The following is a 72,089-nucleotide window of genomic DNA, read 5'->3' as shown; positions in this document are numbered from 1 at the left end:
GACATGTTACGTTATCTTATATTATTATTATGCTCTCATTATGTTGTTCTACAACTGGATTATTCTGACAACATTTGATGTTGTTTTGTGATGTACTCTGAAATGTCCGCTGCAGCTGAATCCTCTCACAGGGGATTTTACATATTATTTTTCACCCTGGCAGCTTGCAGGCTTTAGATACTGTCTGAAGAGAGTGATTAATATTAGCTGTCATCCAGTCACTGAATGAACACAAATGCAAGCAAATGTTTAATATGCTGTGTACCTAGCACAGTAATTTAGATGATTAATTTATTTGCGTCAGGATATGAATTAAGCATGTTTAAGAAAAATATTTAAAGTCCTCTTTCTTCCTACATAAATGCAATTTGGCAAGTTTAGCAGGAAGTGAAATGTACTGTTGCATTCATCTTTAACTTTGATTCATGTGTCCTTTCTTTCAGAAATTAACTAAATTAATTAAATTCCCTGAAAGAACAATCTGTAATATACACTATATGCGTTAAAACAGACAACAGACAAATATTAACTGATTCCAGATCTCATTTCATATTGACTAGAGTAACATCCAAAGGTTGGGAAAGCTTCTTTCTACCCAATGGTAGCTTTATCAGTGTGCGACTTACCACTTTCACATATTGATCTCTTACATAAAGCGATTTCTAAAATTGGCTTCGCATAACAGTGAAAGGCAGCATTTGAAGGTGAAATGGGGAACAATTGAAAGTTTTTCCCCAAAAGTTTTCCCAGAGACAATGCGGACACCAACGCTGTGGTGTTGCTGTTAGGCCTGCGCTCTCCTGCAGTGCCCTGATAATGCCAGATTAGCTCTGTCCTTTCCTTCAGGTGAACTTGCACAGTCTCTCAGGGACATGGGCCTGGGAGAAAACCTGACCACCTGCCCATTCTCGGGGAAGGAGAGGACAACTACAGAGAATCTGTCCATTCTGACCATTTGCAATGAACTGAAATTAACTTTGATTATATAAATAAAAATGCAAATGTTATTTGGTTCTACAGAAACACACAACAGATTGGTAAGTTTTGGTGGAAATATTTGTTTATGAATAATGATAAGGACAAATGTTGATTGAATACAGACTCTCATCGCTTCATTTGGACATAATACCATAAGACAGAAGAAGAACACAAAAACAATTTTTATTTATATCAAGCATCGTGACATGTATTACATCTGCTATCACAGAGCAGAAAACAATAGCATTAATTGGAGTATATTTCAAACTTTTTAAAGCTTTTATACAGCAGCTCATGTGTTGAATTTTCAACTGTCATTTACTAAAACACATCTGCATTCTCATTTTAAAACCCTCCCTTTGAAATATAATTCAGTGTGTGAAAGAATGACACTGGATTTAGAAACATCCACATTCAATAAATCTAATGGTGCAGGTAAAACCCTAAGAAGTAGAGAGGACTACATCTCACTATATACTGTATAAATAGTCCCAGTGATATATCTCATCTGTATCCAAGCTGTTCACATTTCACGGATAGGTTTCCTTAAGTCTTTCATTTATCATGGTGTTGGCTGGCAGACCGGGGAAGGGACTGAGCCGATGACACACCGGTGAGCAACAGGCCCTCCGCCTGCCTGCAGTCACCCACCGAGTCGTGAGAGCTCCTCTGACGGGGAGCTGTCCATCACTCTTGCTGTCCCACTCAGGTGAGGGATCTGCAGCCCACTGAACACGGGAGGAAATGTGAAGCCTGACTGTTTTGTCAAGTGCGCAACGTTATTTTTATCTTGGGATTCTTTTTTTTGTGGGGGGAAATAAATATGAAACGGAAAGACTTTTGAAGCTACAGGATAACTGAACATTCAGGAGGGCGGACTGGAAAGCCTACGAGTGTGGGCGTGTGGCCTGCCTTGGCGTATATAAGCTAACTGATCTTTTTGCAACAACAATGTACTGTGTATATAATACATGTTAAATCAGTTGAAATATTATTCAATTCGATGTGAACTCTTAACTGTTGGTTTACCAAGCTGTATACGCTCAGTAAGCACTTTATTAGGTATTTATTTGACAAAGTTTTTGCTGCTGTAGCCAATCCACTTTGAGGTCTGACACTTTGTGTGTTCAGAGATGCTCTTCTGCATACCGCTGTTGTAATGTGTGGTTATTTGTGTTACTGTCACCTTCCTGTCAGCTTTGACCAGTCTGGCCCTTCTCCTCTGACCTCTCTCATTAACTAGGCATTTCTGTGCAGAACTGCTGCTCACTGCATGTTTTTTGTTTTTCGCACCATTCTCTGCAACTCTAGAGACTGTTGTGCGTGAAAATCTCAGGAGATCAGCAGTTTCTGAGATAGTCAAACCACCCTGTCTGGCACCAACTGTGTAGTAGAGTACAATTACAGGTTTTAATTTAGATATTTCCTATTTTGTGGGGAAACAAATCCACATTCATTTCTAAAACTGGTTTGTGAATTAATCTTGCTAAACGCACCAAGCAGTTCTGTTAAGAAGAAAAAACAAGAGCCATGAGTCAAAGTTAGGGCGATTTCTTGATTGAATCCACGGCAGTGAAAAATTGATCATGGGCAGAATTTGCTTTGGAAGCGTTACATAAATATTCAAGGTGGTGAGTCACCAGGGTCTGGAGAAATGTACCTCATGGTACAAGCATTGGCTCCGAAGGTAGAAAAATAGTTTAAAATTTTTGTACAAAATTGTATCCCTCTGTTAGATTTAATGCATTATCTCAGAATTGATACATTCATATCCGCAGAATATTGCTTTTGTGCTAGACTCATTTCAGGAAACTGACATACAGTAGTTATATAAACATATTGCTCATCTAATTTGTTAATGAATAACAAAATGCAATTTAAAAAAATCTGAACTGTATCCCTAAAATAAAGATAATAATGAAAATGAAAAAAGTAGCTGTTCTCTGGATTAAAATGAGCTCTCAGCCAGCTTTATCTGTAGTGAGTGCAGATGTGGCACCAAACTAGTGTGCATGCTCCAGGTACCTACTTTACTAAAGACTGCAATGGCCTGATAGGCTTCCACATACTTTACTTCAGCACACTGGTGTGCACGGCACGCTGTTTGACTATGCGAACAGTGTTATTCTTCATATATCTTTTTCAAAGTGGCTAAACTCGAAGGTGGGGCGAGAAGCTGTCTGTCTTCAATGCTGTCGATAAATTCTAATTATCCAGCCCACTTCAAAATTAAGAAAGGTTGAGGGGTAAATCATTGTGATATACACCTCTACCAAAATGTGCACTTTCGTTACCGATATCTCAACACAGAGATTTATTTGGCCGGCAGAACAGAGATAATTAATCAGCTATACATTTATCTGTTAATTGAGCTAAATAAAATGTTGTGGTGGAATTCAATTTTGCAGTTCCATTGAGAAAAAGTTTTTATCGGCCTACATGATTAACAGTGGAGAGAGCGTATGGGACTATGCCCCAGTAAACCATATCAATAATGAAAAGCACACCTCCAGCAATTACGAGTGTAGTGTTTGCCAATAAATATTTTCCAAGTTATGCAAGTGTAATTGGAAGTTCAAAAATTGAACCTTTTTTCCCAGCTGGGGCAGAAATGGAGAATATGCTCATTATTTTTCTACCTCCAGTAGCTTCCTGTAAAGCCCTCTAACAAAGTAAATACACTGTGCACCTCATCATTTGCAGATGCTTCAGGGTGTTCTAAAAGTCATCATTCAGTATACCCACACTGAAAACACTGTTTATTTTAATAACCAAGACAACAAATCAATTTGAAGTCCTTCTATGGCTACGGTAAACCAACTTCAGATAAACATAATGCAAAGCCTAGAATGCATTGTCTCTCTGCGGACTATAGAAATTCCATTCCATCATTGCTACTCATTTGAGGCACTACTGTCAGGTTGTAATGGTTATGACAGCTTTTAAAAACTTCCCACCACTTCAGTTCATTACTTTTCAGTATCTAACTACTCCTATTGAACTGTATGCGAGGGCAAACCTCATTACTCATTACAGTTATTTGGCTTTATCAGCCAAAATGTCAGTACAGGAGTGCACATTTCAATGTCATGGAGGAGGTGGAGGTGGAAATGTATCCACTATCCACACAATCTGAAAATTACTCTGAGAATTGATTTGAGAAAGTGAGGACACTGCTGGCAGGCAATCTCTCTCTCTCTCTCTCTCTCTCTCTCTCTCTCTCTCTCTCTCTCTCTCTCTCTCTTTTAGAATAAGCAATGCATTAGCAAGATTCTATCTAGGAACATTTGCAATTCATACGTGAAAGTGCTTGCCACTGCCCGAGATGCATTTTGTATACCAATTTTTTAAACCATTATATGTGGATTAAAATTGGTGTATTCTCCTCAGGTATTGAAATGGGCAATAAGAAAAACAGAAGCAGAGGAGCTTTTGCATTCACGGTTGTAAAAAGCATTTTCCGCTCTAAGCAGTACGCATTGGCAAGAGTACATTACGGGAGGGCACACAGATTTGCTAAGGTGACATCTGATGAAAATGGGAGACAAAGTTTGTCTTAAATTTGTTGATTCGCTTTATAAAAATGAATGGGGTACTTTAGCCTCAACAACCTCAGCTTAATGTTTAAGTACAGTTCCCCCTACATTCCTTATCCTGAAGATAAACTTAACTATCCCCATACCATATGTCTCTGTTATTAGTGTAGCTGTTAGAAATTTCATTGGACATTCTTTGATTGAAAATTACTTCCCTGAAACGTGATCTGTTTACAAATGCACTGGCTTTAATCTGAATTCTAACAAGTGGCATGACTGATTTCAGTAGCAACGATAGAAAGATGAAAATGCCTATTTTCAGCAAAACAAAGTTCTTCCTTTCACTGTACCTTTATCTGCAAGTTCAGTATGTCATGCAGAGAGCTATTGGAACATAATTCCAGGCAATTTAGTGTATACAATGCAATGTATACACAGTTCAACAGCTAAAATGCTTTCTCTGTTGAAATGCTTTCCCTACCTCAACTATAGCAGTTCTCTCTCTCTCTCTGTAATGCTGGCACATACTGTAGAAGATGTTGTACAAAGCTTGTTGTACGATCTCCATTTAACCACAAAAGCGGGGAAAGACAAATAAATTGAATAAACAACACCACAGCTACCCACACAAAACGCAGCCACATCCATCAATAGGAACATGTGGTATGACAGTTAAAGTCTCTAGAGAGCAATCATGGCTGACCAGCAGAATCACAATTTTCCACTACATCCTATTCACCAATGCCCACAGGAAGGGATATGTCAACAACAGGTTTTCATGCCATCAATGTGGTGAATGAAGGAGAAACTGAACAGAGAAACTCCATACCTCAAACTTAATTGGTGCAGCAGAAACTTGCCTTGATGTCCTAAGTCACAAACATCTTGGTTGAGGCAGCCTAAGAATTGTATTCATTATTTCAGTACAAAAACAAAAAGCATCTCATGTCAAAACATCTCATAACATCTTGAAAATGTTGAGGACACATCCTCCGTTATAATGTTCCTGGTGATGATCATCGTGGGTGTTAAGTTTGTAATGTAACATGCATTGAGATTTTGTGGTCTTTTTTTTAACATGTGTGAACATGTTGTGGAATGTGGAACATACAGATATCAACAAATAACCAATTTTGACTATAACCAGAACATTCCCCAAAGTTCTTTCTTAGCTGGACCAAATAAGCTTAGCTTAGTTCTTGCACTTGGCTGTCACTGACCAGTATCTGTGACAGTTAAGAGCAACTTGAGGTAAGACGTCTTGCTCATGGATGACCACCAGCACTCTGCATGCAAAATGGTGAGTTTCAAAAGAAAATGTGCAGCAGTTAGACTTATTTTAACAGGGTGAGCTGGCTTCTGCAACATAGATGAGAAAACTCTGCTCCTGGCTTTTCATTGTCTGCAAAAAATCAATAATATATTACAGTACATGTGCAGTTCCTTGTCCTATTCAATTGAGCAAGTCAGCATGTCAATAGTAGTATATTGAAAAAGAATGTACAAAATCATTCAAATGTTGTTTACTCCCTTGCCTCATGCTTGCATACTGCAGACTTTGCCTATGACACATTCAATTACGTCACTTTCATTTATCAGATTGTCCTATCCTGATAAAGTAGGAGAGAAAATAGTGCCAGACAACATTCCCAGACCAGCAAGATGCAACATCACAAAAGCACAACAAGTCACAGAAAATATACTCTAAAACCATTAAATGCCATAACTTGAAATAGTAAAAGAAGTAAGCAATTTGGGGTGTGGATGGGCATAAAAGTTAGATATCTGGTCTGTATGGTGCTAGAAAGGTTGTTGTTGTTGTTGTTGTTGTTATTGTTCTTGCTGTTGTTGTTGCTGTTGTTGTTGTGTATATGTGTAAAACAGTCATGCTTCAGTTCTGTTGGAAAATTAATAACACATTTTAGCTGGACTGACCCCAGGCCTACAATAAATGTGTCCTTAAGCCCCAAGAGGCTTTAATTTGCAGATCATAAGATAATTTTAAATATTTAATGATGCAATCAGAACATCAATCTCCCCAAAGGCTTAGGACCGCATGCATTTGAACTTTTCCCTCAGGTCATCTTTTAACATGAAAAATGCTATCTTACAAATAGAGTGGCAGATCTGAAAGTATACAGCCCTTTAATGCCACCTTGCAACTAAATTAAAGATGTTTTCCTATGCTTTCCAAATTGGGAAAGGTGGATTAATTCTGTTAACACATACAAGTGGGCGTTGGGATAGCTTCCAGTTGCTTGTTTAAGTAATGAAAGTGCCATTTATGTTGCCTGGAAGAAGTTGCCAATACTGTGCCACTGTCACTTTCAGAATCTTTGTCACCAGCAACTCATATTAAAATGGAGGTATTGGCCTAAGTCAGACCAATAACTTAAAAACATGCTGATGATTTTCAAACACTGGCAATATATCAGAAATAAGTTTTTTTGTGTACACCATGTCATATGACATTATTAAATATCGATAATATTCTTACTGATAAAGCAATAGATTTACCCTTGATTGGGAGATGCACAGGGCAGATACATTGCATATGAACACTTCCCATGAAGACCAAATTAAACTAGTCAATCACTGTTCTGCTTTCATTGAACTTGGGAAGGTTTTTTTCCCAAGGGTGTGTGAGTGTCCCTGAGCAAGACACCTAACCCACAACTGCTCCTAACAAGCTGGTTGTTGCCTTGCATGGCAGTCAATCGCCGTAGGTGCGCGTGAATGCATGTATGAATGGGTGAATGAGAAGCATCAATTGTACAGTTCTTTGGATAAAGGCGCTATATAAATGCCAACCATTTACCACATATAACAATGGAATATTATCCTATGCTATTGCTGGTTTACAACCACCTGCAAACAATATCATAATCATAATTGCAGAATTTTGGACTGAGGATCCAAGGAAAGGGTGTATCTACCCATGACTTTGACATTCAAATACATGCATGGATTTTTAAAATCATTTAATTAATTGTGAAAGTTAATTGTGAGTCAATGTCAAGGATAAATATTGATCCCATCCAGGCCCAAGTCTCTGAATGGAATCAGCAGGGCCTCGAGCTTCTCCTTGGACTATTGTGTGAGCTGCTTCACAGTGGAGTGGCAGAGATGGCTGGGTGTCCATCAGGACTTATTAAATTGAATGTAGAGGGAAAGCCAGGCGATTGTGCAAAGGGCCCTTGGATGGAAACAGATGGCAAATGAACAAGACGCAAAGGAATACATTTGCCAGGGACTCATACCAGGCATATACTCCCACAGAGACTCCACTCAATTTATCACAAAACAGTACACTTTGATGCAAGGACAACAGACAGCTGGGAACATGAACCGTTTCCATGCCGGAGAACACTGACTGACAGGTTGCTCACTTTGATTGTAAGACTGCATTAAACTGTCCATGTAACTATCACTACAAATGCTGCTCACAAATATACACTCACCAAGCACTTTATTAAGAACATTTTTACTTCATTACACCTACTTATTTGTGCGATTATCTTATCAGCCAATTGTGTGGCAGCAGCGCAATGCATACAATCATGTAGATATGGGTCAGGAGCTTCAGTTAATGTTCACCTTAACCATCAGTATGGGGAACAAATGTGCTCTAAGAGACTTTGACCATGGAATGATTGTTGGTGGCAGACAGGGTGGTGCTGATCTCCTGGGATTTTCACACACATTAGTCTCTAGAGTTTGCAGAGAATGGTGCAAAAAAACAACAAAAGAATTCCATTGAGCAGCACTTCTGCAGACAGAAACGCACTGTTAATGAGAGACTTCAGAGGAGAATGGCCAGGCTGGTCAAAGCTGACAGGAAGGTGACAGTAATGCAAATAACCAAACATTACAACCGTGATATTCAGAAGAGCATTTCCGAACACACAACACATCATAACTCTTAAGTGGATAGGCTACAGCAGTAGAAGTCTAAAAAATAAGTCTAATAATTACCCAATAAAGTGCTCACTGAGTATATATGTCAAATATAAGTAAACTGTACTACTGATTATACAGTATGTAGCTCATTCAATACAATGTAAATACATATGCACAGTGTGCTGTATATAGTAACATGGCAGTATTTATAATGTAACATTTAATAAGCATATTTCATATCAGTCATGAAATGAGCATGTAATGCAACATTCCACATGATTATTTCCATCCCTTAATTTTTAAATAAGGTAAGCATTAACCCTTCATATAAAGAAATATTGAAATAACAGGCACATTTAATCAATTGATTTGAAATGTGTAGACCTCATGGCAGATGATAATTCCAAAGCCATAAACTGACATCATACCTTGTTTATTCTACCCTTGACCAAGTGTACTTAGCCTGGATTGTTTCAGTATACCCAGCTGTATGTAAATAATGTAATCTTTGTAATTGTTCTGGATTCGAGAGTCTGATAAAATAAGACTGCTCATATGTAATGTAATGTGACTGAACAGGATTGATCTCTCATTTCCTTGGCACTTACCTTTTCTAGCTAAATCAATATCAGTCATGTAACATCACACCTTTGATCAACTTAAAGCTTATTGCAGTAATGAACATTCATGGGACAGGCTAGCTTAGGCAAGTAAATAAATAAAATGAAAATGTAAAGGAGAAAAGTGTGGTTTTGAATACGGAGGGCAAAATGAAAATTTACCGTGCATCATCCAGCACTCTAGGCCGCTTACATGGTGCCATTTCTGATGCAGTTTTAGATAAACACTCTCCTCCTGCTGTTGCACCTCAGGTCTATCGCACATTCTCTTGGAGTCGAATCTGTTAATCGAATTCTCCAGCCAGCTGCGATATTGATTGAATGTGAACATCACTCTGGAAGTTACCTCCAGAGAAGAGCTGGTTGGACAGCATGGCTGTCATTAAACATGCATGAGTGATGATGGGGCGGTGGGAGGGGGGAGGGCGGGTCAACAGGTTACAGTCTGCTCCTCTGCTGCTTTAAATTGACGTGAACCATTCCCAGCATCTCTAATAGCCAGGGAGATTTCAGCGTGAAAGCTGCCATTGACCAGAAAACTGACGTGCAGACGCATACTGATGGCTTGGCCACGTATATGCCGCATTAATTCATTTTTGCATGGAGAATGCTTTGATATTCAAATACTCTTCGAAACGTAGAGGCCTGATAAATTACATTGACTGAATTCCATTCATAGCTCAGTCAAAATATCTGCCTTTTTATTTACAGCCGAAGTGAAGACGTGACATTGACATTGATTCTTACATAAATAATCAAAATAAATAAACCTTCATTCAATGAATTTTATAAAGCCATTTCACACTGTGACATCTGTTTTAGAACTAGGCTATCTGTATTGAAATTGAAATGAAAGAGACCCTTGCTTTGGAGGTTAAATCTGTAATATAACATTCCTCCCCACTGACATTCACACATATTGCCACACAAATGAAAAAGCAAGGCACTCAAATATTGCATTCTGCCGGCAATGTTCTGCTGGACTGTTTTTTAAACATACTACAGGGCTTAGAAGGTGTGATTTAAAATTATTGCAGCCAAATGAGATTAAATCAATGTGACAGAATATCCTTTTGTTTTGTAATAGAGAAGTGTTCACATGCTGCATTCATAATATACATGTCTTGCTATTGGTCAAATAAACATTATATTTGGTCAAAAGAACTCACAAAATTCTCATGATTTTACTCACAAATTATGCATTACAGCAACGATGACATGTTCACAAGGACAATGAACCACATTCACTTGTAACAGGGTTTTAGGCTGGAACAGTATATGGAGCTTAATGTGTCATGTTTCGCCATCTGAAAATGAAAAAAAGAGTATGAAATTCAGCACCTTTGACAGAATATGATATATTAACACAAGATTCCATTACAGCTTTCGCCAGAGACAATGGCAAGGGGTTCAATATGCGAAAAAGCTCTAAAAACAGCAACACAACAGGATTATAAGTGGCTTATACATCTTGGTCGGTTCCAATTGTCCAAAGACGCTGAAGATTTCTCAAGGACAGGGATTCTCCCATTTGCAAATGGTGTGGTCATTCCTGACTGTCAACAGCGGAATAGAGTTTCGGTTGTTGAAAACACATTCACGTTATTCGCTGCAAAGGCCATCTTGTTTTCATCGTGTGGCCAGAAGGTGTGAATGTTAGAGGTAGCCCCACAGGGACTCATGGCAACCCCATGAGTTCTGTTTTCAGGGATAGGACAATGTGTAGCATTCAAAAGGGGTCTGCAATCTGGGTCAAGAAAATGCTACAGTGCACTTGTAATTGCCTGGAATAACAGACCGATAACCAATCATGATGTTGATATTTATCCCACAATATTCCCACAATGTAGAATCAAACAAACAATTTTGCTTGTTGCTTTTCCACATCGTAGTAAGATACCTCTGAGTTGGATATTATTTATGTTTTGCTTCTTGGATGTGATCCACATGGACATGATCTATGTAGATTGAAATTGTTTGTTGTTGACAGATAATATATCACTATAAATTAAAATAATTTTGTTGGGCATTCAAAAATGAGGAAAAAAACAAACTTATGTGGTCATAGGACCGATGGGACATAATAACTGATAAATAATTAGAGATCATTTCCAAAAGAGATACTTTTTGAAAAAATTTCAAAACTCATACATGCCTTTATGTAACTTGGGTACCTGTAAGTGTGCCCTTGATCAAGCAACCACTTACAGAATGGATTGTGTCCAAATTCATATGGAAATTGCCCACACGAAATGGTATGGATAGTGGTTGCAAGCAATATTATTAAGTATATGTGACGTTAACTGATTAAGTACAAGTACTTACTGTAATCAGTTTAAGTACACTAAAAAATTGTAATCTCTTTTTTTGAGTGCATGGTCGAAGTGTTGATGTTTGTTATCAAGTGCCTTCATTGCAAACTTTGGGGAATTACTCCCTATATGGGTCCATCTGCCTAATGAGCTGTCTCCTCACCCTATGGTGGTCAGTCTTGTGGGACATAGTACCTTGGAGTCAAAAAGAATAGCATAATTTAAAATTTAAATGTAAATCCAAGTATCCATTTTATATGTCCAAATAAATGTTAGTAGTTTAACTATTGTGAATCTAAATATTTTAATGATTATTTATTGAAGCACTGTTAAAACAAGTTACTCAGTGTGCTGGAATAAGTGAATATCATAATTTATGTCAAATGAAAGATGGGCCCTTGTGATTTTGGAAAATAAAATGGAACGAGGTATGAATAATGTAAAAATCTAACATAAAATGAGTGTGGGACTTTACTTTCTGATGCTACCTTGGATTGCCCTTATCATTCTTTTATCACAGTTAACAATTCCTCTTGACATCTCATTAAGATAATCCCACTAACACTAGAATCATAAATATAATTTTACACTATTTGATTTACAGTTGAACTGCGGTTACATTTGCACATTTAGCAGATGCTCTTTCCGGAGCAACACACCAATATTCATTGCTCGCATGACCTCTGCAGTCCAAGCAGGTCAGCGCCTCAATCTATAACCGGACGATTGTCAGCAAATACCGCCTCTAATGTTACAATATCCAATCCGCCCAGGAGTAGCTGTGCAGTGACCCAGCAAGGGCACTCCTACAGGGAGAGAGGAGCCGTGCTGGCTGCCCTGAGATGCACCTGCCTGCGGGCGTAGGTAGTGTGTCCAGCCGGTGACCTGCCGTCCCAGATTGGATGTTCGGGGTGGTAATTATAGCCGTGTCTGCCAGGCTGCGGTTCTGACCAGCTGCCTTTTGCCGTGTCCTCACTTTGTCTTCATAGCTAAAGCCGTTCGCTCCATCGCTGCCAAATTCCATACGTACAGCACGAGACGGCGTACAGAGCTTACATTTTTGTTGCTACTATTTATCTGTTTAACATCTGACAAACAGTATGGACAAGGCACAATTGCTATTCATCTGTTCATTAATTCCTGAATCCCTACATTTAAAACATTCATAGTTATATTGTTCATATTATGATTATTCTGTGTCCAACAACTATTGCTCACACATCATTGCTCTTTCTATGACTACATTAGCCTATTTATGCTACTCTTATTGTTTGGTTGGGAGACCTTTAAGTTAACCATTACATTACATGCCAAAGCAACTTACAGTTGAGCAGGAGACAATCCTCTCCTGGAGCAATGCAGGGTTAAGGGCCTTGCTCAAGGGCCCAAGGATGTGCTATGCCGAACCACCGACCTTGTCGGTCCCAGTCATGTACCGTAACCACTACACTACAGGCCGATTCCATGCCATGCCTGTTTGATAGATTAGCCATTTATATAGCAAGTATCCTGCTGGGGACCATGCATGCTTTGTTTCCTTCCATAATGGTGTTGTTAGCCATAATGGACATAACAAACATGGGCCATTCCATGCCAACTCCAGAAGGTTGCACCATAACACCTCTCTGATTTGTTGGTTGTGTTGGTGGATAATCTTTGTATCTACAGGTGATTTTGCATGCAGACTCCAATCTGGCATCAGAAAACAAGCACATATCTACCTTTGTTTAGGAGATATTTCACCTGACCATCTACTTTGGATAAGTTAACACCTTAATCAACTATTCTATAAAGATGTACCTTTTGGGTTTTGTTTATGCCTCATTTAAAACAGTTGAAAATAGGTTAAATAACCCTACATTATCACAGATGGTTGTGTCCCCTAAACATCAACAAAATATCAATTCAATGTGCCAATAAATATAACAATACACATTTCAAGTCAGACATAAATTCTGTATTGAAAAAAAGCATTAGGATTGTATGGGCATGGTCAGGACCGCCTCCCCAACCCATCTCCCCCCTTAACTCTTCCCAGAACATACCACCCACAAACAAATACATATGTGACTTGCATGACTACATCTATCGAGAAACTAAAATCAATACAGAGAGGTCGCGGTCATGATTCAAACCCAGGACCTATTTACTGTGAGGCGAAAGTGTTATCCACTGCACCACCAAGCTCTGCTTACAAGTCTCTACATACAAATCGCATGAAACTATGGGAGGTGATATGCAATTAGAACAAAACATTTATTGGCCATTAGGTCAGGTCCTTTGTGATGTCATCAAGGACCTGGGCCTAATAGCTCAGATTCCAGTAATAAATTTAACTCCAACCATTTAATCCCCACATACAGTAGGAATGGATGGAAATACGATACATCGATATTGCAGTACAATTAATACATACCGTAATACCCCCATTCAAAGTAGTCTGAAGCCATTAACATATTCACCTTTACAGTCACTTTAGATCATGGCGAGGGTTTAACCAAAATATGTCCTTTATCACACATTTAAATGAAAATGTGCAGAAGAGTATGTTCTGGCTGGAAAGTAGGTTGACAAAAAAACGCCACTCACTTTTACCGCACCTGTCCTACAGAATGCATATGTGTAACTTTAAATTGACAGAATGCATATGTTTAACAATCTCTCTCCATCCAGCCAACATTATAGCCATATTCGGGGCCAGAGATTCATAGAAAAACTAAAAACAACTATTAAAACAAGACATACGCAGTCGCTTTGGTCAGCAAAGTCCATCATTGTAATGAACCTGGGCTTTTTTTCTTTATGAAGAGACAGCGATTGCTTTGATATGTGGTCAGTAGTTTGCCATGGTAACGATACCATAGAAGAAGAGTAAGGAAGCAATTGGACACACCTGACAAATCAAATACCCCTGTGAAGCCATTTGTCCCAAACATTATGAAATTGGTAGGACTATGTATAAACTCAATTAGCCAAATAAAAAACAATTGTTTCATAAAACATTATGAAGTTCACTGTATTAACAAAACCACAATAATATGGATGGCTCAACTTTGTGATGTCTTTCTAGATATGTTAATGGGATATTATACATGTATGTTAAAAATATTCACAATAACCTAGTAAATGTGCATTTGTGCATGCGCCCAGTCCTCCCGAGGCTGAAGATCACAGTAAATGTTGTTACACAAAGAGTTTTATGACACCTAGTGGCTCTATTTTGAAATTGCAGCAAATGCACATTTCGGTAAGACAGTATTGTGTAACATTATTTACAGTATAAGCACTTAATTATTGTTATTTCCATGTTACTGCAAACAGAAAGACACATATACTATGTCTGATAAAGCAAGTAATATGGTTAGATTATCTTGTCTTTTAGTAGCACAATAGTAAAGCAGTCATGTGTGTGACAATGTTTAAAACCATATTTGTTGGGTTTTTACATTGCGTTTCACAGCCCCTTTTAGGAATAAATACAAAAGATTGTACAAACAGTATGATGTACAAAGTTTATTATACATTTCCCATGTGTCCATGGATGTGAGTGTCCTACTTCACAGGGATGCTACATAATGATTAAAAGCTATATTCATGGCATTCAGCGGTTGAAAACATGCTGGCAAGCATTTATTTAAAATGAACCTGTATCTATTAAAAATAATAACTGGAATAAAAAAAAGAAACCATAAAATTTGAACACTTTACAACATCTTGATGGGGCTTGGGGAAGCCTTCTTGTACATTACCCAACTTGATGTGAAATTATATTTTATTACATTTCATTCTTTTTTAGATGTATTTATTGCCTACCATAAAAAGTAAAAAGAAAGATACATTGAGTAATGCAAATGCAGCACTGAGTGCCATGCTCTGTGTCATAAGATTAAGGCCGGCAGGAATGGTGGCATGCTGGACTCTTGGTTCACGCCACTATTTGCTCACCTTGTGATCTCTCCCTGCCTGTCTCTCGCACCACTGCTGTGCCACATTCAAGAGCGAAACTGGCACTGCGCAAAGCAAGCTGTCACAGGGGTGAACCATCGTGAAACATGGTTCTGTAGCTTAAGTGCGATGGTATTAGCCATTAAGAGTTACATTCACAAGCACGGTTCGTGTCTGGTGTGACAGCTGTGTACCACATAAACAAATACTTGTAGGACAAAACAAGACTTTTTAAAGGCTTTCTTCCAAGGCATCTGCAATATATATTTCTTTGGAAAAAATACATGAAAGCAAAGAAATGTGCAGGCAAGGCAGCCGTGAGGACCAAAAAAAAATAAAAAAATAAAAATCTAATTGATATCTGCTTGTAATTAATATTAAACTAAATTCATGTCTTCATTTTTTCCTTCCCTAATACAGATAGTTACCTTGCTTCCACAACAGCAAGAAGTTATTTTTTGAAAGGTTGTGTGGTGATATAAAAAACAATGAAACAAATACTTTTCCCTTTACCGGGAAGTAAAGTCCAGGATTTTCACCATTTTCACAGCTTTTCTAAAGCTGCCTGAAAAAAGTGCTGTTCATTCTTAAAGCAAATCCCCCCGACCAAAAGCAAAACAGCTAACTTCACTGAGAAATGTGCGGCATGACATGTATCTTTCAGATTGTCCGTTTTATCATTAAAAAGTTCACAGTAGCTAACGCCACGCTGAATTTGAGAAGAGACAGAGGAAATTCAGAGGGGCTTAGAGAAACAACAGAAAACAATAGCAAGCAGTGGCTTACAGTCATTTTGTGATGTACAGTGGCAATCCAAATAACTACATGTAGCCACATGTTAGAGGCTGTAAGATATTTACATGTGCTTAAAGGTGGCATATTCTCAAAACATTACACTTATTTCACGGAAAACAGACAAAAGGAGTACTGCCTATTCTCTGGTGTTGTTATTAATTTGGTGCCAGTCTGTACTCACTGTAGATGTCTGTACTCACTGTAGATGTAGATATGGGTGTGCTTTCACATTGGTGAAACTTACATAGTCTCATAGATACTGCATTTTTATCTGGTGATCCCTGGGACAAAACTATCAAAAATGCATTGTTAAAAAAACCCATTAAAAATACATTTACAAAATAAATTAATCCATCTTGCATGGTTTAAAAGAGCTTGCAGCTAAATTAGTTCTGTTCAAATTAGACTGATCCAATGTGTTCAGGGGGCAAAAATACATACAAATAAATGCAATGATGAGATTGTTTGCAGACGCTTTTTTCAACTGAACCACAGCATATATGTTGGTTGTAATTAAAGGGTTTAGTAGATACATGAATTTTAGAGTTATAAACTTTTTCATTTAAAATTTGTAATAGAACAATATCACTTGATAAGAATATATAATAGTACACTGTGTTTCTGAATAATAATTGGGCTGTGATATGTCTGTTCTATATTGCATACCTTTTCCCCATGTTCTAGATGTGAACGTTTTGTTATTTTATTCCCCCAGAGAGATACTGCATGGAACGCACTAGCAGTGCTCAACAGTGTGAAAGTAAAAGGAAATTTGCATTCATATTTTACATGTGAAAAGCATGCTCACTGTGTACAGGTATGTTATGCTATGTACTACTGTGTATATACTACTAATATGTAATTTTTTGCATTTTAGTTTTACCTCCTTGTCTGTCCTGGATTTTCATATCATAAAATCATATCCATGGACATTTTTATAAACAAATCTTGTGTACATAATCTGTCTGTACACACATTGTTATATTGTTCAGTGGATGCATACAAACTACAACTTTATATATAATATTTCATGAAATCTAATAAATATATTCAGCTCGTATGGAGCTGTATAATGTATACAACTGAAATGAAAGGGCATAAAATAAATTTGTCAAATATTCAGAGCTGAAACAAATCTGGAGATTTTCCTCCATCTCTTTAGCTTATCTAAATATATTCTATCTATAAAAATTTGAGGTAAAATAGATGATTTTTGTTTCGTCTTTTGTTTTTCATACTAAACTATTGCCCTTGCTGAATTAGTTGAAACACATGGCTTGTTGTTTCATGCAAAGTAATACATTTGTTCAAGTGGGGATATTAAACAACAAACAAACAAACAAACAAACAAACAAACAAACAAACAAACAAACAAATAAATAAATAAATAAATAAATAAATAAATAAATACATTTCTATTCTAATTAACCCTTTGAATAAACATGTGTGCATCAATCAGAAAAGATTACATTGTTGATTCAAATTCATAAGTAATAATCTTTTATATGCATTTCTTGCCAGACCTTATGTTAAAGGCCTATATAAGGTGAGAAAATCACTGATAAATCCACCACTACCTTCTATTTTAGCATGGGTATAATGTGATAATGAAAACATTCTATAGTAAATAAGTAATAAACCTACATTTTAACAGAGTGACAGATAAATAAATAAATAAATAACAGATAAATTAAAAATGCACTTATGGTAAGCTCATATTAGCAACGACTGATATTTTTAGTTTTGAAAGACTAATATTTACAGCAAAAGAAAGAGTAGTTGCTTCCTCTACTCATGATCCCAAAATTAAATCTAAGAATATAAATTGTAAAGAGTGACCCAATTTTAGATTATAGAGAGTAAAGCATCCCATACAAGATTACACTATTATACAATATGTAAAATGGCATTACAGGGCCCAGCATTGCTTCAAAATGTGTTCCCTTCCCTTATTGACACCTCTTTGCACACCTGTAGTAGGTTAATACTACAATGCTAATGTATTAACTTAGTACAGTGCGTACATACTAAGTTAATACATTGCACAGCTAGGAAATCCTAGCCATACTTTTCACTTATCGCAAGTCGGGTATCTTGACTGGACAGCTAATTCCGGTTAATTACATCTTTTGAAAAACATGCAAAAAACAAAAAACAAAACACGCTCAATTCAGTTGAGCTCTACTCGAGTATAGCCTTTGTCATGTCTATAATAACAGGCTGATGTCTGCCGATTGAAAACCAAGAGAGCAGTAGCAGTTGCGAGGAACCATGATCATGGTAGTGTGCACTTGTGGATGCTATATGTGTAATTCTGTGTCTTTAGGATGTTTGTTTGCACAATTGAGTAGTATATAGCAAATAAACAGTGATGACACAATCTCTGACAGACCTGGCTGTCACTTCAAATACCCTGCATTCAGTGTAAAATGTGTAACTCTATCAGCACAGTATTCAACATGAATTACATTCACATGTCCCTGGTGATGGCGGCACAATTCTCGAGTGGTAAACATGAATGCGTGTGTGAGTGAGAAACAAATACGCTCTCAAGTCAAGCCCAAACATCCGTAAAACAGACAGGCCGTTATTACTTTCTTTTTTCGTAAAAACAAGGTGTCACTGAAGGGAGGCCTCACGAGGCACGGTAGGCCACCCCCCTTCCTGGCAGGGTTTCCCTGGCTCGTTTCGGAACCGTGCGGTCCTGAGTTCGGCCTACTTGGTTCCCGACCAGCCCCGGTCCCCGTAGGCGCCCTCCCCGGTGGCGGAGTGGGGCGAGGGGGCGCAGAGGTCCGAGTCGGTGTCGGACTCGCCCTCGGCGATGTAGGGCCGGACCTTGGCGCAGCGGGCCACGCCGGCGAAGTAGCCGTTGTTGAGGAAGTCCAGGTTCTCCTTGGACTGGGAGATGCTGAACCCGCTGAAGGAGCGCTCCAGCTCCTCGTGGTCCACGGAGGGGATGGAGATGGAGGTGTCGCTGTCCGCCCCGGCTCCGGCCCCGGCCCCGGCCTCCTGCGCCTGGGTCTGGGGCGGCTGCTTGGCCTCCTCGCCGCGCGGGTGGTGGTGCCCTCCGGCCCGGCCGCTCCCGTTGGTCGAGCGGTCGTTGGCGGGCGGGGGCGGGATGCGCACCAGGGACGGGTCCCCCGCGGGGGAGGCGCGGCGGCTACGCGGGGGGAACTCGCCCGCGGTGTGCTGCTGCCAGGAGGTGGAGGGCGGGCAGTGGCCCTGCGGGGGCCCGGCTGCCGAGCAGGACGCGGGCGGCGGGTCGAAGTTCTTCTGGCCCGCCCCGCTGCTGGAGCGGATGATCTTGGTGGCTGAGCCGCTCTTCTCCATGTGCTCCCGGCTCTCCACCGGGCTGTGGTACGGCGGCGCCGGGTCGGGCTCCTTGGAGCTGAAGTAGGCGTCGGTCTCCGACTGTGGGATGCCCATGCGCTGCACGTAGATGTTCACCAGGAAATCCAGCTTCCTCTCCATAGACATCACCTGCCAGAGAAGGAGCATCATGACTGCAGATTCTGTGGGTCAAGGCTAAGGAAAACCCTTGGTCCCTGGAGTACCAGGAGTGTTTGGGGCTTTAGCCTCATCTGAACCCCTGATATTGGGTATTAATTAAGAATCCTAATCATGCTGGAGGTCTTCAGCAGCTCTCTGCCTAAATACTGAATAGTGTGCAATCAAACTTAGACAGATCATAGACCAGAAACCTCTTTTAATACCTACAGACCAGATCTGCTAAATAGCTGAAGATTAAACAGCTACAGTATGTTCGACTAAACAGTGGACTTAAGAGGAAACTTGATAGAAACTGGACATACCTGTTTCTCCACTTTCCCCAGACGTCCCATCATGCTCGGGTCCTCCTGTAGCTCTCCTTCTGTGGTGCTTTTGGGGCGGTCCTTATCTGTCATTGGAGTGCCTCGACCAACAATCTGGTCAACTCTAATAATTAAAAGAAGCGACACCTACAATAAACCCAAAGTTTATTCAAAAAATATATTAAAAGGAAAAACCTGAAATTTAAATATGACCAGATTATACACAGAAATACTACATACTACAAAAATACTTGTAGAATAGATTGCAGAATTAGTAAAGCAAATGTATATATTCTAAAGAGCAATGCTAAAGTATGTACAATACATTAAAAAATACAAGAATATCCAAAGGCATTCTTTTTTTTTTTGTCAAACTGAAAACTGTTTTTATTAATATACTGCATACTATTTGTTTGTGGATCAGGTAGTAGGATTGCTTTCCAAATTCTGGTATTTCTTTTCAGAATGTCCACCCAAGCTCTAACTTTTTTTTTTTTGTATTATTAATCAATTTGTATTATAAGCTATTAACTGGAAGCAGGTATTACTGTCCAACTGTATTACTCAAAACCTTAATGTAATTACAAAAATGTATTGAATTTTAGAGGTACTGATGTGTAAGTGGTGTTGCATTTGTTCTTTCAACTGAAATAAAATGCTATTATTACAATATTTAACCCTCCTATTTATCCATAAATATGAAACATCTGTGAGAAACATCTCATTTTAGAACCTGTGGTACAGGAAGTGAAAGGTTGGCACCTGGAATTAAATTGACCCCAAACATAGAAGCAATCAGAAACTCTTAACATTAATTCATATTATTACAATGTTAAAAAAATTGAATAAGTAACTGGCTGAGGGTGCTTTCATGAAAATGAACTCTCAAATTAGACCTGAGACCTGAGACATTGTTCCTTTTCAAAAAAGATTTTTTTGTCTATTTTCTTTGTCTATATTTGATATTAAAATGCAATATAAAAATGTCATAAAATCAAAAATTTTGCCAGTTAGAAAATAACACCTTAAGAAAATGTCTCAGCCACATGAATTCTCTAGAAAACCTAAAAAGGGAGGTTACAGTTTGTGAAATTGTTTCCCTGAAACTGATGTTCAGGGAACCATTGTTTTTGGACGGGAGCTTGAAGCACTTCTTCAGATGGGGTCCCACCTACACAAGATCATGATTAGTCAGAAGAAGTAACACATCATCAGCTTATTAGCAAAGCACAGTCCTGGGAAGATTATCAGAGTGTGACCTTGGACAAGCTGATAGTACCATAAGATTATGAGCCACACAATTTCATCACCACAATCAGGAATATCAGTGCTGACACATGGGAAAATGATACAGCAAACACACACATAAACAAGAGTATCAGAGTGTCATCAGATCAGCGTTACACAACAGAAACAGTATGGCACAGATGATTCCTTATACTGCCAGTGTTGGAAGAGATACCCAAGGTGATACAGCAAGGTGGTCAGGACTGTTAGGGCCACACACTCAGGTACTGTTCTCGCCTGCCAAGCTATGAGCATGGGGGTTGGAGGGGGTTGGGTGGGAAAGCTGGAATGGGTGCATGCACTGGGTCGTATGGGATGGGATGCATTCCTCACAGAGAGGGGAGCTGGGAGTCCTCGAGCTTGCCAACCACCTCTAGGCCACTAATCTATGCCTGCCTCCACTGTTTCCAGCAGTCACAGCAGTAGCCCAGATCCTTCAGGTGCTTAGTTTAAGCTGGGCAAGGCATAAACAATGTATCTAGGTAATTCTCATGAAAGGGAAAAAAGCACGACTGAGCATTTACTGAATATTGGTTTTACATCAGATGATGCCATGCCCGAGTGTTTATTATTAAGACCGCCCTTCAATGTGAAATAACACTACAGAATCCCAGCCATGGGAAATTTAGGCCGGTATACACACTTGGATTGCCTGCATGTAGCTTTGAAATAGGCATTAAATAACCAAAAGCTAGTTCTGTGTTTTGTATAACGCTATGCTTGCCCAGCTATTACAGTAACAAGAACTAATAGAATGGGGAAAATGATGAGATCTTGCCAAGACCAAAGGGCATTAGCTGGCATGCTTCATTACAACTCATGCCAACATGCACATAATGCATAAATAAAAGATTAATAAACGGCTATATTTTGCTTATTGAGCCATTTTTCCGCTCATGGGCAGTATATTATTTTGGCATCGTGGCACCCTGTTTAGATGCATTTTCAGCACAGGACCTTTTTTGTTTGGCTACATGACTGGCTACTTACCTGTGAGTGCCTAAGGGCTAGTGTGCTGTAATACAGACCACTGTGGTTGCTTACTAAAAGACAGTAGCTACGTTCCCATAATGATAACGAACCATGGACTTCTGTCAATAAGCTGTTTACTGTAAGTAAGTAAATAAAAATATCCATTGGAGATCCACATCTTGCAGGAATAAAATGTATTAGTGATCAAATACAAATAGCCAACGTGTGGGGTAACTAGTCTGTGAATTGCATCTCTTTTCAAAAGGCTGAACGAACATTTAGTCCAGTTGTGTTGCATTTTTCTTAACTGTAGTAAAGTAACTCAGTAAAAAGATTTATGCACAGTATAATACACATTTGTAAAATGTAATTCATATGTGCACAATTCTCATTACAAAGATGTGAAAAAATTGTATGATGTATGAAAATTCATGCCATTGCAAACGTAGCTACTGTTGGCTGTACCATTTGAAGCTCTATTGCCTATATAATGTACAATATAGATTTCATAAGCTGGGTGAAATAAGATCAATACATGAAAAGTAAGACTACATATATTATGGAAAAGCAATGTTTTAACTTCCCCCTGAGAGAAGCAAATTGGTGCTGTTACATACAGTATATAACACCACCATATTCGGACGGTGAGTAATCTGGGTGTTGTGAACTGGAGATGATAATGTATTCAGTGTGCAGTATATCACTGGATGGGGGAGGGGATTAATACATTACTTTTTTGACCAACAGAGCACACAGTATACTCTTCTGGCCTAAATTGTTGGTTTTCAGGAATGAGAATATGATTGCCCTAATGTCCTGCCAGATGCAGTAGCCTTAATCAAAAAAGGTTTCTTTGCTGTTAATCAACTGAAAAAAAGCTACATTAAGAAAGATGCAGTCTGAGGAATCCTAACCTAGGAGAGTATGGGGGTGAATCTTTGTGTCCCTTGGTACCATACTTCTTATGGCGGGGAGTTGAGAGGGTAGGGGGACCCACAATGATATCTATCCTGGCAGTAGGAGATAGAGAAGACACCAGCACAATGTATAATGAAGCAACATGTGAATGTTGAAGACACAACATCAAAAATGAAACAAAACAAGGAAACATGGAACAGAAGACAGACAAATAAGGACAAATAAGTGAAAATATATTCCATACATATCTCATGTGAGCAAATTGTAGTTTTCCCCCACTTTAGTCGCTGTGGTCACATAATCGATTCATTCAAATTTAAGGTAGACCTTTTCCATTTTCATGATTTTGAAAAGCTGGAATATATTTATATATATGTGAAACCACTCTGTCAACTCACAACATATATTGTACTTATTTGATGGAGAAGTTGGCCCTCGAGATAAGAGAAACTGAGCTGAATGTTCAGGAGGAGAATGACAACTCTATTTTTGTGAGTTCCTCCCCTTGGACTATTTAGTACTATTAAGGAGGTGTCTCGATGGGTTGGCACAACTTCTGAGACATGATTGATTGGGTTGATTATGTGCACCGCCTGCCTCCTGGTGTGATGTGCGGTCGAGGGGAAAAGAATGGACGGCTAACTGACTGGGTGCACCATGGCCGTTGCAGACACGGTCCTGCTCACCCCCTGGTGGGTGAAATGGCTTGAAGGTAAGGTGATAGAAAAATGTAGCCGAGTGGTTTGAGATGTAGAGTAAGGATCTGAACTTGGCTTGCGCAAGCTTGAACCAATACCATAGCAATGAAATTTTCTGCTGGTATGATGTGTAGGGATGTGTCTTCTATACATACTATACTACTGCTACAAATTCTACTACTACTACTATTACTACTACTACTACTACTACTACTAGTGAACTTGGAGGAACAGCCCAGTAGACATATTACATATCACTGTACAGCTGCCATGATGACAGAGACAGGGGACAACAGACAAATGTACATGCATGTAAAGTAACCTTGCGCTGTACCAGTGCTGTGTCAAGTGCTGTACCAGTGCCCAGTAGCATGGCTACGGTAGATGCAGGTTTCTTCCCCATTGAGGGATGAGGGACAGGACAAGAACACCAGAGTTTTGACTCAGACAAAGGATGTGGGTTAGCATCTTGCCTGGATTGCAGGTTTTTAATCCGTGCCAACATGTCCAGGTGGCCTGCTGAGTACTGTTCAATGACGTCCATCACGTCGTATGGCCTCAGGCTCTCCTTGAACTTTCTCTTTGAAACCATAAACCTCATGATGCTGGTGGAGAGAAGCATTTGAAACAGGAATTGAGTTAGTACAGCAGTACACAAATTCTGGGTTCTTTGCGGTTGCTGCTGAAAACGGCAAACTGCTCTTGTGAATAATAAATACGAATATCAAATCTATCAGTATTTGTCCATTATTTCTTCTGTGCACCCTACTACCACTTTAAGTCTTCCATCTTTCCAATTAACTAATAATTTACAGTTGTGTCCTCCCAACAAAGGTTGTTACCAAAAGTGTCTGGACAATGTTTGATTGGGAGACAATTAATTCTACAATAGGATAATAACCCCAAGCACACTGCTAAACAGTTAAAGGTGCTGTTCCAGGCACAATGGACTAACCACACAAAGTTCAGACCTCAACATCACTGAATGTGTTGGGGATTACTTGATTTGAGAGAAACAGGAAGTTCTCTCTGAAGAGTGACACATTTAGGGGTGTTTACAGGAAGCATGAAAAAATATCCCTGCAGTTATATGCTATAATAAAGGCAAAGGGTGGACACACAAAATACTGAAAGATTTGAGACTGAACACAGTTGTGGAGGTTTTCGTGTAATTTTGGGTCAAATACTGTATATGAATAAATACCAAGAACAAATCCTTCCAGAACCAGAATTAGGCACAATACCGCTATTCTGACCATAATAATGATTGCAACCCTGCTGTAAAATACAGCCATGCCATATTGACCAGCTTGATAACTGAGCTGATCAACCAGCATGGCCAAGCTGGTCCAGCTGGGTATGATCTGGTCATCCAGCATGGCCAAGCTGGTCCAGCTGGGTATGATCTGGTCATCCAGCATGGCCAAGCTGGTCCAGCTGGGTATGATCTGGTCATCCAGCATAGCCAAGCTGGTCCAGCTGGGTATGATCTGGTCAACAAGCTAGTGCTGTTAGCTTGTCTGAGCTGGTCAATCAGCTACAGCTATTCCAAAACATAGCTTAAGCTGGTCAAACCATGTCGTGCTGGAAGCTGGTCTGAACTGGTCAACCATCCACCAGCTGTTTCAAAACTTGGAATGGAAATATTGAAGATTTGTATGACCTATCTTTGAATTAAACTTGTACGACCTATCTAAGCCCAAGGGCACTGGGTAAAATGTATCAAACATTACTGTATCAAATCATGAAATTCAGGCATTCAAGCTTCTCTTACCACACAGCCCTGATTGTAACTTTTAGTCCCGGGGTTAAGTCCTGCGGGACAAACTCACAGTGGCAGCTCTTATTGTCATCGACAATGTCTTCTCCAGGCAGGCTGGCCTCTAGAAAACACAACAGGGACAAACGCAACTCAGCCATTAGAGTCAGCAGGGGACGGCGGGGAAGAGGGGCCCTTCCAGCCCCTAAAAAACTCCAGCCATTCCGCTCTGTTTGATGGAACCAAGCGACAGCAAGGCACGGCCACTAAGTTTCACAGCCCAGGAGTTCTGCATGTGCACTTCGACCGCAGGTTTGATCGGGGCCAGATTAATGGCACTGCCTGTTCATATTCGGTGGCCGGGTCATGTCAAAATGTCCTGATGCAGGTTAGAGGGCAGGTGGAGGGTGGAGGTGGGCAGAACGCAGGGATGGAACCAGAGAGGCAATAAGTTAATTATTAATTATCAATGTTGTTCCTGAGTGACCGTGGCCCGAAAATATGGAGGCATACCCTGACACTGCCTTTGTGCTCCCAACTGAAGCAGTTTGATTGACTATCCTGCTAACATTTAAGCAAAATGCTTTCCGTGGGGACTGTATGGGACAACGTTTTACAGTGGGGTGCAAAATTTGGGGCAACCCTGGTTTGAAAGTCTGTTACAATGAATCTGCATGTGATGCAATTCATTGTAAACCTGATCTCTAAATGGTACAGAGACGCTTTTGCACAGGGCATTTCTTCCTTTTTTTATTATATTCAATACAATGTAAAAGATTAATTAAAAAGTAACCCTGCTTTAAAATTTGAAGAAATGCATCATGTTTAACGTTGTACCACTTAGAGGTCGGGTTTGCTACTGCTCACTTAGATATTAAATGTAAAAGGCATTTTGACCAGGGGTGCCCAAATCTTTACACAGTAGTGCAGGAAGTCACACTTTCGTAAATGCCTCAGTTAGGAAATAATCAACGTAAATCAAAGGGCACTAAGTGCAGCTAACAAACATTAACGCTTGTAAGAATTTCAAACACGATTCACTTCTGCCAGGACACTTTGAAATTCTTTTGAAAATGTATGATAAGTGATGCCATGAAGAGGGATGAAAACAGTGTAAAAAATGCCTCAGAAATATATTATTTTCAATACCCATGCACCGTGGGAAAAACAACAACTGGGAGCAGAAGGGGGAATGTTAGGAAAGTCTCTAATTTTGGGCCACGCCATCAACCTTATCCAAGTTTTTCCCCAGGGGTCTGTCTGGCATGGGCGAAAAAAAGAACTCAAACCGTGCTTCAAATGCAAATTAAATCAACGAAAGAAATCAGAGGAAGTAAATACTACAGAGCCTTGAAACGGCACCGCATGACTACCCAAAGGAGGTGTGAGCGATTTCACTGGTCTGTAGTTCTGGGTCTAGGAGGCCCACTGCGGCTGGCCCTGAGAGATCGGCCAGCATCCTTCATGCAGATTCAAGTGCAGGAGCAGCAGCCCATGGGCGTGCACGGCTCTCCTTCTGCACGCTCAGGTTGTCATTCAGTAACATGGGATGATAAGCCCCGCTGAGTGCTCATGGGATGTTGCTAAAATTGTAGCATGCATGACTAGTACCATCTTATTGATTGCTACAGCTTGGTTTGTTTGCTTGCTTGCAACCCCTAGCATGTGTGGCGTTCTCTTACTGATTAACCCTTCAACTGCTGCAAAGAGGTGGAGAGGAGAGACATGGAATACAAATTGTTAAGAAATGGTAAGAAACTAGCACTAAAAAGTTTAACAGTGTTACTTAGAAACAAATACAATTTCATAAAATGAAGGCAGAATCTGTGAGCAGCCGTCACCATGCCTACCACTAACCCCCACTCCAATCTGGTCTTTAAGCCCCAACTCCAATATTGCTTGGATGAGCAAATCATGAATCAGCATACAGTCATGAAACAATTCATAACAAAGGAAGTGTGGAGGGATATTTTTCTGGCTCTGAATTAGAACAATGGACCGATGATATGGTATAAATGAGCCACAAAACTCTTGTATACTGACTTTATATTGTAAATATGAGCATCTTAGGCATGGATTCAGCCAAGTATTTCCTTAACTCTGACCTGAAGAAAATGTAATTTCTTCCCTTTGAAAAACAGCTTGACTGGATAATTGGGTGATTCTGGAACTCATCAAACTGTGCTTATAAATAAAAGAGTGACACTTCCAATGAATGGTCCTTCATAAATAATAAAAGAAGGTGCTATGCAATGGTTATGAAGGAGTTATGGAGCTGTTATGAAGGACCTATCTTCCAGTGTTACACATTTTATTTTGGGTCAAATTTAAGGAAAAGTTTGACTGAATGTAGGGCTTATATGTTTTATCGGAAGGCATAAGTTCATACATTTTGGCAACGCAGTACTAAGAAGAAACAAAGCTAGGGTAATTATTCTTTGGGACTTACCAACGACTTACCAATGCATTTCCAAAGGGGATAAATGGCAAAACTACAGCCAAAAGGTTTGTAGTTAAAACTAAATTCCCACACATTCAATTTTGTTTCTAAATAATTATCCCATTGTGCTATGAGTACAAAGAACAAAAAACATTTGGTTTGAGATGATATTGTTTTTTGGGCAGATTTCAGCCTTACTATACTTTCTGAGGTAATTAATGAATACACTTTTGCATGAATAAAAAAGCACATATAGGCCTTACTGATACATGAATAAGTAAATTAATAATAATACTGTTGTGCACTTCATTAAAGACCATGAAATATGTTCCTATGTACATTCAGTGAGCACTCTATTAGGTAGACCTATACACCAGCATGTCACAGCAACTAAATGCATAAAAGCATGCAGACGTGGTCAAAAGGTTCAACTGTTTTTCAGACCAAATGTCAGAATGGGGAAGAAATGTGATCTAACTGACTTTGACTGTGGAATGATTGTTGGTGCCAGACAGGGTGGTTTGAGTATCTCAGAAACTGCTGATCTCTATTTTCATGCACAACAGTCTGTAGAGTTTGCAGAGAATGGTGTGAAAAACAAAAAACATCCAGGCAGAAACGTGTTGTTAATGCGAGAGGTCAGAGGACCAAGGGGCCAGACTGGTTGAAGCTGACAGGAAGGTGACAGTAATGCAAATAACCACGCATTACAACAGTGGTATGCAGAAGAGCATCTCTGAACACACAATGCATCAAACCTCTAAGTGCTAAGGCTACACCAGCAGAAGTCAGAAAAAGTATGAAAAATAACTGTCATTAATAAATACCTAATAAAGTGCTCACTTGGTGTATATATACTGTAAAAAAACAGCTTACTGTAATACTATGGCAGCTAATAATTATTGTGCAGCAATATATTATTTAAATGCTTGTAGAAAAGGGATGCCACCATTAAGTTTATATGTTTCAATGTTCTAATGATTTCATCTTTTAATCAACTATTGAGCCTTTGGTCCATGTTCAGTCTAAGACCAATACTAATAAAAAAATAAATAAAATACATAATCATCATGAAAAATAAAAATAACACTGCAATGAGATTAATATTAGCTCCATAGTGTGCCAAGGCAAAAAAGCAACATAGTCATTAGACTGTCACGCCAATCTGATTACCATGGTGATAAATATGACCCAAATTTACCTTAAGCAGCAGTTACCTTAAGCAGTTAACATAAAACAACCAATAGGAGATGTTAAGACTAAGATTTTTGGATATGAAGTGTTGAACAAAGAAACATATAAACATTTAATGGGAATGACCCACTTCAGAATCTTTTCTCTAGCACATCATATGAAGGGCCCCAATATTTTTTGCCATTATCTTTCCCTTATAAGGACACATATTCCAAATAACTACAATATCTCTAACTATCTATGGATCTATAGATGTAGTTTCATTGTAGATGTAAAATTGGAAATAGATTTTACATCAGAAAAAAAGGGTCACACATTTACAAAAACAAAACAAATTCCACAGAAACGGGGAATAACTGGAACCTGATTTAACGTCACTGCCAGTTTCAGCGGTTAAATCAGGCAATCAAACAAAAATAAATCACAACTGAAATAAAAGAAGATACCTTTACATTACTTTTTGCTAAATATGTTGTACAGGAGGTGTTTAAAACAAGTGTACTGTGTACTGTATATCCATACAATTTGCAAGATACAAATGCATTACTGCAGAGCAGGTTTACATGCCAGGGCAGTCTGATAGCACAAACTTCCAGATTCACGTGTCTAGAAAAGAAAATGTTTGCAACTGTTTCTACTTGTTATAAGAGAGGGGGAAATGCAGTATACTGTGTGCTTGGCTCACTTGATGCATTTCATTTAAAACATGATATCTCTCTATTCACTACTAGCAACCCTGATACTATACAGTAGAAAAAATTATAATGCATTCTCCCTGCTGATAAGGGTATGATTGGATTGCATATACTACAATATACCCATAACTAGCTTGATGTAATGTAATCCTTTCATTGCAACCATTTGGTGCATTAATAGCAACCAATATATCATAGCTACAAGTAATAAATCGTATGACACAGCACACATACTGTGGCTACACAGAGAGCTGGCTATCTGTCTATGGCATGTCTAGTATGCCACTGTTTTGTTCCATAAAGGCCAGTATAGATCATTTGTGGCCCCAAATCTTTATGGCACAATGACAAGCTCAATGTGTATGAAAGAACAACTGAGAATTCAAACATTTTGGATGCAAGGGTATGTAACCCAGTTGCCATGAACCAGGCTTTATGTGATGTAATGATTTGATTGAATGTGATCGCATATGTGAAGATGAGTTTTCAATAAACTATTTTACCACTAGTGTGAAACAAAGGAGAAAAACAACTAGGAAATAAAAACAAGGTGTATAATTCCATATGCCACAGTGCTTCATGTGACAGAAATAAGTCTTATACATGTGCTGCTATGTATTGGGTTTAAGAATGCCACTCATCCGCTGGAAAATGAATTCAGCGGATTAAATGTGTTCCAGGTTAAATGTGTATGTGCATCTCTATGCCACCGTGTGTGGAAGCGTATGGCTGCGTGTGCATTTTAGGGTGTGAGATACTTACAGAACTCAAGGACAGTAATGTAAACAAAGTTAGCTACACTCAAAAATGGATGCAAATGTCAGCCTGTTTGCAAAAATATACAATTTAATAGGATTTAAAAAATAAACTTTTCTCAAATGAAACACTCCCAGATTTTGAGAAGGCAAACAGAAGAACTATACAGAGGTTAATAAACAGAAATAATTAAATAAATTAATGAAATCACACAAGCTGAATGTTTCCAACAAAATTTGGGAGCATTAAAAATGCAAAAAAAATAGAATTTGTGTAAGGCAAGGGCATCAATGTTTTTAAAAAAGTAAAAACAGAAATAATATTTTCCACATTTCTAACTTTTCACACACAGTATTGATGTAGTGCACATTTGACCCCAGAGGTTCAGGCTGCTTTGCATCCATTATTCCCACTTTTAGTAAGAGGTTGAAAAACAAAAATAAAATAAAAATAATAGCATATCCTAATGTTGGGATTAATGATATAGTGTTTTTGGAGATTTTACTGTAGAAGCTGCATGGCTGCAGACCTCCCAGTCAATCCTGACCTGGAGAGCTCTTCTGCCTGAATTCTTCATCCTGCATCTCAATCAGCACTTTAGCACAGCATCAAACAGAGAAACAAAGGAATCTGTGAGGATTGTGTTTTCCCACATATATGTATATATGCAAAGGTACAGAGAGGACTCCATCAACACCACTGATGATACACAGACATTTCAGTGTAAGCCGAGCATAGCCAGCCATATTTTTACAACAAGCGCACAGTGATAGATATTGCTCAGCAGGACTTCCCCTCTCCTATACTTTGTATATGTCCGGTATATATACCAACAGGTAGTGTTGTAACACTATTTTGACTATTGTTGAGGCCATCACATTGTGAACATACATAAATTGTATTTGTAGGCCCATCTCATTGGTAGATCTTTTTCTGTCAGTTCGCGAGGCCGCAGGTGAGCACTGAAGTGCGTTCTGCCCAGCCGTGCAGTCACCGCATCAGAAGATCACAGTTCATACACAGCTTAGGCAGACAGACTGCAGGTGCCTAGTGACCAATGGAGGCTTGAGGTGAGACAGATTATCCCGGCACCCAGCCAATGCTGAACCTGATTATATGCCACACTGAGGGGCTGCCAGCCACAGACACTACTGGCATGGTCAGGCCTCAAGACTAGATTGACAAGGGGGGCGACCAAAACCCCTTTTTCTGATGAGCTAGCCAGCAGGCTCCTGAATGCTCGTACAGTCCCAGCCAAACGTTTTGTCGCATGACTGGACAAAAGTGACAATTGCTAATTACCCAACTCTTAATTAGCTAATACAGTTAGGAAACAACACAAATGAATAAGTGATCTAAAGTTTATTTAGATACTAGCAAAACAAAAATTTCATAGATGCTTATAAGGTTTATTGCTTGATAATGATGAACAAGCCAGTTTCTACCTGGACAAAAGTCTTGTCGCAAATCAAATTAGAATCAATAAATTACCAAATGAAAAATCAGTCTAGTATTTCATCATGGACTATAAGTTAAGAAATTCATATCTTGTATGGGTTCCTTTGGCCTACAGAACAGTTGCCATCCGGCTTGGCAGAGAGTCGTAGAGCTTGTTGATGAAGTCGTCGGGGATGGCATGGAAGGCCACCTTGCAGGCACCTTGCAGGCATCCCAAAGTTCTTCGGCTTGGTCCTCCAAGCTTCCTCTTTCATTCTTCCCCAGATATGCTCAATAATATTCATATCTGGAGACTGTGCTGGCCATCCCTGAAGGACCTTGATCTTATTCCCCCTGAGAAACCTCATAGTGGAACCTGAGGTATGGCAAGGAGCTCCATCCTGTTGAAAAATCTGACCCCTCTTGTAGTTGGGAATGTACTGGGAGGCAAGAATCAGTTGATATTTGGCACTATCAGTGTTACCATCCACCTTACAGATCTCCCTGGCACCTCTGTATAGGATGTAACCCCAAACCATAATCTTTCCACCTCCAAATTTGACTGTCTTCTGGGTGAACCGTGGGTCCAGACGGGCCCCAGAGGGTCGTTGACAATATTGGCGGCGCTTGGGATGGAGCTCAACTGACGATTCATCTGAAAAATAAATTTTTCGCCACTCTTCTGCTGTCCAACTTTCGGTCAGGCTGTGGGCGTTGGCGTACGCAACACGGTTTCTTAGCTGTCTCTTGTTTAGCGCTGGTTTCTGGGCAGCAATACGACCGTGGAGACCATTGCGAGCAAGAATCCTACATACAATTCTTGAGGAAACAGGCGTTGCTGGCGTCCACTCCTCCTGGAGCTGTGAGGCGGTTGACATGGGACTGTCTTGAGCAGTTGTCTTGTGCGGTCTGCCCGACCTGGGTCTTTCATGGACATCGCCAGTCTCTTGGTAGCGCTTGCGAATCCTCTCCACCTGCCGTTTAGACACATTGAAGATGTCTGCAACTTCAGCAGGAGACTTGGACTTGAGATTCTTGATGATCAGCACTTTGGTTTCTGGTTTGATCTTGGGCATGTTGACAGAAGCAATGTTGAGCATGAACTTGATGGCTTAAAGTGTCAAATTTCTGCTTTTATAGCTCAAAGTTACCTACAGCTGACTAATCAAGCCCCTTGTTTGTTTCTTCCTTATTCACTGTGACCCAGAAATTGGAGTTGGCCATTGCGACAAGACTTTTGTCCGGCCAAAACTGGCCTGTTCATTATCAAGCTGTAACATTTAGTAACAATTTTGAAATGTCATTTTGCTAGCTTCTAATAAACTTTAGACACTTATGATGAATTTGTGTTGTTTCCTAACTTTATTAGCTAAGTAAGAGTTGGGTAATTAGCAATTGTCACTTTTGTCCACTCATGCGACAAAACCTTTGGCCGGGACTGTAGTTTTCAATAAATGTATTTACCGCCCACCTTCCATGCTCTTAAATATAGCCATTGAAATTAAACCCTTTGAGCTTTTCAGTGTCTCCAGACAGTGGGGTACCATATGCAAGTAATCACACACAATCACAATCACATACAACACACTGGACCACTGACCTGCACAAACACAGCAGAAAATACAAAAATACAAAAAAATGAATATTATTTTGACAAAAAACATCATCATATCATCTATATTCGATTACAACATCACAGCATCATTAGGCTTTCTGGTTATACTCTTTTATTTATTTCTAAATCGTAGAGCGTAGAATATAAAATAATTTACATGGACGTGCATATGATTCACTGGACCCAATTTAGACAACAGGCAAACTGTATCTGTAATTATAAGGCTATGTCTTGTATCAATTCTGATGCTACGTAGTGGTGGCTAGGGGTGACAGCTTGGTCACTGAGTTAAGTGTTCTTCCTAAACGCGGCGGTGAAAATATTAAATCAGGTGAAACGCTTCGGTTCAGATAGCCTCACCTTCTGAGTTCTGGCGGGAGGCGGCCCCCTTGATGCGGAAGGCTTGCCGGGCCCGGCTGCGGTCCCCGAAGCTCCAGCTCTTGGGCACCTTGCTGGGGCTGTCCTCGATGCTGTTGTCCGCACTGGGGGACCTCCGGATAGCCTGGCCCTGCGGGGAGCCCTTCCCCTTGTTCCCAGAGCTCCTGGGGCTGGAGAATACCCTCTCCTTCAGGCTTACCTTCTGGCTGTAAGGGGCGGGAGGACAGCGGAAACGCACCGATCACCATCAATTATGCAGGACAAACTCTGCCTACCAAAGCTGCATCTGTGGAATGACCAGCTCTAGGAAAAATACATCACCACAATCACATAAATAGTAAGTATCTGGACAGTGGTACAATTTCTGTTCTTTTGGCTTTGTACTCAAGCACACTGGATTTGAAATGGAGCAATGAACAATGAGGTTACATCCCTATTTGTACATTGTCCCTCCCGGGTCCTTAGGGGACCAAAAGTAATTGGACAGTTGGCTTCTCGGCTGTTTCCGATTAGTCAGGTGTATTCATTCGCTTCCTTGGTGCAGATATAAGAAAGCGTTCAGATCTAGTTTTGATTCTAGGCTTTTGATTGCCTTTGGAGTCTGTTATTGGCATTTGTCAACATGAGGATCAGAGTTGTGCCAAAGGAAGTGAAGGAAGTCACTTTGAGGCTGAGAAATATTCAGGTCTGCATACCAAATATTTACGGATAAAACATTTTATTTCAAAAATATATTTCTGCCATATAGTAAACACTTAAACACACAAATATCACAGCATATTTGCTTTCTTTTTCAGAAATATCATCCCAAAATGTGAAATTCGGAATTACCCGTTCTCTGCAAACAGTAAAATATGGTAGTAAATCAGTGGCAGACAGCATGGAAATTGTCATAACTTAGAGCAATAGCACTCAACAGATTTTTACTGAAGATTAAACCTTTGTTTACTAATATTTGAATATTTAAAGCTGTAATAACCTCTTACCTGTTATGCGATATCAGGAGGAATAATTAACAATCACAGTTTGAATCTCGCCTATGTTGGACGATAAAACAGATAAACGCTGGCTCATTACAAGCGAAGGCATGCAGGCATGCACTTGTATGGCACACATGCACTGGTGGGTAGGTCAGGGAAATTTACCTTCACAGATCACGGCTCATTCACAGAACACATTCTCATCCAGGTAAATCCAATCAATCACTTATTATTATTCATAAAACAGACAGATAAAAGACTACCTCCAACCACAGTGCTGCCTGCCGCACCTTCTTTTGACTCCTGAGTCCCTAAAGGGCAGCCATGTTGCCCAGCCAGTGACTATATTCAAACAGCTAGCCTGTGACCTGCATTATGAGCTCTTGCGCAACAAAATATTGCTGTTCATAGAAACCATAAACAGAGTGAGCAACCAAAAGGGAGGGAAAAAAAACATTATTAAGATGGATTATTTCAATGCCAGAATGCATGAAAATAAATTTAAACCTATGGGAGCAGATGCTGCTATGTGAAGTTTTAATTCACCTTCATATTTCACTTTAATTCTCTTTGGTGAGTCAAGGACAGATCGGCCCATGAATTCTGACTTTGAATGCTTTGCTTTTTAATAAACAGTGGGATTAGAGGCCAAAGTGCACATTTAATTTCGACTGGAAGCGATATGCATTTCACAGTCAATATGCATTTCACTGTAAATATTACCTCTCAGGGCACAATACAAGGACCTGTAGGTGTCAGAGTGGACATGCCGACTGCTCATGGTTGTCATGGGGAAATAAATTCAAAACCTGACCTTGAGGTGACAGCTTGTGAGGTTTATGATTCTGGCCAAATGAGACGCCACATGACCGTGAATTTAAGTCAAGTTTTACATTTAATTTTGCAGTGTTGCCAATGAGTCAAAGTGGAGAAGAATGAAACTATACTTCTCTGTCTATTAAATCATTAAAAAAACAATAATTGACATAACTAATAAAGGTATTATAAATAATGAATAATATTGAAGAAAGTGTCACTGAACATACAATATCAGTGAATACTATTCGATTTATTGCTTGACCTCCATAAATTGCCGTGCTTGAGGGACCTGCAGTTTTGGCGGTTATATTAGAAGTGCAAGGTCAAGGTTTCTGCCCCGTCTTCCTCACAGATGAAATACATCTTTGTCAGTGTATAGGCATCAGACCAGCATACATGCAGCACCACCACGCAGACATGCAACACAAGCTCATGGAACAGGCTTCTCTCACCCCATAGAGCAGCATTCAGCACATGCAAATGGTAAAAGGTGTAAAGAGACCGGTTCATGCTGCTGGGGTCTTTCTGGGAGTGTTTCTTTTGTCACCAGTTAGCACAATCAAGAATATTAATGGGAAAAAAGGTGCGCATTCTAATGCAGGTCATGTTTTAGACCCCTTCTAAAACAAGGACGGACTGCAGGATCCAAATGTAGATGCAAAACAAATCGGTGATAAGGGTTTCTATTCAAGGTAGTCTTAAGAAGCAGACAAAAACAAAGGAAATGTGAAACATGGTGATAAGTGGCTTTCATATTGAAATGATGTATACAGAACAGCTTTGGCTTGATACTACCTATTTTTTAGTGTAAATCAATTTAGTTCTGTAACATCATCAAAAGTAAATAAAGTGTTTGTGAACAAAAGTGCCATTGAAATGTTTACATTAAAATATTGAAGGCATTTTAAGGTAAACATTTACACATCAATTTTTTCCAATATGGTGAATTTCACAGCTCACTCCGTTATTTGCTTTTAATTGTAAGCAAATGTAATAGAATTACAAGTTTATCATCTTTGACACAGCTGTTTCATTTGCATCTCCACATGTGAGAAGTCACAACATGGGATGTTAACAATAATTCAAAAGACGAAAACAGTGTTGCACTTCTCAAAGTTCACAAACAGAAGGCTGTTTGTGAATGGCAACACAGCACTCGTAAGCTAGTACGGTTTGATTTAAAAAAATCTATAAAAAAGTAGCCTTTGTTCTCAAGTAAATGCCGCTAGTGTTTACCTTTGTTTCTTTTTGTACTTGTTGCAATGAAATCTCTACTAAGCATTTAGCACTGACAGTAGCAATATCCCTGTGCTTAGGAGACTAATGGGCTGGTTGCACTGCACCTGGTGCAGGTGCGCGTCTCTAGAGGGTAGGTAAATCATTCCAAAAGAGTGCACAGGGAAAACAGGAGAGGGTATGCAGACCGGAATGCTTTAAAAGGTCTAACCGTGCCGATCTGGGTATCTGCGTGCGAATAAATTCCTGCGGTACCTATCTGTTCCAGTGCAGCACCCACATAGAGTCTCTACGCATGAACTCTCATTACTGAAAATGAGGGAGAATAGGGGTTAGTGGGGTGGGAGGTCTGAAGCAGAAGGCACTGGCCTTCACAGAAATGTTTGTTGACTGGGTGGTTGTGGGGTAGGGTAGTCTGGGTAGGGAACCTTCCCACTTTTCCCTCTGTTGCCCTTGGAAACATCCAGCTACATAAATCGGACAGAAAACTCATGCACACCACAATTAACACTGAATGAGGCCATCTGCTATAAAAATAACTCATTGTGGTTGAATACACAAAAAAATTGGCATAAAATGATACACTATCACTGAAAGCTTACACCACTAAATTCCTGATAAACTGAACGCATATCTATATGCATAATTGTGCCATCCTGTATATGAGAACAGGAAAACCAAACGTGAGCTGTGAACATTTCAGCAATACAAAATGATATCATGGTGCAATAGCGTTTCCTGGACGAGTCAGGACTCGGCAGGAAAAAATATGAATCCGATATCGATTTCATATCGAAGCAAAATAAATACACATACGGGGGTGTCAAGTGCCGTATTCGCTACTGATTTAGAAGTAGACACAGCCTGGCATGCTGGCAGCACAGCATTCAAATGATTTTGGTTCTAATACTGCTCAGGTTCTCCATCTGGGTTACTGACCCATCAACTGAAGCCTCCCAGGTAGGCCCTCGTTATAAATTGCACTCAGTGCGGCTGCACATGAAACCTCCACCAGCCAAAGGAAATGCACCGCCCTCGCAGGCCAAGCCTTACAGCAGATCAAAGTGCCAGTTAAGCAATATGAATACGATACATCTCAGCCCGGGAGACATCAGAGGAGCTGTGGTTACATAGATATTCCTCTGCGGCTGAATGCCTCGGCAGTGAAAATATGAACACGGACGGATTTCTGTAGAGCTGGGGGTCAAAAGGCTTGTCATTCAATTAGCCTGCTTGCTAAAACATGAATTTGAAAATTGTTCGTAAACACCTAATGTCAATGTCAATGTCAATACGCTTTGCCATTGTTCATTACAGTACATAACCATGATTATGGGTGGTACATTTATAGGATTATTTAAATATTAAGGCAATAATAAGGCAAGGAACCAGCAGCTCTACAAACTAAGGCATGAATAAGGAACTGATTCATTCAACACTTGTTCTGAACTTTGCCCAAGTAATGAATTTAAGCACCACTCCACAAACACAATTTGGCAAGTTAATTGGTGTTCCATGAACTTGCCAAACTGAGCTTGAATTTATTTGCGTCAGCATTCAGGACAAAATGTGAATTAAATCCAGTCAAAATGGAAGCAAGCTTTGAATACTCACAATGCATCAGCCACACATTTTAAAAGATAGAAAGTAAAGATTGACACGTTAACTGGTGCACCCTGGGTATTTTGTTGTATCTCCATTATTCTATATTTTAGAATTCTATATTACTTGAATTAGTATTGAATACCACAATACTATTTAGGGACAGCCAACCAAAATGATGAGACAAATTATGAATAGCACAGTGAAACTCGAGGGGCTGCTACTCAACAGGAAGTTATGGGGTAATAACAGAAGTTATAATCTGTGCAGGTCCAGTATAGTGAATGGTGAAAACAGCCACAGAAAGGCTGAGGGTCACCGTTATTTTAATGTGGGGAATTCTCCACAAAATATTGGAAATACACAGTATCACTCAGTGTATGTTTGTCTAGACTGAAAAGCTGCACAATTTCAGAGAGAAATGTCTAATGGGTGGATATAGTCAGCAAGCAGAGGACTACAGTAGCAACACGCCTTTCATTTGTATTAAAAGCCGTTACAGCAGGTGAATTTAAACTGACAGGCAATAAAGGCAATGCTTTCACACCGACCTGGGAGAAGGTTCTGGCTGAGCGTCCTTCCTGTGTTTCCAGAGAGATGGATGGAGAGAGAGAGGGGGGGGGCAGTGAGCGAGAGACCATGAAGACACGCAGCATTGCTATTTCAATATATCTTCTGCCGTGCCTCACTATAATATCATTCACTTCACCATCTGCTACAGTATATGTTCAGGTAAAACGCTGTGGGAACAGTGAAACATGGAGGAATCACACCACTACACATCAAGTAACACATACTGAATAATATGCAGGAGGAGGGAATCAATGCACACCAAAAAAACAATTGCTTATAATAAGAAAACAGAAAAACACTGTGGAGTGTATGTTTAAGTGAAACACCTGGTAAGTGAAGCAGATCTTATGGGGCAATTAAGAAATATCAAATGATTACCATTGACACCTTTAAACTGTTTGTACAGTAGATTTTATCCACTACATTTAATCAGAGCTTATAAGATGAACTACCCTACCCTGAAAAAATAAACTGTCAAAATGAAATACCATAAAGACAATAGCAGAACACTCATGACCCAACCTGAATGACAGCCCAGACTTGCTCTTCAGATTCCGCAAGAGGTCCAGCTGGTTCAGAGGGGGAATAAGTCTACAAAAATAGGGAAAATGGAGTCATTTGGAATATCTATAAAAAAAAACATAAATCATCATTTCATAATATTATGTACTGACGTGTAAGACTACATCAGACATTTCTTCTGTGATAACCCACAATGGAAGCTTGCAACAGAAATTAGGGAGGCTGCGTCTTTTTTACTCGCAGTTGCTAAAATAGATTCATTCACTGATAATTGAAGAAATATAACTAAAGAGAAATTATTCACAGCAGATGGCAGTGTATCCCCACATTCCTCATTTAGTCACTACCTATTCTGAACTGAAGATGCAACACCCTTAAAGCACTACAGATAAGATCTTAAATCCTAAAACGTATAGGCTCTTCATAAATGGCTTAAACTGTTGATGCTTAATCAACATTCCAGCTAACATTTCCAGAAAGAAATTTGCAACACAGAAGCACGCATGCACGCGTGCACACCAAACACACACACACCACTGTGAATGGACGGGCTTGTGCCTTTGTTAAAATAATAGAATGTATTTGTTTTCTTCACAGTTTTCACTACGTGGAGCAGAAGGCAGACAGATCCCCCCTCGTGTTTGCGCTGTAAACACAGTCTGTATCCACCTGCTGCCCCCTTCACAATAGAGAATTCAACTCTCTGCAGACCGTATACACTGTCTGCTGAAGGAAGGCAACAGGGCTACAGCTAACCGATCAAGGCTATTCGAGTCAGCTTTGGTCTTGTGCTTGCTTCAATGTCAGTTCTGGTGCCAGACTCTATACCTTCACGGATTGTTCTCTAGCTAGCCTATTTTTCACCAGGCCTCGTTTCACAGTTTTGATCAGCTGTGGCAGCAAGCTAGTTACTGTAGCTACCTGGCAGTTCATAGGAGGCAAAACAATGGTAAATGGTAGGACCCATGGGAGACTTAAACACACCCACAAGGGTATATTGCAGCCATGCAGGATGTACTCCTGGTTATAGCTGAATGGTACAGTCCTGGCGACACTGTCCTGACAGTGCTTCAGGCACTGACAGTTTGCATAGAACATGCAGACATAACCCCCGTAATATGATTATTAACTAAAACATGTTAGTTGGTTTTAAACACATTCATTCAGACAATAATTTTCTAACCTACAGTACCTTTATCCCACTGGCAGAAAATTATGCTTGTTTTCCTCACATCATTTTTGCAGTAAATAATATGACAGCAAGCTGATATATGACAAAAACAAGAGGGCAAATAATAGGTCAATATCAGTTTGTCCAAAATGTCTAATTCAAGGACAGCACACAGGATTCCAAAAGTTCAATTTTCCCTGTATTGTTATCTATGGTTTGGAAGTATATAATACAACAATGTAGTATACTGTACACTGCTGCCTCCCTCTACCTCATATGAGATCAACGTTAAAAAAAGAAACATGAAATCTATATGTATATTTAATTCTGAAAAAAACAAGAAGAGATCAGTAGGTGCTCAAATAAAAAAGTAAAGAGCTCTGGAGGAAAACGAGGTGCTCATTAAACTGAGTGAAACTAACAGAAACAACAACAGCGTCGTGAGAGCAGAACTGGGCCCACTTCAATTAGGTTCAAGGCATTCTGCAAGAGGGAGGAGTGCTCCTTCTTTCACTTGGCTATGGCACCCGTCTTTGTTCTTTCAGCTATTTTTCCTCTGTTTTGCTGTGTTAATATTAACATTCTATATGTCTCAAAGATATGCAAGCCTAATACACAGCTATAGTTTTCCATGCATCATGAGCGATCTGCAGAGGACCAGCATCAATATCACACAGCACTGCAGGGCTTCCACTGATCCCTATGCACTTCACTGATACCAGCTACGGGCAGATCATCTCCATACAGGTTAACTCTTAAGAATCAATACCCCAGATAGATCAATACACTGTCCTTGGTATTGCAATGGATAATTTTCAAATGCAAGTCTTTATGGAGGGTCAACCACAGTCCCAATAACTGCACTTATACAGCAGCTGTCATACTTGAGCCATGGGAATACTGCTAATTGTGCTTGATGAGCTGTAATAAAAATCATAAACGCAGAATGTTCTTTCAGCAATGGCAGTGAGTGATCTTCAAACAGACGAGGCTGCATCTTACCTTTGAACGGATCTTTGCCCTTTAGTGTACTGATGTTAGAAGAACAGTTTAATTTATTTATTTTCCTTTTTTTGTGATTCCAGCCAAGTCGATCTTAATTTTCCTCTTTTTCTTTCTTTGTTATTGAATTGAATTGAATTCATACATAATAATTTCATAGAATTAATAAGCCTGGCAATTATCTGAAAAATTGGGGCCTATTCACATCATGTTAAAGAACCAAAGGAATTGTAAAATAAGATAATCATAACAAAACGTTTACATATGCCACATAGGCTTTCAGTCTGAACAGTGAATACAGTAGTAAAACTTAAAATGTTAAACTTGTTGCAGTTAAGTTGCAGTACCCCCACAACAAACAAAAGATCAGCACATCTTAAGCCATCTATTATTTAACTATCCTTGATGTCAGGCACAGAGAATGAAGAGCACTTATCTATATGTTCAAACATACCGTAGATATGAGCACATTTTTTGACATAAAGAAAAATGGACATAAAATAATTAAAATGAAAATTACTGTACCTACCAGAGCACAAAAACTGTCTGTGTGTCAATCAAAAACATACGCAAAAACTTAAATGATCCAAATAGAAAGTGAAATGTACTAATAATTAACACAATGAAGTCTCAGCTTCCTATTTTGTTTAAAGATTTTGACAGAATTTCAACCCGAGTTTAATGTAGTATCATAAAAGTACATATATGTACAGCAACTCAGCAGTTTAAGGTAATTCAAAGTTTACATATTCTGTTTACAGTTATCAAGATGACAAAGGTTTGGTCTAGCTCAATACATTTCCAGCCCACAAGGTGCCAAAAGGCCACAAGGTGTCAAAAGGCATGTCCCATGCCTATATTATCCTGCCAAATGTGTATTTGTCCCAAATGAAAAGTACTGTCATATGAATGAAAAATTGTTCATATATCTCAACAAATGTGAAGCCAGATTCATTCTGGTATACCGATACGATACAGAACAAAATAGACAAGGCATGGAAAAGATGTTGATTGATGCACATTTTAATTCAATCTATAAGGCAGTGATCATCTGGGAGCTGACTGGCCGCTAAAATGTCAAAGTAGCAAGAGCTATGCATCCATCAGACATTACTGTAAAAACGAAAAACTAAGAGACGGATCTACAAAGCAGCAATATTGTGAAATCAATCAGAAGTCCTACACCCATTTCAGCCATTGTACAATGCTTTTGAAATTTTCCATGAAGAAAATGATGTAATTTTTGGCAAGTATTGGGCAAACACCAACATGTAACACTAAAAATGTTGCTTAGGTAAACTACTTTCCCCCTGAACCACAACACCATCAGCAGAAACAAAGAGAAATACAAGTATAAGCAGATCACCATTCGTGAGTAATCAGCACAATGTAATCCAGCACTGTTTGTCAACAGATAATCTAATGTGGCCGAATAGAGGCCAAGACCATGTTACTGTCAATTAGAAAACATGTAATGATGACAAAAAGTTAATAGCAAAACAGAACCACAGAGCCTAAGCCTGGCAAATCAAAAGAGAATTCATAAACCTCCAAACTGGATCATTCCCAGGTCGAAGACAACATTGCCTTTGCAGGAGAAGTAATGTTGTTACAGGAAGACAAAGTGATTTTTAAAAAGCTTTGCATGAGTCAGTGAAATCACAAGTATTTAATACAGACAGTCAGTCTGAGAGTATACAGGGCTGATTTCCTATCAGTGTTGAATGACAGAAGACCCAGTAAATACCTGTACATAGGGACAGATACTGTGCGCTCATAATAATCCCATGTGGATTGCAGGTCTGTCCGTGTGAGGTTGGTGGCATAAAACCTCCATGCAGCCTGAATTTGGAAAACAAATAAAAGAAAGAAGGTTAAGCACACTGTATATCCACTCTGTATAATGCTGTATATCCACACTCTCAATGCATGGAATAAGCCAAACAAGAATTTAGTGGAGGTGTCAAAAGCATTTGAATTGAATTCTTTTCAGGGTATCATGCTGTACCTGTGTGGTACATGTCGTGCATGGACTCTGCATTTACACACATGAAATCCACATCAGAGAAACATGGTTAATTTACTGCCTGACCATTTACCTACTGCTCAGCATGTTCACTTCAAACAAAATTGATTTCTCTGCCTAATCCTCGCTGTGTTTCTTGAAGGTCAGCTTCAATCTTGCCCTTTCTGAATGCAAATCTGCCACCTACAATTACTCACACACAAATGCACAGAGCAGTTGTGATTCAAGTTGAAAAAGTACTTTATATTTTGCATAAGAAATATTTAAGTAAATAATTCAAGTGCAAAATGGGTTTTGTACATATCCCTACATATTGCCATCTTACTGTTATTTGTAGTGATGAACATTGTTATCTCTATCTGAAATGTCAGACAAAAAAATATCAGACTGGACCCTTCACTGGCGTGAGATTCAGAGAGTGGTTCAAGCCAAAGCTGTGAAGCATCATTATCCTAAATGGCTAACTATGCATCTGTACAGCAGGACAGTTTACGGAAGTAATTTAGATGATCAGAAAATGTGGGATGTGGTGAGCTGTGTTGGGAACATGGATATATGCCATCTGCTGTACTGGCTGAGATGTGAGGTGTGTTGGGAACATGGATATATGTCATCTGCTGTACTGACTGAGATGTGAGATGTGTTGGGAACATGGATATATGCCATCTGCATGTGTTGGGAACATGGCCAGAACCCATCAGAACCTGGATCAGTCCTGCGGCAGGGTTCCTCCGTTTCTCAAAATGCTTCTGCCGGTGCTGCTCCTGGACCTTCAGGGCAAACCCTGACCCCAAGATGCCCTACAGCAGACAGGAAAGCAGACTGTCTGAATCTGTCATTTGTTCTACAGATCAAAAGCTTGCTTCCTCCGACAGCAAAGCACAGTGATTATTTAAAACAGTGAGTTACTGATGGCATGGTGGTCGTTCTGTCCATTTTTGCTTTCACAAACCCCATAATGGGTGGAACAACAGTGAGCTATTAACAATTAACAAGAACAACAACAACAACACAAGTTCCAAACAGTAAAACATCGTTGGGTCAAGTCAGTGAGTATATGATAACTGCTCCCAGTCTAGCTTTGATGAAGGCACACTCATTATAGCCCATCATCACAGCCTACAGTACAGTAGACTATAAGACATTATATTTCTGCACATAGCAGACATGCTTTCTCATATCAATTTACACAAACTGCTCATTATTTGTACCAATAATAAAATGATACAGCCTGATATTTCACTGAAGCAGATTCAATAGCATATGGATACAAAGGCAATGCCCCAGCTGAGAGTCAAACCCACAAGCCCAGTTCTCTAATTATTATGTTACAATGAACATTAATGCCATAAATAAATGGTTCCCTCCTACAACTGAGAAGCAGCTGGATATACTGAAGTGATTCAGGTAACATATAGTACATTGCACAACAGGAACCCCTCACCTGGGAATGAACCAACAACCTTTGAGTTTGAGTTTTGTTACCTATTTTTCTAACCATTACACTATGCTGCCATCATATATGTCAGTAACGCACATCATTCCACAGAAACTGAGTGGGCTTACCGCTGGAAGTGCAAAGAAAGACACTCCAATCAGAGTAAAGGTTGCGGCAAGGAGCCGTCCATTCCAGGTGATTGGGTATTTATCGCCATAGCCGATGGTAGTCAGAGTTATCTGTCGGAGAAGAAAAAAGCTGACATTTCACACATAGATCCTCAATAATCAATGAGTGTGCTTTTCCATCAATGCTAGATAGACGTGGCTAAATCCTGGCTCAACCATTCATCCTTGTCTGCTGACGTAGAGTGGCCGTTATTTTCTCTGTGAAGTTATGGGGTATTCACGGTCTATTGCACACAAAGTATAACAGATCCAGTTCGGAGAAAATAAACAAGATAGGAGCTTCTGGAAAATGTAAAATGATTTATAGTACAAAATAATTCAGCATTTTATGAGTACTATGAGTACTTCTTCAATCTATAAAGTTCTGTTCTAGGTTAAGCAACCTAAGAACATGTATTGATGACTCCGTAGGGGACACTAAATGTCTTCCAGAGAAAAAACGGAATCTAATATTGAAGTCCATCCACTGAATTAATAAAATAATACCTATACTACCCTATTAACACGTATTACATATTACCGATTCCCTTTAGAGCTTCAAAACCAGGACTCACAAGTCCCCACCACAGAGCATCTGCGTAGGTTTCAAACTGGGTGTTGTCCTCTTTTTCAGCCAAATATACCAGGAAAGATGCCAGGATGAGACACAGGAATCCAATGTACCAGGCAGTGATTAGCTCCTGAGGACGACAGAAATGTGTGATAATCATTTACCACTAAGAAAAACACCTTGACAAAGCCTCTTTCCAGAGCCCAAGCCTCATGACTCCCATAGCTGCAGGAAGGCCCGTTATGAAACAGGTCAAAAACAGGAGAGCAAACAGGACAGCCATGCATGTGAAGAAATTAACATAATGGGAGTTAGTAAACACATACTACTGGTTTTAGAGTAAACAGCATAATATATCTTCCTTATGACAGATCAATAAGGCAACTCGCTCTATAAGCATAAGTAAAGGTTTTTGTTAGTAAACACTTTTGTCTTCATCTGCACTGCACACTGCCAGCTTTGAAACAGACTGCACACAAAATCTAAAAATGATAAACCATGCCACTGTATGTGTACCAGACTTTGTGGGTAATGCACAGCAATCCATTATCCAAACACCACCTGCCCTTTGATAGATGAGCAGCTGGCCGACAGGATGTAGCACAAAGGAGCATTTAGAGCACCTGGCAGAATCCCACCCAATTCCTCCCCGGCACAAATTCTGCAATGCAGCTGTACGGCATGAATTTGAAATAGTTTTGAGAACCTAAAGCCCCTCCCTGAAGGGGCATCTTCCAAACTCGGCAAACAGCACCAATCGCCCTGGCCCAATATGCTATCTAACTTAGCCGTGCTAGGCATTAGAAAATCGGATCAGGATGGGAGTTGAATTCATCAGGCAATCATGTCACTGTCCCAACAAAGCAAACCCAGATCTACAACTCCCATTCCTTTAAGAAGCTCTCCTGCTTCAGCGGAGCTGTGGTCACCTTGCTGTGCGCATAGACCACTGATCCCAGGAGTTTCCACGTGCCGCCTCTCCTGTCCATTCGAATCATTCGCAGAATCTGGAGGAACCGTAGACTGCGGATGGCGGAGGTAGCGAAGACGTTCCCCTGGGTACCGGCTGCCAGCACCGAGATGGACGCTATCAACACCATGATGTCTGGAAAGTAAGATGTCCATTTTAAATGCCTCATTCCACGGCCACTTAGATCACATTTTGTCCCCATCCTGATGCTTGATGTGAACATTAACTGAAGCTCCTGACCCGTATCTGCATGATTTTATGCATTGCCCTACAGTCACACGATTGGCTGATTAGATAATCGCATGAACAAGTAAGAGTGTTCCTAATAAAGTGCTCAGTGAGTGTATAATAATAGTCATATTCAAGTTAAAAAGTATAATTACCATGAGGATGAGTTGTATACTAATCAAAAAATGTGCTATTCAGCAAATACGTTGTTCGATTATTTTAACATTATTTCATATCTCATGTGTATTATACAGTACAGTCACAGCCAAACAAAAGAAACTTACTGATTACAGTCAATAAACAGTAATAACATCTACTGTAGGTTGAAATGAGGCCAGGAGCTGGTCTAGGAAGGCCTTTAAAATCTGCTCAGAATACACTTGTGATCTATTGCTACCCATCACATTAGAACAGAACATTCTGTTTCATGTTTCATACAGCTGTCTGTTGGCAAGAGATGGACTGTGAGAGAAGAGACCCTCTCCAGCTAACACAAAATGTCCTCACAATGTTGCTGTAACGTAGTGGCCATGTTACCAAAACCTCCCAGTAACATTGTGAGAACATCGTGTGTTAGCTAGGCTGCAGGTGACTGGCAGGTGACAGTCTCACTCACCGATTACACAGAAAGGCTTGCGGGCAAACTTCAGCCGCCCCCTCCATCCCCTGTAGCGACAGCAGCACCCAGCCGCCCAGATCCTCACGATGTACTCCACACCAAACACCACGATGGTCACGATTTCCTGAGCACAGCACACACAAACTCCAGTTATCGCACCAACATTTTTACAGACTGTCCTTCCTTTGTGGGAGTGTATCTGAAAATAGGATTGGAGAATATGCATACGGCGCAATAAGGGCCGAGGGTTGGGATATAACTTCGGATATGGGATTGAAATGAATGGCATTGGCTGTCTACAGATTTTAAGACATGCACTCTAGCGTGACAACTGCAAGGATGAGCGCAATGTCCTGTTTACAACGGATGATACAGTTGGATTCAGCTCCTGTTTCACACAGAAAGTATATACATATAAATATACATACACATGGTGGATGTCATACTGTATGTTAAATTCCAGTGTAAATTCAAAAGTACAGGCTACATAATTAATTTATACAATACATTTAGCCATACATTTTACTATTGGAATTAATGCAATAGTATGCATTTAGAATAGTAAATAGCATATACTTTTACATAGTGTATGTTTCATCTGCCATGTTAGCAAGATATTATTTGAGACATTACCAAATATGAAAGGAATCAAGAAAAGATACAAACATGGCAAAACATATACAGCAATTGCACATTTTTAAAGGAAATTGTGATTCATTTGATTACTGTAACACTGTAGACATACCAGTATATACAAGGCATCCTCTGAACTCTTCTCATACTCTCTTATGGTGGAGAATACAGACAGGACAAGACAGGAGAAGACCAGTAGGAATCTGAAAATATGGGAACAAACAATTTCAAATCAATACTGATAAATAACATCAGTCTTTCCCCCTCTTACATACCCGATTGTTGCTATAGAGATGCTGTGATATGCACACATTCAGCCAAATGTCCTTCATAAAACAAACATGACTGTGATATCTGTACAGTTATTTTACCAAATTTGAATTATGGACAAAATGCTTTGGAATTTTCTTTGCTCAATGAGATAATGAGTACATGTATGGAAATGATTGCTTTTTCAATTGTATAACACTTTCTGCCTGTGCTCAAGCACTCAGAGAATCCCAAAGTCACCCTCCCATGACTATAGTGATAAGACACAGTGATGTCATTAAAGTAATGTGGATGACTGGGGTATGACTCAACACTTTCTGGTACTGTGATGTTATCATCAAACAAGAAATAATTACAGTAGAAAACATTAACTGGAACCAGCTTTGTGCTTGGGCGTTTAGGTGGAAGGACTTTTTAACCAAATTTAATCAGAGTGTTTCATATTGTATATCACACAGAACAGTTCATTTTAAGCTGAAGCGAATGAAAAAGAAAAAGTTAAAATGTATAATAGAAACATTTCAGAATGGAATTGAACCAAACAATAAGATTAGAAAACTTCAACAGCTTTGCTACAGTACAGAATGTATCATATTACCAGCAGAAGTGGTTAAAATGAATATATTACCTCATCATGAGTCAAATACACTTACAGCAAGGCGTGAGCAAATAAAATGAAATCACTTGAGCTGTGGACAACTTCAGAAATCACTGATGTCAAATGCATAAAAGCAAATTAGCAACCACAATAGTTTTATTTTATTGCATTATTTGGGCAAGAGATAATCAGACATCCATTGTGTTTCTGTAACTGTATGTAAAAATATATTGCTGTTTATATTTAATTTATGATTAAAATATTCCAGAAACCATCAAACCACTGAATTCACAGGTGACAGATCAAGTAGAAGCCATACAGTAGAATTTTACAAATAACTGCCATGTCTCTGTATCATTTTAATAGGGTAAAAATGTCTATACCATCATTTACATGCAAACAAGGATTTATTTTAATTTGACCAGCCTGCTTTGGCCAATAGTGCAGCTCACAACAGACATTGTGGACAGTGTATTAGGTGACACAAGAGGCAGGCCCCTAAGTATAGCATATTGATCTGAAATATAAGACCTGGGTCAATATGTTGACCCGAGGACAATGTACACCACCTAAAAAGCAGTCCTCCTGATAGGACCAAATTTTACTGAGAACCATGTAAGGGCACATGTTTGAAGTGCGATCTCTTAATTAACATGCTACTCACAGGTAAACTACACTGTATGAAGGCAGCTATTAGGATCATAATGCATTAACTTACATTTAAGCATTTAGCAGGCGCTCTTAGTCATAGTGGTTTACAAAGATGACATTTTACATACAATCCCTTAATATAATATTCTACTGAAACAATCCAAGTTAAGTGCTGTGGTCCAGGGTAAAACGGCAGTGCCCAGGCCGGAAATGAAAGCCACAAGCTCTGTGTTGCAGGCCCGGTCCCTCGCAATCATGCTCCACTGCCAAATACTGACTCGAGATGAATGGACATCTGACATAACGGGCCCTTATTTCACAGTTTCTCAAGTGGAAGGTTTGCCAGCCCAACTATCAAGCCTCATATTCAATCTAACAACAGTTGCAACTTGCTAAGTTAAGTTCAAAGGAAATCATGGAATAAAATGTTTTCTGCTGAACATTCATGTGCTGTTATAATTACATTCGTAGTGGTGAGTCAAGAGTTGTTGGAGCTGTTTGATTCAGACCTGTCCATTTTAGTTCATGATGACCTCTATTATCGAGGATTCAGTGCAGTTTGAGCAATATTCCATGCATGTGGACTACAGTTACCCTCATTATAATGCAGAAAGAACCAATTAGACAAGATTTATTTCTGTGTTTAGATGAACAGGCTCCTCTGCTCATGCCCGCTGCAGGCCCCATTTGATCTGTCACCTGATCGAACCAAATCAAGTCCAGCAAGACAGCCTGGACAATACGCATCCCACCCAGCAGCTGTAGCAGGCGGAAAGCTCCAGACCTGAGCCACTTCTTCCGTGTCAGCTTACAAATAAACCTATACAAGCAATTGATTGAGGCCCCATAGTGCTTAATAGCTGAATTCCATCAGCAAATTGTTCCACATTATAGGAGAAGTCATCAAATGTGTAAAAAGAAAATTATCTTCCTCAACGGGCTGTCGACCAACGGAAACGTGTTCTATGCAGTCTGAAATGGTGATTAATTCTCCACCCAGGGTTCCTGTTCTGCAACAAACCTACAATCAATTCCTGTTCTGGCTTATCACCCTCCTTTTAGCACACAAAGGAACACAAACTATACAAACTACCCCACTGTTTTACATTTTATATTTTTATGGCACTTAAGCCTCATAGAAGTGTATATAGTTCCCCATTTGGCCTAAAATGCATTTGAACATATTTTGAAGTAGTTCAAAATATTAATGATATTAATGATGAACTGCAAGAAGCAGTCTTGCAAAGAATCTGTAGGTGTTTCAGTACTGAAGTGTATAATAGTCTTACATCACTGAAACAGTTTATTGTATTTCTTCCTTTAAAATACACTTCATTGATGGGTTTGTTGACAATAAGAAACATTAGTAAAATGTGTTATGAAGGTAACCAAAAGAGATTATAAGATTATAATATGCACTATTGAGAATGCCGCCATTGTAGTTTTACAGTAACTGACCTTTTTATTTCACAGGAATGAAAACAATGCTTAAAAGAACAAACATACTCATAAGCCCGGAATAAAACAAGGAACAAGGAAGAAAATGAGAAAAAGAGATGAGTTACAGCAAAAAAATTAAATGAGAGAAATGGAAGTGACTGAAACCTTGCGTGGGACTTCCCATTCTAGAGGTTTCCCCTTCATTATCATATGACTCATATTTATTCATAATGATGCACCATCAATGCTAATGTACGGTACTGTGCAGTCTTAATCACCCTAGACTTTATTATATATATGTTTATTTTGTGTTAGAATAAAATTAATTTTACAGAGACATTTTTGTATTTAATTTAAAAAAGTAACATTTTACTGTAAGCAATTGACTACTTTTTACATAAAAACTTGATCAAGGCTGTCTGAGATCAGAAGCAAGGAGCCAACCAAAGTCTACAGAAGAACTGAGGCAAGTTCTCCAACATGCTTGGAACAACCTCCCTGCTGATTGTCCTATAGAACTGCAGGACAGCATTGGCTATCTCAGAGAAGTGATGCAGTTTAAGGTGGTCATAAAAATATTGATTTGATTCAGTTTTTATTCAGTTTTCTATTCTGCCAAATTACTCAAATGTAATGTAAAATGTATATTACGATTATTTAGGACCTTTCATTGAATTATTTTTGAAATAATATTTTCTGTACAGAATGTTATACAGGTGCCTAAGACTTCTGCACAGTATTGTATGACCTATAATGCAATTACTACTGATTTATTACTAATGCATAACTGCATCAAATTATAAAGTATTAACCAGAAAGCATAAAAAGGAGGACCCCATTCTTAACCCTTTCTACTTTGCCCCACCTTTCCACCTATTTTGTACTAGTCCTATAAAAGTGTCATCATCTCAAAAACGATGTACTGCACACACATGGTCGAAGACTTAAATTAAAGATGAGGATTGTACCATTGAGAACGAATGAGGCAGAACTAATTTATGAGACAAAAGTTACAATAGAAAAATACAAATCTGCATCACATTGAAAATGCAACTTTATTCCAAAATTAGGTTAATCAGAGCCCCGTTAGCCCCCTTAGCTGGGGCTAACGTCGAACACTCGAGCCTCATTAGCTGGGGCTAACGTCGAAATCCAATTCGACTGCCAATTTTAAACATTGTACTCATGTGGTGCTACAATAAGAACAATATGTCATCTATATAGTTTAGGAAATACAACTAGTACACACAATAATAGAAATTATTTCAATTGATGCTATCAAACTGATAATCACTCGAGCCCCAATTAAAAAGCAAACGTAAAGGGCATTAAAAAATGTCTCTAGAAATGAACAAGTGTCATTTAGCAATTTAATTTCCCTTGCATTTTAAAGACTACATGTCTAATCATTTATACTTCAACTGTACATCTCACTTGCAAGCAAATCACATAATCTTTAATGGCGAGGTTATTGACTGCAGGCAACAGCATCGATTGTGGATCACATTCCATCTGAACTGTAAATGTCTTCCTCAACCTGCAGCAGGTTCTGCAGTGTCCTGTCTCTCTGCTTCTGCCTTAATTGGGTGTCGGCAGCAACTGTTCATTTCTGCTGCTTCTGGGATTCCAAATATGAACTGTGCATTCAGGAATCCCACTGGATTCACAACCCAGACATGCCATGCTTCTCTAAATCCAATGTGTATACATTGCAGACATGAGGGGGTTGAATCCTGGCTATTTTTATCCCCTAAGATGTGCAGAGGTTTAAAATATTCATTGGAGGAAGATGGTGAGTACAGTACGCAGGGAACTCAATAAGGGCGACGAGACAAAACCATTTTACATTGCCACTTGCAGGGAGGACAATTCTACATTTTTCAGTAGATGGATATCAATAAACCGTGTGCAGATGAGCAACAATTCATCAATTGAAGGTACTTTTGATGTTTCTGGAGTATATATATTTTGTTTCCTGCATTATTAGTTTTAATAATACAGGAATATGAGCACATATAATACTGCTTGTGGTTGTCAAAACTGCACATTAATGTATCTACTATATTAACCATGAACACCTGGCAGTCAGAGTGCTGTCATCCCAGTTTATGTTAATCTAAGTTAACGCACTTCACACAAGGACCTACGAAGAGGGGCAGCCCAATCAGCCACTACTAGGAAAATGCAAACGATAAAAATACAGTTGCCTCCAAAGGTATTGGAGCAGCAAGGTCAATTCCTTTGTATTTGTTATATACTGAAGACAATTGGGTTTGAGGCCAGAAGATGTACATGAGAATTTCAGCTTTTATTTCCGGGTATTTTTATCTAGATTTGTTAAACTTTTGTATCAGACCATCCAATTTTTAGGTGAGCAAAAGTATTGGAACATGTGACTGACAGGTGTTGCTTGTTGCCCAGATGTGCCCTGTTAGATTGCTTGGTTAAACAATAAATTGCTCTGAATGTCTACTTTTGGTTTTTGCCTTGGGTTTTGCCTGAAAACTGTGTTTGTTTTAGAAAAGATAAACCAACATAAAGACCACAGAGCTGTCTTTGCAAAAAAAAAAGCAAGCCATTTTGAAGTTTAGAAAATTACACAAGCATTGGGGATAGCTTGTAGAACAACTTGGAATGTACTGAAAAAGAGAGAAACAGAGCAACAGACATCAAACAGGTCGAGCAAGGAAAACAACAGCAGTTGTGAGAGCTGTGAAGAAACATTGTGAGAGCTGTGAAGAAAAACCCCAAAACATCAGTCAGTGACATCAAACAATCTCAACAGGGCAGGAGTGAAGGTATCTCAATCAACCATTTGAAGAAGACTTACAGAGAAGCTATATAGAGGCTATACCACAAGATGCAAACCACTCATCAGCAGTAAGAATTGGAAGGAAAGATTACAATTTGCAAAGAAGTACAGAGATGAGCCACAAAAGTTTTATGGGTTGATGAGACCAAGATTAACCTCTACCAAAGTGATGGAAAGGCCAAAGTGTGGAGAAAGAAGGGATCTGCTCACAATCCAAATCATATGAGCTTATCTGTGAAACACGATGTCATGGCTTGGGCTTGCATGACTGCTTCTGGAGTGGGCTCACTAATCTTTATTGATGATGTAACTCATGATGGTAGCAGCAGGATGAATTCAGAAGTCTACAAAAACATTTTGTCTGCCAATGTTACGGAGAAATGCATCCAAACTCATTGGGAGGAACTTCATCATGCAGAAAGACAATGACCCAAAGCACACTATCAGCACAACAACGGACTTCATTAGGAAGAAAAGGTGGAAGGTTTTGGACTGGTGCAAGCAAGGGATATGCTACAAAATATTAAGTGTTATTTACTTTCATTCACTTAAATACTCTCTTTTTCAAAACTTTTGCAAAACTGAAAAAAAAAACAGTGAGTAGGTTCCACCATGTCTTACAATGACCGCTTTAGCCCCCGGAAAGCTGTTACTATTCAAAGGTACTCAACACTATTATGCTGTTAAGAGTCTGTGATTAGGGGCTTCACTTAAACGTGATCGATGAAGTGGAGGGCATGTTTTCATGGATGTGCCATTCTTTTCACTTCTTTCCTCTCCACAGGAAACCATTTAAAGATTTATTCGACTGAATAGGCACTGGATGCAAATGCAAACTACACAAGCAGAAAAATGTGGTCGTAAAAACAAAAAAACACCAATTTAGTGCCCTGCATGTATTCACAGTTTAGCAGCCTCTCCTTTGCAGCATCACTGCTTTGTTTTGTTTGTTTTCCTTACCCAGACATTACAAATGTATATTTAAATATTACATTCCATAGCTAATGACTAGTGCCACCAATGACCTGCAGGGAGGTTTTTCAATGGTTATCCTCTCAGAGAACCCATAGGCACTGATACAGCACAGAGAAGTGACTAATTATGAGTAACTCAGTTAGAAAACTGAGTTTCTAACTGAGATATTTATAAAAGCAATTAATTGGTCTAACATGGGGAGAGCCAGGAAGGAAAGTGAATGCGGTCGGAAGTTGAAATGCCACAAAAAGCATGTCTTTGTGCCAGGGGTCCTCACTCTTGGTCCTGGAGAGCCACAGGGCCTATTGGCTTTCATTGTTAGCACAGCAATTGATCAAGTAAAGCAGTTGATTACACGGTTAATTCAGAGAACTTGGTTTCTTGGCTCCGAATCAGTCACTGATCTTAAGGAAAAACAAGCCAAAACAACAAAAGCCAGCAGACTGTTGGCTCCCCTGGACCATGAATCACTGCAGTAAAAAGAAAAATAAATTTCCCACTGCTACTAATCGAACTGAGTTTAACACGTGTTGCTTGTAAACACCACTGTCAACCATCATATTTACTTAATTACTGACAATTAATTAATCAGCTTAGATTCCTGAGGTGGCGCAAATGGAATGATTATTTGAGAAGTGGCTTGACAAAAAGGCTATCACAGCCACTAGCTGTGGAGGACTGAATGACATAGACCAATCCCAACACTGTAGGACAGCAATGAATCCATGACGTGATCTGTTGCACTTTACCTACCGATGTTGATGTCGCAAACAGCGCTCTTAAAACATGTCTCGTGTTCCAAAACAGAAAACAGGCGCTGACGGCTGCTACTATCTAAGACACCAAACCGAGTGTCGAATTTTGGGAGGCCCATCATCTGCTGGAATTGATGGTGAATCTGCAGTGGGGTGACAGAGCTCTTGAGAAAGTGTGGTGATAATGTTATTAAAGCAAGGCTGGGGGTGGGGGGTCTCACTCCCTGGTTGCCCTAAAACAACTTTCATATAAAACTGACTGTTTATGTATAAGCAGTGTGGTGCTTAAAGCAACTGATTCTGACAGTGGCATAATTTGCATATGACTTATTATCATGAATCATAATATTCACATAGGCACCCACAACCAGTCTGTTTACACAATTAATTTGCAGCCCATTGTTAGAAACAAGACGTGTAATTCTTATGCAACGATGTAATCTTTGTTATTGTGTGAATGCAAATTGCTGATATTTTAAAATATTTATATCAAAGATTATTCTGCCCGTGTCCTGGAGGGACTACATTTTAGTATTTTTGTAGTTTTGGGGGAAAATGGTGGGGCACAGCGTATCTTGCCCAGTTTCAATGTAAGGGCCTAACATTGCAGGGGACAGATAAGGCTTTCTCAGATATTTGGGGGGAGACACATCCCCCATGTCCCCTGTGTAAATGAAGCCTATGTGGAGGGCTATATGTCTGATAGTTTCACCAAAAACTACAAATCTCTGATTAAACTATATTAATTCAAAGTAAGATACATCCCTGGGGTTTCACAGTGATTTGGTGAATGGTGCTTTTCAGCCAATAGAAAGAGTCAGCCCACAGCTCTCAAAAGGATGTCTGATGCTGCTAGAATCTGTCCATGTGTCTCTGTAGGTATGATTAATTACAGCATTGAAGCCAGTGGCACAGAACGAAAAAAGAATACACTCATACATAAGAAAGTATGCATCATTTAATCCACTTCACTCACATTCTGAAAAGGATGAATGGTACATTTCACAATGGCCTAAAAGCAAATAGGAGGGGGAGAGAGCACTCAAGTGAGTGAGGGAAGTAGATCTTGGTACAATTAGAAGAACCACCTGAGAAAAACTACCTGGTGACACCGGTTTGCGTAATCATATTTCTGCTATCCAATAACTTCCAGTACTTCCAAGTAATGAGTCTATACTGTGCTGTTTTGAAAAGCATCGCCACTGACAAAATGGCACAATCAATTTCAATACTGGACCATGGAATAAAAGCCTCCAAAATCACCATTTATATGTAGGTTAATTGCATAAAAAGCAATAGATTTTGTGCACACTTTTGAAATCCATTTGCAACTCGATTTTTCAGGATTAAAGCTTTGCGTCTGGTAGAGGAACAATTTCATATTAACTGCAACTCCCTGTTTAACTTGCAAATGAATTTACAGAGCAGAAATTGATACACTGAAATGAATGCTGGGTAAGAGATACCATTTTTCAAGACTTGATGGAATCTTGTGGCTTTTTCTGCAGAGGCAGGGTCATTGATTGGTAGATTTTTGCAGCACAGCAAGATTCACCTTCATAATTTCAGGCACTGAAATTAATATGGTACGACTGAGGAGAAGGGTGTCCTGGATCATACGCAGAGATGGAAGCCAGTACATCACCGTGTATCATTATGCACTTTTTCTGCAGTCTATTTTATCCCTAAGAGTCCTAATAGTCAAGTAGATAGGCACAATGGGAACCTAATGCGGATTATTTGGTTACTGAAAATAGCTAAAATTATACAAAAAAAAAATAAAATACAAGTCTTTCCGGTGTGTCCCGCACGCCGACACTCCGTTGGCGTGTTTTGGAGGGCTCCGACACCGATTCAACATGTTGAATCGGTGTCGGAGCCCCCGGAGCCGTCGATGAGAGAGAGCTCTCTGATTGGCTGTCCAGCTAGCGAATCAGTGCACGAGCAGAGAAACGGAAGCGACGAAAGCAAGCCATTCCAAAGTTACTATCACTACCAGACATAATTTTCGATTAGTATTACTAAATAGCGAGAGAACAAGGAAATTGCTGCAAACTGTTTGTTGTGAGCGAGACAATGGCTGCTTCTAGGTCCAACGCAATGCAAACGCATTCCCCGGTCTTCCGGTTTCCATTTTTTGAAAGTCACTGCCACTAACCACCTTCAATTTGTTGCCACCACAATTTTCTTTAGCTACATTATTAACGCCAAGAAATCCTGTGCCAAAGGGCATTAAGGCAAACACTGGAAGCACCCTGAAGAGAGCTATCACTCTAAAAAAAGGGCCTTTACAGAATCAATCTACTTACCAAAATGCAAACGCAGCACCTATTGGGGACTATAATCAATGGATTGTCAGACATTGGATGTACAGACTGCAGGAAAGAAAGCAGAATAAAGAGAAAAAAATATGTTTTAGAATTGTGTTAAATGAAGGAAATCAATAGAGACTAAGAGGGATTTATGTGCTTGCTGATTGCTGGCAACCACTACAAGGTCAAACAGGTTCTTGATTTATTCACTTGTTTTGATAAAAAAATATGAATACAGATGCCTTAAGATGGTAACCAAACCATCTTGCTGAAAGACTCATTATTAAGTAACTTGCACTTAATAACTTACTGTACACCAACACACCATCACAGTTATAGTGACCTGATTAATCAGTGCAATAGATTTAGCAGAATTGAACAAGCGCCTATAGGATGCATTTCGCCAAAATGAATATGCAAGATAAAAAATAATCTTTATATCACAGTGCTATGGTATTCATACTGAGGTTCCTCACAGGAAAACAAAGAGAAAACTTGAACAGCAAGTTCTTTTCTATTTTAACTGTCTGTTTTGCCAAAAAGTACAACACATTCAGATGGATTATATAGAAAAACACTGAAGAAAAATGCTATAAAACATAATACAAACTAAAGATAATTGATTCCAGATTCAAGTCAGATGTTTGGCAAGGGATAATAGCTGTTCTCCAGACAGCTGATGAAATTTAAAAAAGTCCCAAGTCTATGCATATCTCACAACATGTTTGGGTGGTATATATTTAGTCTTGTCTAGGGAGTTCAGCTGCCATTGTGGTCACACAGTAAGCGGTCATCTTTTGGAAATATTCAGATCACGGATATACACTACAACCATGAGTTTTGGAGCAGCTGATGATTAAACAAAGAAAAGCAGTTAGTATACCTCAACTACTGTAACATACATTCAATTAGGAAGGCAAAATACTGTATGCTGGAACACTGTCAATCACAGACTGGTAGCACTGAGCTATAATTTAGTAATCTCTTCTAGTGACAGCGGGTGTTTCATTTAAATATGACAAGTATTACTTTGAGGAGTGAAAAGTGATAAAAGCCACGATCATTGTTTGGAAAATTAAGTAAATTAAACATTAAGTGCCTGAGGGTTGCCAGGAATCTGAATCTGAAAATTGAAGGCCATTTATCATACAGTATAGAAGGATCTTTAGTAGTGGGACAACCCCAAAACATGGAGAGCTTTCAAAGCTGAGGAACACAGCACCTTTACTGAAATTCTGACTGCCGTTTCAACATCTGGGATGTTTTACACAGTCAATAGAAATCGCTTAGCATATATTTCAGAATATATTGGCCTGGGCTGAACAAACTTGCTTCGTGGTCCAGTTGGCTGTAGCCTTGAACCCACAGAAGGATGGTGGTTCTCACTAAGGACAGAACTAAGAACTGAAGTTCCAACCATGTGTTGTGTAAATCCTATCATGTCAACTTGGACATGAGAACATGGACATTGTCCTGGACAGTGTAGCTAAACCAGATTGTAATACTCCAGACAGATGCAATTTCCTATTTTTTCTGTTTTTGTGAAAAGGAAATGTGCCAATTATCAGTGCTTTCATACGCATATGTTGACATTAACAAATCATACAACACTAGAACACTAGAAGAATATTGCCTATATTGGCTTGACAGTTGCCTGACAAATATCCTACCGGTAATACTGTATGCAAGGATCACCACATAATCATGTCTATTTTGATTGGTCCAAACAGTGATTATGGAACTTCAGGAAGTGCATTGAAAAGAGATCAACTGTACCACACACATTGTGAACAAGACTACATCTGTGCCCCCATGACTGCTTGTAACTCAGAACTGTAAATGCAGCTGAAATCCGTTAACACCACAATGAGTAAAGGCACATGGGCTTCATTACATGACAAAGACAAGCAACTCTATTAGCCACCTGGCTACACAATTTTGGATGCCTTACTTCAGGTCTAATTTGAATTGAATTCTTCCATAATACTTCATGTTAAAAATATATATTATGCTGTTTTTTAATTGCCATATATTTAGTGTGTTGAAAACAACAGTATCCAATATTTAACAACTTGAAGTACAGAAGTGGTATTTAGTCCATAAGGAAGCTTCACATGCTGATCTGATAAACAGTATCACATTATAACGACAGTAATAGCAGAAATGATCTTTAATTTCTGCATTCACCTCACCACTGTCCCTGTCCTCAAAAGCAGTTTACCCTTTCTATAAGCCTTATTTCACACATACTATACTCATTTGCATTACAATTCCCATTATGCTTTTCTTCTAAAATGCAAAAAAAGATAAATCATCCTGCAATGCCTTGTCCTTCCTTCCTTTTGTCACACACTGGAACACGATTTTCATGCTAAAAATCTCCTCACGAGTGGGCGGGGGCATTCTGCTCCTTTTCAGCCCACTCCACTGACACACTGGCATACTGCCACTGAGCCGGTACCACAGCAAGGAAAGCCCCGCGATCTCAAACTCATGTAGGCTTAAGAGTATATACTACAACATTCTCACCACAGATGAACACTACAACACAATCATTTAGAAAAGGGTCTCTATCCTTCTCGGGAAGGTATGGCAGAGACGTAAAGGTGGGAGTCAGGACCTGTACGCTGCTGAAGAACGCTAAAAGAGAGTAACTCGCACAGCAGCTCCAGAACAAATTACAAGTGAACTATCGAGCAAGATGTTAGACTGCTAGACGAGTACAGGGCTTTGGTATTCATTCATGCTGTTGCCGAGGTTCATTGTTTTTCTTTGCACTCTCAGAATGCCTGTGGTTGGCCTGGGTTTGGGCAGCAGATTGGCAGTGTGGTGAATATTCTTGGCACAAGGGGAAAGGCTGCTGGAATACCCGCTGAAAGATGCAGGGCATTAGGTTAAAGTGGTAGTGTGTCTAAGTTACAGTGTGGGAAGGCAACTTTCAGGGCAGTCAAACATCTACTCATCTCTCCCCCAAAGGACAATACATAATCCACTTTTCTTACATCGGCATTACACTCAAGGGGACCAAATTCTTTCCTAATGAAAGTCCACCTTGAATCTCATAGTCACGTACATCCATTTTTGGTAAATACATTAAGTAGATTGATATCTTAGGCACTATAGTAGAGTGTGGTGTGCTGTAGTCTTTCAATACAGTTACATCAACATCAGATTGCAAGCGGAGCTGTCCAGTCTGTTTAAGTGCTGGAGACAAAGACCCTGAAGCTTTGTAGTATGCTCTATTAGTTCAGTCAGAATATATCATAATAAATTGAATGCAAGTAATAACAATTTGGAGGCAAATCCCAATGCAATCAGATCTGCTGATGCTGCATATTAATCATATTTCTGATGGCTACAGTTACAGACAGGTCCATATACAGTAAACAGTATACAATGATACAATGAATGAAAATATGAATATGAGGTCAGTGTAGACTGTCAGCTTTCATTTATAGCCAGTCACAACAGATGTTGTCATATGCACCAAAACTGAAACAATTAAGGATAGACACTTTATATAAAGTCTTCATATTTAGTACTTGGCTGCAAATCATTTGCATCGGATGACTATTTGAAAACTACGACCGATAGACACACCAGATGCAAAGTGTCTGGTGATCTCTGTCAGGCCTGGACTGTCACCATTTCCACTTCCTGTTTGTTTTTGAGGTGTTTTTCCTTTCCGGTCTTGTCTTCAGCAAGTGAAACGCATGTTTAATTGGATTCAGTTTGGGTGATTTACTTAGCCATTTATAATCAAACAATTTGCATGTGGTTACAGTGCAGATTTTCAATTTCTATTAGAGTATTCTTCAACATTTTGGTTTTATCGTGGGGAAATTATAGAATGTTTTATACAGTGCCCCTATTTCAGGGCACCATAAGATTTGGGACAAATGGCTTGACAGGTGTTTGTGATTAGTCAGATGTGTTCAATCACGGATTAATGCAGGTATAAGAGAGCTTTAAGTATCTAGTCTTGGTTCTAGGCTTGTAATTGCCTTTGGAGACTGTTATTGGTGTTTGTCAACATGTGGGCTAGAGTTGTACCGATGAAAGTCAAGGAAGCCAATATGAGGCTGGGGAGTAAATAAACATTCAGAGACAGAGACCAAACAATAGGCCTACAAAAAAGGTTTGTAACATCATTAAGATGAAAGAGAACACTGGTGAGCTCAGTAATCACAAAAGGACTGATAGACCAAAGAAGACATCTACAGTTGATAACTGGATTCTAACTATAATTAAAGGAACAAAACACCTGTCCAACAGGTCAGAAACAGTCATGGATGTGTCAATGACTACTGTCAGCAGAGGACTTCACAAACAGAACTAAAAAGGCTACACTACAGGATGCAGGATACAGGCCACTTGTTAGCTGCAAAGAACTTGTTAGTTCTGGGACAGATGAGAGGATGATATAATTTGTATCAGAGTGATGGCAAGAGCAAAGTGTAGAGGCCAAAAGGAACAGCCCAAGACCCCCCCCCCCCCCCCCTTATCTGTGAAACATGGTGGGGGTGCTATAGTTTGGGCATGTACTATAGCACAGCTCACTGGCTGCCTTCATTGATAATATAACTGCTTTGTCCTAAGTCTCTAACTGTTTTTTGGTAAATGGTTGGCATTTATATAGCGCCTTTATCCAAAGTGCTGTACAATTGATGCTTCTCATTCACCCATTCATACACACACTCACACACCAACGGCATTTGGCTGCCATGCAAGGCACCAACCAGCTCATCAGGAGCATTTGGGGGTTAGGTGTCTTGCTCAAAGGCACTTCGACACAGCCCGGGCGGGGGATCGAACCGGCAACCCTCCGACTGCCAGACGACTGCTCTTACTGCCTGAGCCATGTCGCCCCTTTATTCCTTTATTGACACAACTCTTACACCGACAAATGTCAACAATAGAAAGGTAATCAAATGTCTATAATCAAGACTACATGCTGAGAGCTCTCACACCAGCACCAAGGAAGCGATTGAACACACCTGACTAATCAAAAACACCCTGTGAAGCCATTTGTCCCAAATATCATGGCACCATGAAATGGAGAGACAATGTATAAAAAGTTCTGTCATTTCTAAATGGTGAAAGAAAATGTAAGAAATACTTTCATAAAAGCTGAAAATATGTGCTTTAACCACATTGCTGGAGAACAAATCTAAAAGTGTGCAGTACAGAGCCCAATTAAGAAAAATATGGCTTTGTTCCAAGACTTGGGGCTCATAATACAGCCTGAAGTGTATAGAGATATAGCACGAACACATCAGTCATCCGTTTATGTAGAAATCTTGACATAGAGACAAAATTGATGCTCCAAAGCACACAGACTTTACAGCAATGTTCACAAACCAAAAATGAACATAACCCCATGAAAATAAATAACGTTGATATTTGGCGAAAGAAAAAATATTTTCCTCGGTTATTTAAAATGTTATGATCATATTGTAATAATGGACAGTTGTCAAATTCGACAGCATTTTCGTTTTATGAACGACAAAATAAGAGTAAGCTCGAGTTAACAATGCCGACCTAAAATAAAGCAGCATTTCACCACGGTAGAAAATGGAAAAGTCTGCGGTATATTTAATAACGACGTAGCATACAGTGGGCTACATGCGAAATTATTATTAAAACAACAAGACAAACGTTAAGCCAAACGCTAGCAGACATGGGAGTTTTAAAGACCATTATTTTCTCAATAAGGTTTGAAATACATAACCATTTAAGATGTTTTAACCAACGTAAAGAGATGGTAGCATATGGTTCACAGTGCGCAGTGGTGCTCATAAATTTATAATGTTGGGTCCCTGCACAATCACTTCCTTCAACATCCAATGTACACATATGGAAATGTCTAAATCAGAGCTAGAAATGAACAATGATTCAGACAGTTTATGCACCCTCACGCTCCAAGCGTTTGAAAAACGCCTCACCATGTCAATAACAGAACACAAACAGTGGCAATTTAACCCATACGAATTGTATCATGTAAATACTTACACATAAGCGTGATATATAAACGCCCATCCTCTCGGTCTTTCCAGTACATTGTAGAGGAAATTCTGCAGTCGTCTATAAAACGCATTTCTCTTCGGAGGTTTCCCTTTCCCGGAGATGCTGGATCTCGGTTTGCTTAGTATGCTGCCTCGCTTTGTTGCCTCGGAACCCGCTATAAGAAGCGCCCCATCTCTGTTTGAGTCTGTAGCCCCAGCTTCTAGCCCAACAAAGCCGACTTTGAGCTTTTTCTCCGCAGCTGGACCGGGGTAAACGCCGCCGTTGCGGGATTTCTGCACCATTCTTGAAGTATACCGTCATGGGGAGCCAATCGGGGATTTTTCCAGCCCTTTACCAGGTATGAGCATCGCAGGGCTGGGCGTGTAGGGTCGGTGGAGCCCCTATGCGCGCGGTGTAGTCTCCCTGCTGCTGCTGGAAAGCCAATTGAAATGCAAACAAGAACCTGCAATGAGTAGCCAACCGTCTACTACCTCTGCTCCTTCCGGCCATCTGACAGCTTGAAAATGAGACCAAAAGAAAGTAGGATCAAACTGAGGTAAAAAGTGGCCAACTAAATTATCACAAATTATCAAAACGGAATTTTACCAGCCTGAGAAAGTATGTACAATAATAGACATGGACATAAACATGAAGTTTATTACAGTTAAAAAAATGATGTTCGACTGAAAATATTTCACAGTGGTCCTAGATTTGTTAGCATAACCTAGCCTAATATTTTTCCCATATTACTGACAATCCTGCTTTTTTCTACTGCTGCTGCTTTATCTGTCCATAAGATTTACAGTTCACAGACAGATAGATTGTGAAATAAATAAACTCTTTATCTCAGTATGACAGAAGATAATAAGATGACAATACTAAAATAAAATAATAATAATAATAATAATAATAATAATAATAGCAACAACACCAACAACTATCATGTTGCTGTGGTTATTATAATAACTAATAAAATAAGAATGTTGATCATGTGAAGAATGGAAGCATGTATCTTACAGAATACCTCTCTACACCATGGAGCAACATTTTTTATCCTCATCTGTGAGAATGTACTCTTTTTATACTCTTTCTATACTCATAAAAAATGTTGTTGTTTTTTTTTTCATTCAACAAACATTTTCAAACATTATATTTTAGTTTTTTCCCCCCTTAAAACAATTCAAATCTTTAGGAAATGTAGTATTCCAACAAATCATTAGTTGGCTCGCAAAACAAACTTTTATTTTTATTTTTAATTCTCATGCCAGTGAGCAATTTCAGTAACATTTCACCCAGGATTTAGCTAGAATTATAGGCAACTATTAGTACCTGGTGTTTCACAGGAAACAACTTTGCCTCTGGAGTGTACTGTATGCCCCACAGCTGTTGACTCCCATTGCAGTCAACTATTGACACAGTCCAAGGCCAAAACCAGCCAGGGCCATAGGGCCAGTCTGTGCCTTTCCCAGTCAAGCCACAGAACAGCTCCAACTGCAGTCTCACTCAGACTGGCAGAATGCTTTGAGCACAGGTAAAATGGAGGCCTTCACCTCTCTGCCCCCCAAAGTAGGAGAAGCAAATCTTCCCTTAAATGAGCAGAAATGTGCAGGGCATTTCTCCAAAAATAATTACTTGGTGCCGGTAATTTTATATGGACCACACAAGTCGAAGTTACAAGATGGTCTTACTGCTGATCTGACATTTTGATCAAGTTCAACACTTCTATTGAAATACAATAGGATATTTCAGGAGGGGACAGAGGTGAATATAATAGCTCTTTGGTATGCTCAAGGGATTTCTCTGTGAAATTCAGCAGGCACAGTGATGGGAATGTAGTATTCTGGGAAGAAATCAGACACCAATTTAGTGTACAAACCATTAAACATGTAAATTGTTTCAAAAGTCATGTTCTCAGCAGAAAGTATTCCTCAATGTGGGCCAATACGTGCTTAGCCAAAAAAACAGGAAGTAGGACTGAATTGAGTGCCATACTATTTATATAATGTACAGTACATAAAGTACATGCTACCATATGATATTACAAACAATTAAAAATACTGTATACAGTTTTTTCTTCTTTTTTTTTTACTGAAAATCTCAAACGAGCATCTGGCAACATTTTTCAATCACAACAGGAAGTGAGCCCTCCCAGATCAGAAATATGCTCTATTGCTGTGTCTCCAAGTCACGTTTACTGGGTCGTTTACTGGCAAACTGGCACCATGTTGGTGCCAAGTGTACACCATGTTGCCAACTTGAAAATATGGAGGGTTCTTTCAATGAAGACTAACACTATGGCAGGCAAGATAAAAAACAAATCCTGCTATTGTAGATGTGCAGATGTTTACTGCATTTCATATCACAAAGTACCACTGCTTCAAAGAAGTGTTAAAATTGTATGTTATCACTGACTACACCTCACATGGTGCCCAGACCAACAGATCAGGGTTAAAAATGCATTGTAAAAAAAAAAAAAAAACCTAGCTTCCTGAAAAATATTAGATCTGAAACCTAAAACAAGTAATAATAATAATACACACACACACACACACACACACACACACACACACACAAAAGCATTTAATTTGGAGTTCAATGGCAGACATAATGCAATTAGTGCCAACCACATCGTCACTGATAGTACTCTATAAAATAAATAATGAAAAGAACAAATTAAACATAATATTCATTGGAATTCTTGTAGCATGGTAATGCGCAGAGATTTGCCATGATCATTAATTTAAGAAAAAGGCCAGAGACAATATGAATGTTTTCACATCCAGCTCCAGAAAGCCCCAGCTTGGGCAGTGCATTTGTTTTGATCCTCACTGTTCTGTTTCTATGACGACCACGGGTTCTCTCCCTCCAAGGCCAGCGCAGGAAAACCAGGATTCTGCGGCCCCTCCTGTCTCCTACAGTGCACCCCATAGACACACTGCCATCTGCCAGTAAAGATGGGGACACAGATTCTCTTCATATCCTTGTCCACCTTGGTTCATGCAATAAAGCTCTATCCTGCCTTGCCAAATCTCAAGTCATATCCAAATATGTTTCATACCTGTCACCAACATAGATATTACATAAGCTGACATGAGCACCCCCAATCTATCCATGCATGGAAAGCATGATAATTAACTGACAAATGTCATATTTGTCTTGTGCCCTCTTTTGCAGAAAATCCATACACTCCACTTTATTGCTATAGCAACATGTAGTACGGCGTAATATTAACATTATTGAGTGCACACCTATTCTTCACAAGGCAATTAACCATGTTAAAGCTCCCAGCTTCAAAAACCTCTGCTGCATTTTACCAGCTTATACAACAATCAAGCTCCAGTATGGATGACAGGAATGACACTAAACTTGCTTGACAGTGTAAAAAAGGACATTGAAAAACACCTTACATAAGCATACATTGAGTATGTGTTTACGTGCGAGTGTATGTGTGTGTGTGTGTGTGTGTGTGTGTAGAAACCATATAATGGTAACCACAGAATCTGTGGCCTCTATTCAGACAAACATGTCCTTGACATAGATTCAGTAAGTGCAAGTATTTATTTTGTCTTAAACAGTTTGGTGTGTCCAAAAAAATATATATTACAGTCACATTGTAATCATAATCCAGACAATATATTATATTTTGTTTATAACCAACATGATATTATTTTGGTTGTACAGTACCCAGTGTCATTCATCCAGCAGCAGTAGCAAAACTAGGGTAGTGAAGTTCATGAAGCTTGAATCCAGAAGAGAGGGCAGAAGGACTAAAGGATATCTTAAATTGACTTCTGGATTTTCTTTTTAATTGCAGGTGATTTCACTGGTTATATATGGCTTCAGCAAGATGCCTCATCACTTTATAATGAACTAGGGCTGTGAATCTTAGGTTTAAGAGATAGTGAATGTAATTATAATATATAGTCTAGGCTATTGTAATTAGAGATAGAGAAGGATGTGGAGTGAAGGACTGATCATAATGCAATTCAATGAAATGTTATCTCTCAACTTTTAATATAAATAATATATACATACATCATATAAAACAAAGGGCATTCTTATCGATCTCTTCGACTATTTTATTATTAATATTATTGCTATTTTAATTAGACAGAAAATAAATATCATTTATGTATATGCATTGTGGCTCAATACTGTAGTCTTAACCATCTTAGCAGCTTAGTTCCACGATTCAAACCAATAAGAAAAGACTCCCAGAATGTAACCTCAAATTGACGATCAAATTACAATGCATAAGACATTTTACAGTATGTTGTAAATATTTTATTAGCAGTTACATCTGTAACAAACTGAAACAAACTGTAACTCTTAGAATGTTTATATTTCATTAACACTAAACATATAAAACAAAGCATACACATTGAAAATATGGGAGACAAAACATTACAATTTAATATTACAGGAACTAGTTACCCAAACATAAAAAATTTAAAAAAACTTGAAAAAAAATTGAACCATTGCTTTACTCTGCCTTTGAATTAATAAAATGACAACACAAATATAATTATTCAATAAACTATATTGGGCCTTTGATATTTCTGTTACTGTAAGTAATCACATTACTGTAAAATAAGATGAAAGTGACCACTGGCCTTATTGCAGCCTAACAACAGTGTTCCTCTGAATGGTAGTCATTCAAAGACAGAAGAGGGATTCCTGTACCTGCACAGCGAAATTGGTTAACTGGGTTGCTATGGATACAATTGAAGGCAAAGGACAGACCATCGTTACTTGAAAGAAGGACATGATGATGCTCATTGCAACAACTTAATCCGGCAGCCATATTGCCTTGATGAGACGGTACAACAGAAGGTTTAAGAGTCAGAAACCCCCACACTGTTCTGTTCAGAGAGCACAGCACTTTTTAGGAGTCCGACTCTGAAAGCCATTCAAGGCTTTTCCACATTTTCCACAGAGGACCAGATGACCAATGCCTGAGAAATGCACACCAAACCAGCCAAATCCGCCATAAGTGGTACACATTTCCTTTATTTTATTGGCTGGATTGAAAAAAGAAAAACGATTGCCATCATCACACACATTAAATGCTACTCTGTTCTAACATGGTTCCCTTCATTTTAATGAGGTATTCAAACAAAAACATTTCTATCATATAATTAAATACAGTATGTACACACTTGGTTCCTGCCATTTCTGACTAGTTTATTCTGACTTTGAAATTTGCACACCGTGTTTTATCAGCATCAGCAGTATATCTGACTACATCTTAATAGGAACACGCGCTTTTAAAACATGTTCTGGTGCCCACATAAGGGAGATACAGATGCGTAACCTCAAATGAGAATGTAATAATTAATAATAATTTTCCATGGGTATATAATCATGTTCTGGAGTTAAATTTATTTTCCAGGCATTTAAACAGCTAAAATTTCACAGGTCATAATTTCTTGTATTGAGGTTTTAATAATTTGATTTGGGAGATAAAATAGATGATAGCTGAAATTACAATACTACCATGCATTTCTATGATAAATATTCATAATGTACAGATGATGCGTTACGTTCATTTTAGCTAGCTAGTCATATTCAAATCAGAGGTACTTGCTATGAATACTGATGAAATTACCTTTTTGGGATTTATTCTGTTGATCTCTCAGAGACTGTAAGAAACAATTTAGATCCATATCACCCTTTAAAGGCACAAAAAAAGAAGAAAATAACTACAGTAATCCGTGAAATGTGTTTCAATCCAGGTTACAGACATGTACAGATCAAGTCAGAATAGACTAAGAAAAAAACTAAAAACACAAAAGCAGCAGCAAAAGTAGAACTGCACTGAGGCTGTGGTTGAGGCATTAAGAGTTGAGGAGAGGTTAACAAGCAAGTTCCTATAAAAAGGAATTCTCAACTGAATTGGCAAGGCCTGGTGTCATTTCAGTCACATTATAATTCAAACATTAAATGGATATTTCTGTTTTTTTAATACTGTCTTTTTAACATTTCATTTTAATTTTTTTTAAACATTTTTGACTGACACAGACACTTTTTTGCACACAATGAAAAAGTTTCTGACAACCTAAACACTGTAAAATTAATCTGTGCATATAAGTTACCTAAATTGTATATTTCTTGCTTTAGACCACATGCCTGTCCCATATAACACCAGCCATTATACAGTGGTCATCAGTACATTCTGTAATATGATAAAATAATTGTTATTGCACATGAACACTGTATGGTCCAACTGAAAATATACACTCAGTGAGCACTTTATTAGGCATTTATCAGACATATATTTTGGACTTATTGGTCTTCTGCTGCTGTAACCTATCCACTTAGAGGTTTGACATGTTGTGTGTTCAGTGGTGCTCTTCTGCAGTGTGTTTATTTGCAATACTGTCACCTTTATGTCACCTTTGACCAGTCTTGCCCTTCTCCTCTGACCTCTCTCATTAACAAGGTACACAGAACTGCTGCTCATCGGATATGTTTTGTTTTTCTTGCCATTCTTTGCAAACTCTAGAGAATGTTGTGCGTGATCCCAGGAGATCAACTTTTTCTGGCACCAACAATCATTCCACAATCACTTAGATCACATTTTTCCCCATTCTGATGGTTGATGTGAACATTAACTGAAGCTCTTGACCCGTATCTGCATGATTTTATAAATTGCACTGCAGCCACTCGATTGGCTGATTAGATAATTGCATGAATAACTATGTGTACAGGTGTGCCTAATGAAGTGCTCAGTGATTGTATATAAGTGTGGCATTTTACTGTTGTTGCTGTCAATAAAAATGCCAAAAGTAATATTACAAATATTATCATGTTTTTACAAAAGCAATATGAGCACCAATTCAAATGAAAACACCAAAGTACACATTGTAAAGGATAATGCAAGAGCACTGCTTCAAATTAAGATAATAATTAGGACTTATGATACGTGCATATGTTAAGTCAAGTAAAAAGAGCACTTGCATGGTGAATTTGATACTTCTTAAATTATCAGTGTGTTCTTAATGATAAGGGCAGTTCAAAGTAAGTAGATGCAATGCAAATTGAAAAAAGAAGAAAGGAAAACAAACTCAACAGTGCTGCCTGTCATGTTCTTGGTGGTTTTAATGGGCCTGTTTATAAATAATCAATAATTGCTTAATTTATACTTTCAGTCTCAAACAGATTCACATGGCTTTAAACCACTCTCTAAAATTTTGTTTCAACCAGACTGACAGTACAGTATGTTGAAAGTGCAATTCATTCATGTTCATGACAGAACCCTGGGGCATGCAGGTACAAAGCACCACACCTTGACCCCCTCCCACCCTTTTCCATATCGAATCAGAAGGCTGCACTGATCTTGGGCCACTGCTCCTGGTATGCTTCGTGAATACAGTACATGCCTGAGACTGATGCTGATGTTTCACCCACAATAAGAAAACTAACACAATAAATGAAGACTGCTGACAATAAAATCACTTTTCCATTCAAATTAATTCAAAGGAATGGACATTTATTCTCTTCATTGTGGGTGCACACATGCATATTTTATCATGCTGCGTTAGAAAGTTAGATTTCTGTGCTGTGTAACCCAAACCACACTGGCACAGGTCATATTATATGAACCATTATCTGCAATCAGGTTTTAATGACTGCTGTTCCTGGTTTTTACTGGCTGTGGCTCACT

General features: G+C 39.1%; 2 protein-coding genes across 4 annotated transcripts in view; both read right to left on the bottom strand.

Annotated features, from left to right (window-relative positions):
* Positions 1-18,801: 18,801 nt before the first annotated feature.
* LOC133110458 (potassium voltage-gated channel subfamily KQT member 2) lies at positions 18,802-64,725 on the bottom strand. 3 transcript variants are annotated; one of them, XM_061220590.1, is made up of 19 exons: positions 64,430-64,725; positions 48,717-48,807; positions 47,969-48,095; positions 47,084-47,259; positions 46,159-46,284; positions 45,545-45,655; positions 44,683-44,778; positions 43,700-43,794; positions 40,449-40,451; positions 39,780-39,848; positions 39,236-39,265; positions 34,030-34,253; positions 31,165-31,212; positions 27,215-27,232; positions 25,548-25,656; positions 24,247-24,378; positions 23,072-23,167; positions 19,899-20,022; positions 18,802-19,566 (listed from the first exon to the last, which is right to left on the bottom strand). In XM_061220590.1, the coding sequence occupies exons 1-19, from the start codon at positions 64,723-64,725 to the stop codon at positions 18,802-18,804; spliced, it is 2,736 nt and encodes a 911-aa protein (XP_061076574.1). The 3 variants fall into 3 exon arrangements, with proteins under 3 accessions (XP_061076574.1, XP_061076575.1, XP_061076576.1); XM_061220591.1 differs by lacking the exons at positions 23,072-23,167; positions 27,215-27,232; positions 40,449-40,451; XM_061220592.1 differs by lacking the exons at positions 23,072-23,167; positions 27,215-27,232; positions 31,165-31,212; positions 40,449-40,451.
* Positions 64,726-71,877: 7,152 nt separating this feature from the next.
* LOC133109434 (phosphatidylinositol 3,4,5-trisphosphate-dependent Rac exchanger 1 protein-like) overlaps positions 71,878-72,089 on the bottom strand; it is a 77,351-nt gene continuing 77,139 nt past the window's right edge. Inside the window, exon 40 of the mRNA XM_061218757.1 lies at positions 71,878-72,089. This exon is cut by the window's right edge and continues 1,783 nt beyond it. The gene's annotated coding sequence lies outside the window, so the exon portion shown is untranslated.

Source organism: Conger conger, chromosome 14 (genome assembly GCF_963514075.1).
Source record: "Conger conger chromosome 14, fConCon1.1, whole genome shotgun sequence".
Lineage (NCBI taxonomy): Eukaryota > Metazoa > Chordata > Actinopteri > Anguilliformes > Congridae > Conger > Conger conger.
This window is presented reverse-complemented; position numbering and strand designations above follow the sequence as displayed.

Coding starts and splice junctions, on each gene's coding strand:
- LOC133110458 (XM_061220590.1), bottom strand. CDS start 64,725: ATGGTGCAGAAATCCCGCAACGGCGGCGTTTACCCCGGTCCAGCTGCG. Junction 47,260..47,968: donor CAAGCCTTTCTGTGTAATCG/GTGAGTGAGACT, acceptor CTTACTTTCCAG/ACATCATGGTGTTGATAGCG. Junction 19,567..19,898: donor TGGGGAAAGTGGAGAAACAG/GTATGTCCAGTT, acceptor CTTCTCTGGCAG/GTGATGTCTATGGAGAGGAA.